The following is a 65,147-nucleotide window of genomic DNA, read 5'->3' as shown; positions in this document are numbered from 1 at the left end:
TATATATATATATATATATATATATATATATATATATATATCTCGAGGCATTGCAGATGAAGCTATGTGATGTTAAGAAGATAGTGAGAGACCGGAAAGCGTGGCGTGACATGGTCCATAGGGTCACGAAGAGTCGGACACGACTGAACGCCTGAACTGAACTGAACTGATATATATATATATATATATATATATATATATATATATATATATATATATATATATATATATATATATATATATATATATATAGGCCTCATTGTCAAAGCCCCATTCGTGAGCTGTTGTACGGAGCGGAGCCGGCATATATACAACAGCTCACGAATGGGGCTTTGACAATGAGGCCTATTTATATATATATATATATATATATATATATATATATATATATATATATATATATATATATATATATATATATATATATATATATAGGCCTCATTGTCAAAGCCCCATTCGTGAGCTGTTGTACGGAGCGGAGCCAGGCAAATACGCGTCGCAAGCCGGCACTGGCCGCCATCGGAGATCTTGTTTCCACTGCGCTGAGGCCGGCCACATATTACGCCACTGCTCATATAGGCGCATCAGCCTGCGCGGCTTCGCCATCCACGATGGTCCACGACCCCGTCTTGGGGAACGAAAGCGCCGGATTACCTTGCACTGTGGGCCTGTGGGTCTTTACAAAAATATATATATTTTTTTTCTGTTTGAAATCCCCGCCAGTCCTTGCCGGCCGGCAGCCGTGCTGTTTTGTTGAAAGTTGCGTATTTCATCGCAGCGTGTGTGTGTGTGTGTGTGGGGCGGGGGGAAGGGGGAGGTGGTAGGTTTCGCTTGGATACCCTCCTATTTAAATACATTAATAAGATTAGTAAAAATATAGTGTTAACTTATTACGGCCAATTCATTTCTGCCTATGAATATTTGTGCCGTAGTTTCGTACCATGTGTTGCTGTGCCGTCATTGCTGGCTGTCGTTCTGCCGCCGCTGCTCGCTACAGCCGTTTTCTTTTTTCTTTCTGTGCGAGTGCACGCAACTATGCTCGAATGCCTTCACCCATGTATGCGCTGCAAGGACAACAATTGCGCATTTGTGCCAGTTCCTAGTGTGAAAGGATTACCCCCTTGGAGCAACAGGGGCTCACGGCGATAACACATCAGGATGGACGACTCCGGCGAAAGCGGCCGCGTTTGAAAGTGAGTACTGCGATCGAGCTTCGTGAAAATCTGCGCAGCGAAAATTGTATATGTAACAGCGCAGTGAACCTACTGACACATTTCAACGCGAGAGCATTAAGGAGCTAGTTACATCGAAAACCAGGCGCAATCGGCGCAGTGGCGTCCGTGAGTGAGTTGGCTCTCCCTCTCCTCTACGCAAACTAGGAAATTGCTGGATGTGCTATCGCGTTCCACTTTTGCAATCTTGTGAAGCTTATAACCAACTTCCTTGTTTTCGTCAACAAAGGCGTTGGGTAAACAGTCATTCTTCAAATGTTTTTTTTTTTTTATTTATTATGCTTGCCTTCGCAAGTGGCGCATTTTTTAATGCAAGTTGCAGGTTGCGAGGGCACAGTTTGCGCTGCAGTGCATTACAGTGATAAAATGCATAACTGCTCCTGTACAATGCGATAATCGCCCAAGCTCGCGAGCTTGAAAGTTGTGCACCACTACAAAAAAAAAAAAAAAAAAAAAAGCATTTCAGATAGCGAGTGGCCTTTTCTGTGCTTGAAATTAATAAAGCGCGTTATTATCGGCTTATTTTAATTTAGGTGTGGCCTGTATGATACTGCCTTCTGAACTGTTTAGCTTATTTAGCTTTATCCTTGAAGCATTGCAGATGAATCTATGTGATATTCGAAAGATAGCGGGTGACCAGAAAGCTTGGTGTGATGTGCCACGACTGAACGATATAACTGGCGTGAACTAAGGGAAAGGAGGGCAGAACCTCGCTGATATTTGAGACTACTTGTAACAAGTGTTGTAGGGCAGGTACAATATGAGAAATACTCAATTTCCTTGTTATTGGCCTCCAGAAAACCTCGAGTCAAGGATTATGCTGTGAATGAGCTACAGGCTATTTCTCTCACCTCATTGTGTTATTTTGGTCTTAATGTGAACACCAAGACAAAGTTGCCGAGCATTTCAGAAGGTGTACTGAAATTTAGTGTAGGCTTGAAGACTAACCTTTTTTTTTTCTTTTTGCAGAAAGCTGTTTGCTTCCACTTCATCACGGAAGATGGATGTGCACTTCAAGTTTTACGTCATATTGAAGAATTAGACATTTTACAGTAAAATATGTCTGTTGTACTTTAAGCTGCTTTCCTATTTTATTGCCTCGTGGGAGCGAAAAAAGCATGCATGCAGCATATATGCGAATATCCGAGAAAGATCTGGGAACGGACATCCGAAATGGACGTCCATTGGCCAGACAAAATGTCCCTTTGGACGGCCGACGGACGTCCATTGACTGTTCGCGGACGTCCATCGACCATCCAAAACGGATGGTCATTGGCCATCCGATGAATGTCGGTGGTTGCTTGGGGTGCGCTGACATGGATGGGAGAAGGGTGGCTGTTCCTGGACCTGCGGGGCCGGGACTGGTAGGGGGCTAGCCTAGCCACCGAATATTTATCTGTTGTAGGCCGTCATTGCACCCGCCATCGCTATAGGTGGTGGACGACGGCTGTTGCGACATTAGTCTTTCTCTCCCTTTTCTTTTCTACTTCTGTCCGCACGAGGCAGCGGAGGGCTCAGCTACAGAGCCGGTAGCAGCTAGGCCTGTGCATTTTCGTTTCCTTCATCCTAAAGCCACAACAACAACAATTATGTGTGCTACATCGCACAGCACACGGACACCTCTTCGTTTCGCCTCCATCGGAACACAGCCGCCGCGGTCGGGTTCGAATCCGGGCACTGTCTGGCATCTTAGCACCACCCCGACGGGGCTCGTTATGTTTATTTTTTTTTTTTTTTATAGCTATGATAGCTCATACATGGGCTCTTCGGCGCTTGCAGAATTTTCCCAGTTCCAATTGTGCTCTATCTCCATGAAACTTGGCCAAAAGCACAGTGAAAGACCCAGCGGCGCTGGGTTTTGCAAAAAGGTGTGAATACCTTTTACATCGACAAGTATAAAGTGAAAGATGGCAAATATAGACAGCGTAACAAAGAAAATGTAGCAGTCTAAGCTCTACAAAATAGGATGTTTGGGTCAAAACGGCAATAAAGATTTCGTACCTGCCTTTGCGCGCGTTTTGTTGTATGTCGTGAAGTCGCCTGCAGATGCGACTCGGACCCCGAGCAGTTTAACTCGAACCATAGATACATCAGAGATTTGTTTCGAAATTTGAAAGGTGTGCATTTCTTTTTTGTGTGTGTGTGTGTGCAAAACTCAGCCGACTTGCGGCGATGCGTACGAAAAAATATGGCCCGAGTTGTTCCCCGCACAAGATGTAGGGTAAAGCGCTGAAGGCTGAAGTTTTAGCTGTTTTCCGTGAAGTTATTCTGCAGTAAACATGGCGATCATACTCACTGCTGAAAAGAGATGAGCTAGTATGCCAGTCATATTTCAGCCAAGTTTCCTGCCTTGTCGGTAAAACTGTGAATGGATCTAGTTGCTTTTTCATATGTGAACCATGCATGGAGGAAGGAAAGAACTTCCTTCCCCCATGGAACCATGTGAACGACTACCATATGCTGTGCAATGGGAAATCTGAGTTGCCTTGTGACCAGACCGTACACATTTCGGAGAGGCTGTTGTGGAGATACCTAATCTTTCTCATTATTGGGAAGTAGACAATGTTTTCACGCGTTTTATAATTGAATTGCATTTTCTGCGCACGTTTTCTGTTTCGAATACATCGTACTGAACCGAATACCTATACTCCGACTGGCATCACTGCAGTTTTTCCGGTGCCGCTAATCATGATCATACACTTATGGTGATACACTCGTTTGATTAGTTCAAGTTGCAGGCTAGGACTTATACTAGCCTGAACAGCATTCCGTGAACACATGACGGTTTGATACGCCGCTTACTCGGCACTCGGCCTATGCGGCATTCAACTGTTCAACTGCGACCCCCTGTCCCCTACGTCAGTTGAACTGCCATTGAGATCTCAACTGCAGTTGGTGCTGCCGTGTATCGCTAATTGCTGTTGAATTCAACTGACCGTCAGCTGAACTGCCGTTGAGTACATACTACATACCTTAATGGTGTGTCGCACGTTGGACACAGATGTAGACGTTCTCCGCTCCGCCCATCAAGTTAGGTAGCATTTGTGGCATGGAAAATTAAAAGATCAAGACCTACCGCCCGTAGGCCATAGAGGATGCCAGGTTAAGCATAAGGTGCCGTTTACAGTGTTCCTTTCATGGGTGGAAAAAACCTATGTTGGAACATACATCTACAAGTAGTACTACATATCAATTTCTTAGGTAAAGATCCGTCCTCAAACTTAGCGCTGAACCATAAAAAATCTCACCACAAGCCCCTTGCAATGCCCTACTTAATAAAGCTTTGGTTCTGTACAAGCACAACGGTGAATTGACAAGAGAATTAAGGAAGCATATCTCTCTCATATAAGAACCGCAACACATATGCGTGAGCACCCCATCTGTCGTTATCCATCAGCATGAAACCTCGAACCTTGATTCTGAAAGAGTTTCAGGGCTGGCTTCTATTTACGAACATGTGCACCTGGATGCAGGATCATTCTGTATATTTGTGTTTTCTCGTATAAATTCGTTCAGTTGATAGTCAGCACTCATCCCATCTTGCTTGTCTGCTGTGTTTCGCGCTGTTTTCGAAAAAAAAAAAAAAATCTGTCAAGTTAAGTGCTGCCGAGTGTGTTGGAATGTTTGCAGTGTGCTTCACCTGTTACCTTGAATTCGTCTTCAGGCAGCTGATCAATGCTGTTCCTAACTAAAATTGGGCACTTTTGCCTTTTCCTTATTGCTTTTGATCTCTGTGCCTAGTGGATCGAGAGAGGGGTAGGTCCAGGTCCCGTGAGCGAGATACCCTCTGTGACCTACAGCGCAATCGCGATCTTGATCGAGAACGCAGGTTACGAAGAGGTACGTTTTATTATAGTTGACATTACATGCCTTTATTGTATTCTGCCAAAATGGTGCTTTTGGGCTGGTTCAGTGCTTTTTGTTAGCATTATTTAGCAGCACAAAACTGAGAAATGAGCAGATGACCATGGCACGAACACTAAAGTATTGGTGCATTACTTTGCTGGCCAGTCAGTTATTGCCAGGCCATCTTGCTGAAGTAAAAGTGATTGGGTGTCAGCCAAGGAGAAGGTGGCTATGACTTGCATGAAATGAAGATAGATAGATGGATTTATTGAAAGGAAAAGGCAGAGAGGTTGGCCCGAATGATTCAAATCTGGCCTGCTACTCTGCACTGGGGAAGGGGAAGGAGAGAAGAAAGAAGGTCATGATGGTGACGATGTGGGAGAAGCATGAAATGGAAAGCTGGCTGTTACTAGGTTTGTTAGCTATATTATGCATGCTAAAGTCATATGCTTTTCAAGCAGTTATTTTTTTTGCTGACCATTACAGTTTTGATGAATCAGCATGGTCCAGTAGATGTTGCTCAAATGTATGAGTCTGTCAGGCTCTGGTATCCTCAACCCTGCCTCTTGTTATTGATAAATGCAGTATGCTACTTCTTTGATATTTCTGCCTTTCTCAAGATACTGCATTGATCTTCCTTTTCTGTCTGCACTGCTGCCACCAAACGCAATTATGCGAGCACATGGCTGATGAAGTTGCCTATGGTGTGCTGTGTCAGCAGTGACAGGCTGGTACTGACACCCATTTAAAGTGGATGTCATTGCCATGACTCCTGACATTGCTGTTGGTAGTTGGTTGGCATTTGGTTGGTAGTGACTGGATGTGTTGCAGACCAGTGCACTGCATAGCAGGCCATGCTGCAGTTTTTGATCCAATGGCCAACACTCCATGGCGCTGTACACATTACCAACAAAGCTGCTATGCTGACAGATGTTTTGGTACATTTCACTTCTTTGTCAACCATGTCAATTAGCTTTTACTTACAGCACTGTCTTCTGTGATGATTCTGAAATATTTATATTCGCTTACTTGTCAGAACGACATGGGAGCCGGTCCCATTCCTTGTCTCCAAGACTTCGAAATCGTTCACCACGCCGTCGGCGAAGCAGGTGCTGTGCTTTTACCATTAAGGGTTCCATGGCACTTCATTAATGAACTGCTGTGGGATCATGGTAATTGATCTCGCCCTTTGCTTCCAGTTTATTTGAAGTGGATAATGCTTTGGTCCTATCAATACCAAGTACTATAATAAAAATGCTGCCTAATTTAGGTATATGTTCAGTCCCCTTTGAGTCTGAATTATGAAGAGTTTGTTTACTTGCTGTAGACAGAAGTTTATGCAAAGTCATAAATAGTGAGGCAGGCAGAAAAAGAAATTAACGAGGGTGGTGGCCTCATTTCTCTTTTAAAATTTTGGCAAGAGGATTCGTTGTTGTTGAGCAAGTTGCTTTGTTGGGGAGCGTTGCCACTAAAACAAAGCACGGCCACTGTTATCCACTTGCAGTTCTTTTTGTGTGGAGGAATGAAATTGTGAATTTTGTGGTGTTATTTTTTTACAATGTGAGAGAGACGACTTCAATTTGAACCTGCATTGCATTTTCCTGTGGCATGCTTCATTGCTTAAGAGAACTTCTTGTTGGGCTAGTTCGTAGCTAATCATGGTAAATTTAAAGCCGTCGAAAACCAGATCTGCATGTCTGAAAAACACTGTTCACAAGTGCAAAAAAAAAATGTCATTCTTCTTTTTCTTTTTTTCGATGTAGAAAGCTTTAATCAGTTTGCTGGCTTTCTTTTTACCACTCCTTGCAAGAATCTGCACGTCTAAAAAACGCTGTTCACAAGTGCGTGAAGGACAAGATCTGATATATTTCGGTAAATTGGGGCCCTCTTTATCTTGCTCTACGTTTTGGTCGTGTTCTCTGATGCGCACGCTCATTAACACATTGCCCTATTTGTTTTATGTAGGAACGACCGCAAGAGAAGGGAACTTCATAAACAACCCCTTCGACACACTTCATAAATAGTCGCCCATGCCCGTGCAGTCTTTCCTACATCAAAAAAATCGGGCAATGTGTTAATGAGTGCACCAGGGAACACGAACGAAACGTAGAGCAAGATAAAGAGGGCCCCAATTTACCAAAATATATCAGATCTTGTCCTTCACGCACTTGTGAACAGCGTTTTTTAGACGTGCAGATTCTTGCAAGGAGTGGTAAAAAGAAAGCCAGCGAACTGATTAAAGCTTTCTACATCGAAAAAAAGAAAAAGAAGAATGACATTTTTTTTTGCGTCAGCAAAACATCGATAAATTTGTATAAGGCTGAAGAAACCTTTTTTGAGCATTGCTTATCCTGTACAACATGATGCGTGAATGTGTTTCTTGTGCATGTGCCGGCAGTATTATGTACGTACGTGTTTTATATATATAGTATGTACGCTTGTGTGTATGTGTGCTTGTCGTTTTCGGCACCTTTAAATTTACCATGGCTTATAGGTCTTGCTAAATCTTGCTCTTTTTTTTTTTTTCCTTTTTTGTTGGTAGCACTGTTTAGTTTCTATGCAATTCTATTATTTTCTTACATAGCGAGATGAGCAACCAAATGGCACTTAGATAATAGTTCTGCATAAGTTCTTATTTATCAATGTTTCCTTTATGCAATTTATCAGTAACTTTTCTATTTTAGTGCGCCTTTATGCACTATGCAGGAAAGTTGGAGTTACACAGGCACTGAAATCCCTCAGAGGTATAGAAGAGTAATTGCCTGTTGTCTTCACGATATGCATCAATGTCTACATGCTTACATGTAAACATTGTTTGCATATCATTTGGTCCTGAGCTTGCTACCGAAGCACCCACAGCAATGCAGGTAGGACAGGTGTAGTGAAGGTATAGGAGAGCATGGGCCAGCTGTACAAAGACAGCCTCCAATTTGCCTTCTTCTTTTTTTTCTTCTCAAACTTAAATCTTCAGAAACAGGTGAAATTTGGTGAGAAATGCATTTTTGCTGCCAATCATTGATTGTCACTATCCAATCCATTAAAACCCATTGAGTTCACTTGGGAGTTTTATAGACAAGAGTCAATGGAAGAGGCGCTATGCACACTTCATTTCAGAGAAGAGCAGAATTGTTTTGGTGTGTTTTGCTTGGTTAGTGCAAATTCTTAGTTGCAAGGCAAATAAAAGAGGAGGAGGTGAGAAGGAATGCATTGCTCTTATTTGCAGCAGGTGCTTACTGAAAGCTTTGTCACTTGACCAACATTAATTGGACAACTCATGGATATGTTAGGAGCTTCGACAAGTCATCTTGGTGTGTTCTATGCCTCCAGGTCAATGGTGCTGATGAAATTTGATGGTGGGTATTGTTGGCCAAATGGTGTCAAGGAGCTGTTGGCAAGCAGTGAGGTTAAAGCCCATCTTGCATGTACGGAATATGAAGAACTGACTCAGAACATTTTTAAGGTTACAAGTTATGATTAAAATATGGAGGGAACATATTTGAAGAATTAATGTATCAAGCCACAGACGTCTCATATTCTAAAGATACTTCAGCAGTTGAATGAAGATGTTTTTTTTTTTTTGTAGCATGTGTGCCTTGGCTCTATTTCACAGGAAACAAAAAAGTCTTAAACTTCGCACAAGGACTTGTTTGGTGCTTAAATTTCTCATAGTGTGGCAAAGAAAGTGGGCATTATATGTATGATTGGCAACAGTGGCAACAGGCAAGCCTTCTTTGCTTTCCATTGCAGATCCCCCAGAAGATGGTCTCGTTCACCAAGGCGAAGGTCTAGGAGCAGGTCAGATATACAGTTAAACCCACTTATAACAATATCGAAGTGCCAATGAAATATCATTGCTATAACCAATAATTGTTATGACCAGGTTATACCAAAAAAAAAAATCTTCAGGGAATTTAACAACAAGAAAATAGCTACCAATGTTGATTTCTTTGCAGGAAAAATCTGTTAGTCAGCTTTGACTGTTTCACAGCATATTTTAAGTTTATAGCGTGCAATAAACAACTGCACTTATGCCGTTAATAATTACTCAGAGTGAAGCAATGGCGAACGCAAATGATGTCAGACTATGCATGTGTTATCACGCAGGCAGGAATATGCATAAGAATGACAAGCGAGAACCAGAGAGGCAAATCTATAACCCAAGGACAACTGAAGCACACAGCAAATAACTAAAGTCATGAAACAGACAAGGCGCCAGCCGGGACCTTTAATGGACATGCCAGAAAGTACACTTGCAAAAGTCACAAGGAGCAAAGAATTATGGAAGCCGCAAATATGAAATTTAACAGGCCTACATGTATTCATCGAATACATTCGTTAAACAATCAAGAACGGACCACATTTGAACACTTAAGGTCAGTTTTCTTCATTTAATTTATAACAAAATATCACAATTATTTTAATAGCGGACATTCACTCAATGAGTGTAAAGCAAAAGTACAATCAAGAACCGACCGATGTAAAAAAATGCTGGAACACTTAAAGACCACTTTTATTCATGTAAGTTGTAACAAAAAAATTACGGTTATATTAAATGCAGACATTCATGGAGAAGCACTCTTTCAGCTCACTGTGTAACCGAAATCGTTCCTCAAAACTTTCAATGCCACTCATTGAGTGAATGTCCGCTATTAAAATGATATTTCATTGGCACTTCGCAATGATATTTCATTGGCACTTCGATATTGTTATAAGTGGGTTTGACTGTATATCTGACCTGCTCCTAGACCTTCACCTTGGTGAACGAGAACACCCCGCCGGGGTGGCGCAGTGGTTACGACGCTCGACTACTGTTCCCAAGGACGCGGGATCGAATCCCGGCCTCGGCGGCAGCTTTTCGGTGGAGGCGAAAAGCAAGGCGTCCGTGTGCTGTGCGATGTCAGTGCACGTTAAAGAACCCCAGGTGGTCGAAATTTCCGGAGTCCTCCACTACGGCGTCTCTCATAGCCTGAGTTGCTTTGGGACGTTAAACCCCACAAACCAAACCAAACCAAACCATCTTCTGGGGGATCTGCAATGGAAAGCAAAGAAGGCTTGCCTGTTGCCACTGTTGCCAATCATACATATAATGCCCACTTTCTTTGGCACACTATGAGAAATTTAAGCACCAAACAAGTACTTGTGCGAAGTTTAAGACTTTTTTGTTTCCTGTGAAATAGAGCCAAGGCACACATGCTACAAAAAAAAAAAAAACATCTTCATTCAACTGCTGAAGTATCTTTAGAATTTGAGACATCTGTGGCTTGACACACTAATTCTTCAAATATGTTCCCTCCATATTTTAATCATAACTTGTAACCTTAAAAATGTTCCGAGTCAGTTCTTCACATTCCGTACGTGCAAGATGGGCTTTAACCTTACTGCTTGCCAACAGCTCCTTGACACCATTTGGCCAACAATACCCACCATTAAATTTCATCAGCACCATTGACCTGGAGGCATAGAACACACCAAGATGACTTGTCGAAGCTTCTAACATATCCATGAGTTGTCCAATTAATGTTGGTCAAGTGACAAAGTTTCTGAAGTGACTGAATATTAAGGCTGCGTAAATAAATTCATAGTAGCTTGCTTGAGTATGCATGTAGCAGTTATACTGGAGATATGAAAAAGAGGTTTTTGAAGATTAAAAGGAGGTACTAAATGAATGCTGTTGACAATGGGGAGTGCACTACCTTCTCTGGAGAAATATTGGGGGAGTATGACCTAGAGCTGTGCATGGGCTTGGGCTCGGGTTGCTTGAAAGCCCTTTCGCTCGGCCCGGTATATTTGTCAAGGTATATTTGTCTCGGGCCAGACTCCCCGCTCACTAACAGATGCAACATTTGCGAAAGTGCAAATACAGCCATAGTGCCATAAGCGTCTAGAATGCGCAGCATTTTCCCGCGTTCACACGCGAGAGCTTCAGAGTTCTTTCTCGGCATCAACCAGTCTTTCCTCCTCGCCCCGAACGGATTTTCCGTAGCCGTCAGTAACCGAGCAGAGGGGCCGCTTGTGGGCTATTTAGTTTCGAGTTTTGCATCTCCGATTTGGCAACACCGGCGCTGATGTATCCATTTCAAAATTCATGCCACGCTGTTGCCTATCACACGTCTATTATGACTTACTCTTGCCTCGGCATGGCCTCATTTGGAGCTGGGCATAGCTCAAAGCATCTGCGGTGCAAGAATTTTCTCTTGTTTCTCTCGTTGCGAAAATTTCACGTGTAAGGCACACGATGAGGCAGGCGAGCTCACCAAACACTTGGCCACAAACCCTTGTTTAGGTTTAGAGCTTGCGCATTTTTGGAGGAGCAAAGAGGCTGCTTACCAAAAACTTGCTTTTTTATCGAAGAAAGTGTTAGTAGCGCTGCAAATGCCTGAATTCAATGGATGACTTGTTTTTGCACAATAAGTTAATTATACGTACGTCCTGTGCCCCTATATATTTGGCACATTTGTCATTCCAAACGTGAGAACTCATCATTTTAAGATTTCGGATAAACCTATCACACTGAAATTATTTTCTTTTTCATCGCTTCAGCTATAATTATAGCATGACGAGCCGGGCCGGGCCCGGGCCTTAAATTTAAGCGCCAGGCCGGGCCGGGCTCGAGTCTGTAGCGTCAGGCCCGGGCTGGGCTCGTGCTCAAAATTTCAGCCCATGCACACCTCTAGGATGACCACACCCCTTGCCCCGGTTGTTCCAATCCCTGAGTGTCTAGTTAAGCACCCGCTTAATGTTCTTTGTGTGATAAAGCAGTGCCAAAAAGACTGAGCACATGGAAGAAAGCACTGGACTTGTATGCTTTATCTGCTCTTTATCTACCTAAAATCTAAGGTTATCGGCAGATGTTTGTCCCTGTGCTCCAGGAGATTTCTATGTCATACAGGAATGAAAAGCGGCTGGTGAGAGTTTGGCTGCACGCTTTCATTTATTGCACAGCACGGATGAAATTTGCACTAGGCAGGATGCGGCGATTACATAATTGTGAAATGGCAGCTTGGCCAAAGAGCACCTTGGCATTGAGTAGTTTTTGTCTGTGCAAGATGGGATCGCACTTTTTTCAATAAGCATTTTAACTCTGAGAAGCCGAGCACCAAGGGGCATGCTTGTACCCTTATAAAACCAGCGGGTACCTGGCAGCACTGCTAGATCGAACCGTGCTCCTCCTGCATTCAGGGTGGACTCCCTTAGGTATAGCGTGATTATATCGGTACATTGTTAAATGCAAAACTTATGCATGCAAAGGATATTTATTTGTGCAGTGGCTCAGTCCAGAGAACCACGTAGTCCAGGAGCACTAATGATTTTCTTCCACAGGTCTCGACTCGATGTTCTAATGCCCATTGTCAATGCTTCCCGGGGAGAACACTAATGTGAACCAATACGAAGTATAAGACCCTGGTGCTTACTCTGTGCTAGATTCATGGTGCAAAAGCAGAGCACACAACTCACTTCTTGGTGGACAGATCAAATCCACAATCCAAATGCAAATGGAAACTTTTGGAAAACTGAAAAGGCTCAACTTCTTGGTGGATATCTCAAACCTGCTGTCAAAGGTGACACGTGCTAGTGTAGACAAGACTCCCTTAAGCGCCAGGTGCCTTTCCTTCAGTTCATTTCGCGCTTGCTTCTACTCTCCACTACGAGATCGACTATGATTATTTTTTCTCAACAGTACCTGGCACCTTTATGGGTAGTAGTGCAAAGGGGATGGAATGGAACAATATGAAGCACAGATGGCAACGCTAAGTTGGTTGTGAATCAATAAACAAACGCCAACACCGGCTTTTCTGAAGTAAATGGTGTTATAGGTGGGGTGCCGGTGCCGCTTGATGCTTCCTCGGCCAAGACTTACAACCGTCGCAGTCAGGATAGGAGTGCTGCAGACGAAAAGTTTTATTTTACATTTTTACCTGCCACGATGGTGCAGTGGTTAAGGTGCTCGACTTCTGTGCCCAAGGATGTGGGATCGAATCCCATTTGCGGTGGCCACTTTTTGATGGAGAGGAAAGCAAGGCGCCCGTGTGCTGTGCGGTATTGGTGCACGTTAAAGAACCCCAGGTGGTTGCAATTTCCGGAGCCCTCTACTACGGCGTCTCTCATAGCCTGAGTCACTTTGAGATGTTAAACTCCACAAACCAACCAAACCAAACCATTTTACAAAGCAGAGAATGATCCTTCTACTCTGGTAACAGTTTTTATTGGGATCATATTTCCTAAACTCCCTAGATAGTAGGCGGGCCAGTGGCGGCGGAGGGGGAAGGGGAGTGTTTTGGAGCCATTTTGTTTGGAACACATCACTCCCGTGCATTTTCACACACGTGCACTCGTGGCCACGCCCCCGGCAGGATCTTGATTGAGGGAGGGGAGGTTGCAGTGCACAGCCCCCAAGTGGGTGCACCAGACCTGAGACGTGCGGTCGCGACTCAAGGAAAAAGCCTTTGTTCCTCATTATAGGAATGCTGTGGTTAGCCATGAAATGGAAGAAAATGTCGCGGTGCTTGGCACATGCTGCAGAGCCATGGGAAATTGGCCCTTTCCTGTCGATTGTGTGTGCTCAACGAGTTGTTGACGTGACCCCCAGTAATTGCAGCTGGTTAACAAACTCCTCGGAGGTACGTGGTTCAGGCTGGCTGTGTTCGCAACCCGTCGACACCGTTCCCTGAACCACAGCGAGGCCCACACCGATTTTTGCCAAATGCCAGGCTGCACTGTTTCGGGTAATTTGTCTTGGCACATGCATCCAAGACGGGCTGCCTTCAATCTGAACAGTGGTGCGTAGGCTGGCCTCTGGGTTTCACAACATAAAAAACTCGATGCATTCAGCTAACCTGCAAAATTGGCGAGTAATAGCACCACCTGTATTTCATTTCTTGACCTAGGCCTTTTCTAGTCTTTAAAACATTTTTTTTTGGTGACTGTATACTGTCACTAGAATGTGGTAATCTATCAACACAGGCTAAATCAGTGTTCCTTTAAGTAGTGTATTATAATTTTGTGGCTGTTGTAGGCTTCCATTGGGTCAAATTGTTTGGACCTTTTTCTCTAAATCACAAGTGTGAAGAGAAAAGTAACTGGCAGACAAGGCAGTTAGTCTGGCACATATAATTCAAAATGAATTGGCCCGCCTCTCTAGTCTCTTCGAAGGGTACCAGTTTTTTTCATATGTGGACTTACTGTGAGAATGGTATAAGCTGTGAACCCACTGCAGTTACAGTAGTGATTTTCTTTTGGTGAGGCTAACTGATCCATTTACTTGCTTACCAGCCAATGCTTTAGTAACGAATGAAAGACCTTGCAGTGAAATGAACAAATAGTCCTGTGTTTGAGAAATCCCGTTGAAATTCTTGCGCTGTTACCGACTGCACAGTTCACCACAGTGGCCTCCTTGAAAACCTGAAGACTATCTTACTGCCCTTAAATGTTCTTCCCAACATGAAGTAGCATGTTGGCAGTTCAATAAAAAGTATTTCTATCAGATAATGCAGCTAGCACATACTAAGGCATATGCACTGTTTTCAGTTAGAAACCTCATTTTGGTCTTGATCTGCTATGGTACCTCAATGGTTTTGGCATTTGGCTGCTGATCCCAAGAGCAGCCGCATGTTGAGTAATGTCAACGCACACTGAAGGATGCTAGGTGGCCTATATTAATCCGGAGTCCTGCACTTAGCCAAAGCGCCCGCGAGTTAGTATACCAGTTCACTAGTTAACACAGCTGTCAAGACATCTGTAAGGACACAAAAACTGAACAAATGGCAATGAGCAACAGGATGAGAACTTGCCATTGCTTGAGATTTTCTTTCTAAGCAGCAAATGCAACGGGACAATAGGCTATACCACATGAAGCACAGAATAGTTTTGATACCAAGTGCACAACATCTAGTTTGCTGGTTTGAGAGAGCAAATTTTCAATGATTTCAAACGAGACAGGCATTGGAGATCAATAGACATTTGTTGTGACAGCACATAACGTAATCTTTCATTGAAGCTTGAGTAAAACTTCTGTAGTCAAAAAAAAGCAATTTCATAATTTTGCAACTTTCCAGTAGAATTTTTCATAAGCTTCTAGAAACTTATATTTCACATGGGTACTCACGGCTTCAAGAATGCTTTTGCAATCGTTTATTGGCACGCCAAGTAGGGGAGGTTCTCCATTTGCATTTTGCTTGCCCTACTTTGTTTTTTAATATTGTCACGGACAACAGGGCTAGACGTGACTAAGACGACGGGACGAAGCTGAACCAGCAGGCAAAGTTCCGCGCACAGCACGCGAGAGAACTTCGGCGTCTTTTTCTTCCAGGTGCCACCTGAGAACATCAGGGGCACCAGGTGGCAATATATTTAGATTTGGCACCTTCTGGCGGAGCATTTCTTGAGCTTTATTATACTGTATTCCATTTTGGTATTCGTGCCTTCACAAATTCTGTTATCCTATTTTGTGGCCTTGTCGAGCAGGGAGCTTTTAGAGGCCTTGCCTACATTTTTATCGAAACTGCATTTCTGCAGGTTTATGTACACCTTTTCTTCGGGAACTAGAAGGCTCAAGTAAACAAAATTTTTCAGCAACTTTAATCAATGCCTTTTATATGAAGAATTCTAATTTGCAGCCTCGGTCAATTTGTGTGTCATTAATTGGTGGCAATTTTATAGCTCAAATATTTTTACGTACAATCCTTATCATGTTGTGTAGTATAACTATTTCTACTCTCATGCTTATATTTCACTACCCAGTCCAGTGGATTTCAATAAGGTGCATAAGGAGGGAAATAGGCAAAACAATACTAGCCCAACATTAGTTTCGGGTTTTAACGCAAGCTGCAGATTTAGAAAATTGCTAGCAAATTTCAGAGCCATAGCCTTTCTTGTGACTCTAAAGCCAATCATTGTAAACCACTCTTAGTACCAAGAGCCATGCATAGTGACGAACGTCATAGTCTTGAGGCTAGCAGTGCAGTCAGTGGCTAAGCGGCTATAATAGTCACTAGTCTGAGGCAAACTGCATAGTTGGCGACTAAGAGCAAAATGCACCAGAATATCTGGTACTGCGGTAGCAGCCAAGTTCCAAAGGCTATTGCACCGTTATTGTTACCATTAATGTCATATGGACATCTACAGTTTGTGCGGGTTAGCTAGAGTGTAGATATGAGCATTACTTTGACATGCTTCATGTGCCCATAAAAATGCAAAACCTTATTTATTGCAAATAAAATTTTCACTTGTATTTGCTGATGCAGTTATCACCTAGTCAAGCTAGCAAGACCAGGTTTTGGACAGACTAGCCCAGCTCAATAAGTACTAATGCATTTACTACCTCACTAGAAATCAGGCGAATAACAGCCAATGGCAAGAAGGGTATACACAAATATCACTTTTATTCAGGCACACTGTGGCTGTGTCATATGTACATCACCAGACTTCTTTTGAGCTCCACATATGCAGCAGTGCCCAAGCTATGTCCTCAACAGTTTCCCACATCTTGCAAGCAGGCAATTTTCCCAGAGATCATTTCGGTAATCATCATCATACTCTGCAAAGAAAACCAACAGGTGACATGTCTCTTCAGCAGCTAGATGCACACATAAATAGAATGAGCAACTCTTGAGAGTCCCTTTGTCAAAAGTAAAGAGCCCAGAAAATTACATTCTGGGCTAAGCTGTATAGAGCATTGCACATCGCCAAATGTTCTAAATTTCTTCTAGGTGAGAGGAACATTTGTCCTTGCCCTTACGAAGCTTGTGACTTGCATATGCTATAAGAGCTCCAGTAACCTGACTCGTAAGCAAACCCCTTGGGATCTAAACTTTTAGCAAAGGCTGTACTTTGTCAAGAGCACTGTACACAGATTTCCAAAACAAGTAAGGGAAGAACTTAGTGTCCAAACAAAGCCACTGAAAGAGAATTTTTTCTTCCAAACATTTTGTACCTGATCCTAAAAAGCTTGGGCTACTGTTTTGCCAAAGGTCACTTCATCCAGTGTGTTTCTAATCAATAATGAGATGAGTGCCCTATCAAAATTTTGAATGCTTTCAACTCTTTTTCTTCCATCCATCCTTACTCATCATAATGTAGTAGTATTGCTATTGTCCACTTGCATTTTTTTTATTTCTGATATTGAGGGTTCTGAAGAGGGCATCCCAGATATTATACCAGACATAAAAAGTAAGAAATGTGATGGCCCTACTCTCATTCCAAATGCATCTTTAGTTCAATATTCATTACAGACAGTTTCACTTATTACTAGTACTGTTTCCGCCTCTTGGAAGGTGGCAAAAGTGCTTTCCTTATTGATATCTGGTGACAAACAACTTCCATGCAGTTACAGGCCATTTCACTAACATCCTCCTCATCCATAATGTTGGAGCACATCATTTATAAACATACTACTGTTTTTGAAACAAATAACATCCTTTCTAGCATTTGACATGAGTTTAGCACAATAACAGAATTGTGTGAAAGCATCTAAGGCATTTCTTCAAATTTAACATACATTAATAAAATTAGTTTACAGTACAAAGCAGGGGTGGTCAAATTGCAGCTCCTCAAGAGCCCAAGTACAGCTCGCAACTCTCGGCATGTGTACTCCCCTCTTCATATTTCTGCCTCTAAAGGCAATTTTTTTTACGTTTTTTCCACCTACTTCATATTTGGATGCACTTAATGATGTGAGGCTCCCAACAATGGTAGCGGTGAAGTCAAAACAGCGTGTAACCCTTATGGACAAGCATCTAACTGAGCTGCTCCGGACTGCAACCATGTCATTCAAGCCAAAATTCAAGGTGTTAGCTTCCCGAACGTGCCAATGCAGGGGCGTTCACTGTGTCATGCCCCCTTTTTACTGCGGCTCTTCACAAATATGATTAAATTTTGAAGCGAAAAACTTCACTAGGCTAGTCAACTCCGAGTCTCGCGTGTGCTCCGTCGTTAGAAACACATATAAAGCCCTGCTTTAACCAAGCCGTATGAATGTGCCTTAGTGGCCTATAGGGGTAACGTGAATGCCATAGTCCTGGCAGGCTGAGTCTGACATGACCGTCCCATGTGAAACGAGAGACCCAAGTTGGCAGCTCTTGCCAGGGGGACCACGGTCATGGACACAGACACAGCACAGCGACGAGCGGTTAGACCTGGCGTAGTATTGCTTTTGCAATAAAAGCCACAGCTGCGCATGCGCAAACCACGTGACGTCACAGGAGAGGCGCCGGTGGTCGGAGCAACCGCCGCCGCGACTCCACCGGTTGACCTTTAGCCAGTGCCACAAGCTTTCACCGGGCTGTGTTTATGTCTATAGTGTAATGGTGATGATGATGTGGAATTGGAGTAAAGTTTAATCTTATGTGATGTACTGCTGTAATCAATGCTTCACCGTAATGATAAGCCATGGAATATCTATAAAGTGCAAGCATGAACAACAAGGCACGCCACAACTACGCCAAGGAACCACAAGCTAAGCCATGGCATCGCCGAAGCTTTTCGCTTCTGATATCCAGGCTTAGTCAAGCTAAGCCACCGCCAATTTTATTTTATGACTTTGCATATGACTGCCTGGACACCCCTGGTATATGAAGTTTAACGCTCCAAAGGCACCCAGGCTATGAGAAATACAGAAGGGGAGGGGCCCCAGATAAAAAAAAAAAAAAGAAAACTCTCATCGTACAGTGCACAAGTGCCTTGCACTTTCGGCTCAAACCCAAGATCAGCAGCCGAGCACCCTCACCACTGAGCCTCCACGGCTGGTAGGTAATCAAAATGGATCCAATATTTATTGCACCCTCTAGGGCTTTTGATACTCTGTCTAAACTCCTGTTCACCCCCATTAAACCTTATATAAAAAAATCGGAGTTTAGTAGTGGCCCGGTCTCTTCAAACGTGCAACAAGGCTCAGTCACAATCTCTAAATATCCATTTACTCACTCACATTAACAATCTCCTGAACAATATCACATCTAAGGATCGCATGTATGCTGATGATTATGTTTATATGATGGATCATTATAGTCTTAATGAATCGCTACATTTTTTGAATAGAGCAATAACTGGCAAATGCGCATTCATTCGTGCAAAAATGTTGCCAGGAGATTTGCTAACAGCTGCATGACCTCTGTTTTCGCCTACTCCTCCATTAGCCTGTCATTAGAAAATGTGCTTGAAGTATAGGTATTCGGGTAACATATTTCATCTGTAGTAAAGCCCTCAAGGAATCTGGCTATTTAAGATGAACTTTAGCTCAAGCTCCAAGTGAAGTCAAGTTATCAATGTAAAAATTCTTAATCCGTCCCTTAACTTTGTTATGCTTGCCTTATAAGGAACGCTCACAAACTAAGAAATATTGCCAAGGTCGAAAGTGTAGAAGAAAAGGCATTTGATTCATTTATCACCTGAGTTGCCATGATTTTTCACCTGCTTCCACCTTTGTTTTATTGCACTACCAAGTTGCTGTCAATTAGAATGTTTGAAATTGCTGTATTGCATTCTTCATGCTCATTACCAACATTTAGACACCACTTATCATTCCAGACCAGCCCACGACTACAACATAAATCAGTAATTCAAACTCTGTTAATTTAAAATCCCGAATAATAGAATTTCTGTGGTTTCGTAGTTTCTAATGTAAATTTTTCTGGACAATTCGAAACGGCGGCCTGCGCCAGCCCAATTAATTTTAAGATCTGGCGTGCAGTGTAGCAATGCCAAATCCTAAATTTGCTGCCAAAAAATGAAGCGATGGCTCCTCGGTGCTGCAAAGCAATGCAAATGCTTGATATGCCATAGCGCCCTAGCTCCGGAACTCCCACAAGGAAAAACCTTCGCAGTACAGCTTGCAGACTGCCAAAGCACACCTGCAGAGGTGACAATGTGCTTCACTGCAAAGCAGCCATGGATGCTCTCGGCACTTCATCATTGCACAGCTGGCCCGGTGGCAACGTTGTGCATACTCATTACTGCCAGTGATCCCCAGACCCCGTGTTTTTCTGAAGGCAGCCCCTTAATTTGTGCATTTTTTTTTTTTTTACAATGATGACTACCAAAAGCGAGTGCCAATTTACCTCTAGCTGCAAAGCTCCCCTCCCCTCCTATTTTAATTCCTTGAATAAACCTTGGTTGCTCCTCTCCAGCCCGGCCATGGCCAAGATAGCGGCGCAGTGGCAGTGCATGTCCGTGATGCAAGCATCCTGCTCCATGCCCGCAGCGTGTTGACTGCATGCAACATCGGGCTGCGCTGCTTCTTATAAGGGTTTGCCTAGGCTAGAGGGTTAGGTTAACGGCATCTCAATATTTTTTTTAAATTACTGTCGCGCAAAGTCTACTTTTCTTTATACCATAAGAAATTTGGCCAACCCGTTAGCAAGGTGTAAGGTGGCTTTGGACAAGTGGCAGGCGGTACACAACAGGTGATGGCATCTGTTGGCACCAGGCCACATAAGGCTCTATGCATCAAAAATTGTAGTTCATATGCCAATCGGCTATGCTACAGGAAATTCAATTGCGCGCTGTTTGCCGGACTCATTCATGCTCGCAGTTGCTCCTTTGTACGAGTGGTGGTAGCGCGAGAGCAATTTCCAATAATCATCTTGGCGACTAATGCATGTGCCACAAAGTCCGAAACTACACGGCTGTGCGGATTTGCCACAAACCGTTTGGGCCGCACTCGAGTGTGAAAGGCAAGATGAAGTGGGGCTTCGTTTTTTTGTTTGTGCAGCACGTAGCATGTTTATAACTTGCTGGTTTAATTTGAGTGCGCGCTGCAATGCCATCTCTCAAGAAGCTACAAAACAATGTGTGGCGGTGGAATGAAGCATGGGGTATACACAGTCCAGACTTGCAAGCTTTTTTTTTTTTCCTACACACTATTCTTTAATGCGTTTTGATAATTCAAATATTTTTTGTAGTTCCAATGATCTTGAATTAATGAGGCTTTACTGTATTACCATGAACTTGACCTCAACCCTTATTTGGCTTAAAACGCTGCATTTAAATAGTGTTTTCCCTATTACCATCAAAACTTAAAATATGCTTCTTGGCTCTGCTCCTTGTTATTACACAAGTTTATTGATGCAATCAGCTTCTGATAATCATTCATTATTAACAATCACTCACGACTTCACTCCATTATTAGTCAATTTCTGCTCCCTTGAAATCTTTCGTTTCCTTGCTTGACTAATTTTATTGCCTGTTTACCCTGCATTTTTTTGTGCACCTCCCACTCCTGCTATAGCTCTGGATGAAACTGCAGTATATAAACGTATAATTAAATAAAGCTTGTGCTCTAAAAAATAAAGATAAATGAATTTTTCCACACTGAGCATAAATACAAAACACAAAGCTACAAATAAACACATTATGTAAAAGCCTTGAACACTGGGTACAGTACTGCTTCTGAAATTTATGTAAGCATGCCAGCACACTAATAAACCTGCAGCACTAAAATTATGTGCTGATGTAGTAAAAGAACCAACACTCATTACATAAATTAATTACAGCCCAAATACCACAGACAGTTGTTTTTCATCTGTCAAATGTTGTGTCTTTTGCACGTGGCCACAAATGTCCCTCCCATACACTGCAAACAAACAAATTATTTTTCGCAAGCTCAATGTTTACCAAATTCGGACATAGTCACACAATCAGAACAGTTTCCACACGACTAAATTTCACGAAGCAGAGGTGAACGGCCCTTTAGTGGTCCATTTGCTCAAATCAGTCCTGGGGCCAATTTTTCATGAGGTCTATGTGAAAAAAATGTGAAAATTGGCTAGCCATAAAAATCAAATCCTGTACAGTGCAGAACACTGTACCTTATCTGTGGCAGCATCTAAGTATACATAACCCCAAGAATGTGCAAATCAGTCATTTCCAATTCATGCCAGAAAGCGGCATCTTCACAAGAATGACATGAGCTGTGTTCTTTAACCCTTTCACTGCCACTCCCGAGATAACTCGTGTGTCCACACACGCACACTCCCTGCTTCTCCCGAGCATACTCGTTTTGACTTTTTAACTCGCTCCCTGCCACTCCCGATTATACTCGTGTAAAAAAAAAATGATGCAAGCATGTCGCGCCATCTATGGAGAAGACACATAAATTCATAAAACATGTATAAAATTTTAAGCAACAGATTGGGCGCATTTGTTTAGATGCGTCTCTTGGTCTTGGCCTCGGCAGAGCAGCCATGGCGAGGCAGCGTTCCGCGTGCGTCCGCGGTTTGACAGACGAAGAAATTCAGGAATTGCTTATGAATTCGGACTCTGATGATAGCGGTGCCTGTGTGGTGCCTTGTTTTGAAGAGTACCACATCAAAAAGTTTTCTAAACACCTTGACATCCTAATTAGGAAATAATTGTTTTGTTAATTAGTTGTCATTTTTTGTATTCAGTGCAATATCTATAAGGTTATTTTGAATAAAAGTGTTTACATGTCCTGCAGAGCATCGCAGTGCGTTACTAACATAAAATTTTCACGAAACTAACATAAAAAAAAAAAAAAAAAACGGCTGGGGGAGTGCAGCGACGAGAAAAAAACCCAGCAGTGAAAGCGTTAAAGGCACTCTTCAAAAGTGCAACATTGGAAAAGAGAAAAAACATCTGCAAGCAGCATGCAGAACAAAGTTCTCTTACCTTTTTACCACTTGTACAACATCCTCATCGTTCAGAACATGTTCCTTACCCACTTTCTGAGGGTTGTGTTTCACTGAAGAGCCCCAAACCAGAGCGCTAGCAAATGTGAGAAGGAAGGAAAGCCACATTGAAGGAGTAAGGAAATGAAAGAAGGCAATCCTGCTTCTAGTTCTTCAGAATATTGCACATTTAAAACAGAGCATAACAAAGATTTTTATGTATTGAACCCATCAAATGAGACAGACTAGTGGTTCTCCACCACAAAAGTGCCCGCAACACTAATGATCACTGGGGGCCACATGGAAAGTGGGGTAGAAATAATGAGACAATAGAGAATATCTGTAGGTCACCAGTTCTGCAGTGGGCATGCTATACAAATATGCACAAAATAATGAAATAATCCACCCAATTACTTTGTCAACTTATCAACAGCTCTGCTGCATTGAAAAAGTGGAATCATGAACGCATGGTGTGTAGAGGTCTCTTTGTAAGGTGGGGACTGGCAGATTTAAAGGCTAATGTCTTCTCAGGAGCAGGGAAGAATATGGGACAAAATTTGCATACCACCCTCTCCTTCAAATTGGGGGGGGGGGGGGGGGGGGATGTGCTGCAGCCTAATGCTTATGCTTTTTGAACAACTATATTTTTAATGTCCCTTAATAACCACAACTGAACTGTACACTTAATCTAAGCAGTATTGTCTTACAGCCCCCTCCCCTCCTTAAAAAAAATGAAAAGAATTAAACGCAATGTTTCATAGCATAGCAAGAGCTTTATGGGCCCTAGACATGTCTCCAAAGACCTTAAAACTGCTGATCTCCACTAGCATACAAAATATGTAGCTGGCTAGTTAGCATGTCAGGTGACTTTCTATTACTTAGCATCAGTGAATTGGCATTTTTCAATTTGCTACATGCTGTTAGGAGCAAATTATGCACTTGTGAAGTGCACCATTTAACACGTACAATGTGCCAAGACAGCAGAAATTCACAAAGCAGTAGTGCAATAACATGCACTAGTGAAATAAGAAACTAAATCACCATTTGAACTCCTTCATAATAGTGCGATGCAACTTGTTGCAGAAGTCTTCCACTGTCCTCTTATCCTGGCTCAGAATAACTGGTGCCTCATAGTCTGGCAGCTGCCCCTTTGGCTTGGTGTATCTGCAGAGCAACAAAATCAGCACAATAGCAACAGTCACAAAAACAAACAAAAAACATGTCAGGTGGGACCAAGTGTTTGATGATTCTCAAGCTTGTAAATTATAAGCCTCAGAACTCTCCGACAGCTAACATTTCTTTTTTTTAACATTTGCATGCCGATACCATGGTCTACTGAAATAGTGTAGATGGCTACTCATCAAAGGTTAAATCAGAGGAACATGGGTATGATGAATTATTCATGACTTGCTGGCACACCATGACCACTGTTCCACTGCATACTGAGATTTGTTAATGCATGGGTACTTGCTCATCACACATGCTTTTTAACTGTGAAAAGCGCTGTGAATTCAATAAAAACGGCACGCTACAAATTCGACGAAGAGTAGAGAACATGCACAACCCACAGAGCGCTGGCTAACAACTGAAGGTTCTATTGCATCTTTTTCGTCAATCAGAAGAATAAAAGAAGAGTGGTAAAGAAAGGAAAGAAAGAAAACAAATTCCTGCTGTTACATCTTGCCGTCATAGGTCTTGAGACATCAAATTTCTTTTCTTTTCAGCGCCATTGATGGAGTGCTTACGCATGTTGCATCTTTGTTTTCCAAGTCACAGGCTTCAGAAAGCTCGCTGTTGTGTTCGTGATTATACTGCCTTAAAATAAGGTACTGGCAAAAGTGCAGAATGCACTTGCAGGCAGATACCGTATAAACCGTGCATAGGTCTAGTGGGAATATAAGTCGACCCCCCTACCTTTAGGTGAAAAAAATGAAACAAGAAAACATTGCTGAAGCGCATGCATTTACAATACCTACAGCATCCCTCAATCACTGGAACTACAATGTCACTCGCCACTCCTCACCCAGTGGGGTGATTAATTTCATCACGCGTGCAGCATTTCTTGAAAGGCTGCACGCGAACAGCTGATCTTGTTCACGCCAATATCGCAAGCTCATTTCTGAAACTGTTGCTGAGCAAGTGGCTATGTTGCCATTTGCTTCTGTGAACTCAAACTTTTCTGGAAAGCCAGTGTAAATTGCCTGCACATGCCGCTATTCACAGCTAAGGAAAAATTACAGGTCGAATGAAAGAGCGCACGCGAAGACAGATGCGCCACGGACTAAAAGAAAAAAAAAAAAAAGGAATGCAACTGCAGGATGCTGATACGGCTTTGGCTGCCCATTCACGAGCAGGCATGCCACATGTTGCAAGACTGCGCCTCGCATTCTGCTAAAGACCGTTATACAAGACAAAGGGCGCCTTTAGCTTGCTTTTTTTTTTAAGAAAAAATGTTTAACTTGTATTCCGGTTCATATGATACGTGTTTTGACAGCATACTGCTGTATCCCTTGTTGATAGTACAGTAGTGGCATGCTCTCTTAAGTAGTCATTGACACAGCGTCCTGTTTGACCCACATAGGACGTCCCACCCTGCAAGACAGTGAGATCTCATAAATTACTTCAGTGTCACAAGTTGTGAACATTAATCCTTCATTGAGCCTTCACAAACTACACCAGTTGCAATATGCACCCTTTTTCAAAACACAAAAAATTCTCAAATATGGCTAACACAAAGACAAGCACAGAATCCTCCCCGCATCATTCATGCACTTCAGAGGTCTGATCATAAAAATGAAACTTCTCCCAGTCACTCAATAAGCCAAACTGCAGGCAATGCTTCCCTAGAGTAGGCGACCACTCTCCATAATATTTAAGCCAACTGCCATCTTAAATACAAAGGAAAATAAAAAATTGAGCGACAGTATGCGTATTCGATGCAGCTGAAAACTACAACAGGTAATCACAGGAAGTAGCGAGAGCACATGCAATGATAACATTCAACTTTCCTTCCGCTCATGGAGGATTACTGCCCACAACACACAACATCAGCAACACTGCAGACATTGAGAGTGCTTGCAAAACATGAATAAAATTAAATGAAGACATTTACTCCTATCTTCTCTGATGCATTTCTCGGAATGATTTATCTTTGCACTCAGCATAGTGTGCTGCTGGTGATGGGTAGAGCAGCTACATGGCCTAACGACTGAGACAATCTACTCATAATGTTAAATGAAAGTTTCAGGACCCATTTAAGCTACTGGCAATCCACAGTGGCTGAATAAGTGAATTAGAACATTTTATGGAGGTAAATATATCTCAGAGGAGGATTTTCTTTTAAACATTATTTTACTCACATGCGTATGAGCTTGAGGTAAGACCAAGCCTTTTCCAGAAGATCATCAAAATTCCACTTGTGATGAGCTGAGATTGGAACACAGTGTGGAATCTTGTAGATGATATCTAGCTCCTGGAGCATAATTAAAGGTCATGAAAAAAAAAAATTAAAGAATTTTTTTTGTTAGTAGATCTCACCACAAATACAGATTCACAAGCAAACCACAAGCCCTTCCAAATATGAAACTGTGACAAATACATCATAATAAACAAGCCAAGGAACACAAGAAAAAGAAGTACAAGAAGAGTTCCTGTGTCTCACCTCGTCCAATATGTCAAGATTTGCATGAACTGGCCCAAATGGTCACCATATTAATGTGTCATGTAAGTAGCCTCAAATTTGGGGTGGGGGGTGAGAGAGAGATTTATGACACATTTATACGTCACATTTTCGCCGGTAAAATTTCTATGGTCATATAAGCACATAACCTCCTAAAAAATTATGCACACTTATCCACAAATGGCAAACAAATTAATATAGCTCTGAAAGCTCAACTGTTGCACTCAATCTTGGTCACAGTCTCCCACGATGCCATGTTAACTACAACCTTGGGAGACCAAAAAGACCTAAACTCCATGGTTAAGTCAGTCTGATTTTGTACAAATACTTCAAATCCAAGCAATATTGTTAGGGCGTGACAATTACATTCAGCATATCAGTTACATACATGAGACAAATATAGTCGTGTGCCCGTCGTCACAGGCCCATATTTCTGGATGAATGTTTCCTACAAAATAGGAACGTAAAGCCAACTAAAGTATGAGGTGACTACATGCAACCTTGAGAAGACGTTTATCCTAATAACCTAATTGTAAAGTCATAAGGGTGCCCATACACAAAACGGCAGCGCTTTCTTCAGGCATTTTGCCCCTGGGGAAGCAAAGCATTAGGGAAGCTTCAGATAACCTAGTGGCACAGGGATTTGGACAAAGTGCTCTCCCATTTCATGCAGGTGCTGTATCACTAAGCAATCAGTATGGCTGTAAAAGTGACGATTCATAAGGCATGACTTCACCCCAAAGGGCAGCCAGCAGGGCATGTAATAGCACTATTTTCATATCCCCTTAGCCTCTCTACCAAGCCTAGGACTTGTATCGCTCTGCTCCCTCAATTCCACAGAAATATCTGCCCTCATAACAATGCAGACTGCACATTATATTAGAAAATGGCAACTACAAAGTGCAGATGTGATGAAAGGACAACCTTCATGGAAGGTTCAACTTACTTCAATAGATATCTGGTCAATCTTGTTCAGCACATAGATGCATGGAATGTAGATTCGGTTCCCTTCAATCACGTCGATAAGGTCGTCTGAAGTGGCATCACACCGCAATGTTATATCAGCATTGTGTATCTTGTATTCAGACAAAATAGTCTTGACGGTGTCGAAGTCCAGCTCTGACTGAGGCACCTTTTTTGGCATGACCGAACAAAGAAATGAGTGCACTGTGTTTCATAAATAAAAAAGGAAGAGATAATGCAGATGCTCCGACACATCTGAAGCATGCATTTGCATCTTTTATAACCTGCATGGTTCAGATGCAATGTGCACCCAAAATGACAAATAAGACTCAAGAACAAATCGGCTCAAACATAGCCAGCTAGCATGTTCCACTACAGGTACCCTTGAAGTCAAGAGTTTGACGGAAGCCCGTCTGGTCGGGATGGGACATGACGGAAAATAAACGACACCGACCAAAAGAAGAAAGATGGAATGACGTTTCGGCTCCCACACGGGAGCCTTGTTCACAATGAGGCGAAGCGGGAAACCGTTGCCTTAAATACGGCGCATCACAGAACCCAGACATCTTGCGTACACAGGGGGCAGATTACCATGATTACGGTTTATCGTATTTGCTGTAGTCTGAATGATCAGCGACTCAAGATAGAGCCGTGATGCTCTGTTCCTTTCTTTCGCTATCACACGTGCCTGTGCCCAGTCAATGTTGTGTTTGGCAGATACCGAATGTTCGGCCAGCGCGTTCGAAGCCACCCGCTGTTTCCTCACGTCGTTTTGATGATCGCGCAATCTTCTTTCAAAATCCCCTGACTCGCCAATGTAGACAGCTGCGCAGTCGGCACAAGGGATTGCGTATACGACGCCTGGGAACTTTTCCTTTCTGAGTGGGTCCTTCACTTGCACCAATTCTCCCCTGAGCTTGTGGGCTGGCACATGCGCAGTCTGCACGTCGTAGCGACGCAGTATACGGGCCAGCGTTTCACTAACGCCTGGGACATACGGAATCGATGCCCGCTTTCGGGTGCCTGGGGTCCGATGCAGCGCAGGGCGTGCAAGCTGTCGTTCCACAGAGTAGCCGCAAGCAGACAAATCATGGCGTATGCGCAAGGTGTCAGCACACCTATCTTCTCTTTTTGTGCATATTCTTTCGTTTCGACGGAGGAGCGAGGCAACCACGGAACGCTTTTGGGAAACAGGGTGAACAGAAGTGAAATGAAGATAGTGGCCGGTGTGCGTTGGTTTTCGGTATACGTTGAAGGTTAACCCTGACGGTTCACGGGAGACCAGTACATCCAGGAATGGGAGGCGGCCATTGACTTCTTCTTCAATGGTAAACTGTATTGCTGGTTCCATACTGTTAAGGTGTAGGCTAAAAGCGTCCAGCGTTTCTTTCTTCAAGACACAAACCGTATACCGAAAACCAACGCACACCGGCCACTATCTTCATTTCACTTCTGTTCACCCTGTTTCCCAAAAGCGTTCCGTGGTTGCCTCGCTCCTCCGTCGAAACGAAAGAATATGCACAAAAAGAGAAGATAGGTGTGCTGACACCTTGCGCATACGCCATGATTTGTCTGCTTGCGGCTACCCTGGACATTTTATTGACTCTGTGGAACGACAGCTTGCACGCCCTGCGCTGCATCGGACCCCAGGCACCCGAAAGCGGGCATCGATTCCGTATGTCCCAGGCGTTAGTGAAACGCTGGCCCGTATACTGCGTCGCTACGACGTGCAGACTGCGCATGTGCCAGCCCACAAGCTCAGGGGAGAATTGGTGCAAGTGACGGACCCACTCAGAAAGGAAAAGTTCCCAGGCGTCGTATACGCAATCCCTTGTGCCGACTACGCAGCTGTCTACATTGGCGAGTCAGGGGATTTTGAAAGAATATTGCGCGATCATCAAAACGACGTGAGGAAACAGCGGGTGGCTTCGAACGCGCTGGCCGAACATTCGGTATCTGCCAAACACAACATTGACTGGGCACAGGCACGTGTGATAGCGAAAGAAAGGAACAGAGCATCACGGCTCTATCTTGAGTCGCTGATCATTCAGATTACAGCAAATACGATAAACCGTAATCATGGTAATCTGCCCCCTGTGTACGCAAGATGTCTGGGTTCTGTGATGCGCCGTATTTAAGGCAACGGTTTCCCGCTTCGCCTCATTGTGAACAAGGCTCCCGTGTGGGAGCCGAAACGTCATTCCATCTTTCTTCTTTTGGTCGGTGTCGTTTATTTTCCGACAGGTACCCTTGCTGTTCCGAGTCTGCATCTGAGATCCTGCATTTGAGACACCACTCTGAATACACAAGCATAAGGTAGCATGTTCCACTACAGGTACCCTTCCTGTTCCGAGTCTGCATCTGAGATCCTGCATTTGAGACACCACTCTGAATACACAAGCATAAGGGCGGCAGGTAGGAAAGCACAAGACACACAAAAAAAACATTTCCCACAGAAGACTGTTAAGAGTTAGAAAGCATGCAGATTAGGTCAGAGAAATAACTCAAGTTAATGACATTCTAGTGGAAATCAAGAAGAAATGGGTATGGGCAGGGCATGCAGTGCGTAGAAAACAGATTCCAAAGGAAGGAAAGCGTATCAGGGGGCGGCAGAAAGTTAGGTGGGTGGATGAGGCTAAGAAGTTCGCAAGGACCAAGTGGATGCTGTTAGCACAGGACCGGGTTAATTGGTGGAGTATGGGAGAAGCCTTTTCCCTGCAGTGGGTATAGTCTGGCTGATGATGATGATGATGACAGGAGACAATACTAACTTCACAGCACAGCACTCAAACTACCTCAAAAGGTTCTCGAAAGTCTCAAGTGTTCAAAATGCTACACCTGCCACAACATTATCCCCAATATTGAGGAACTTACAGAAAACACCTTTAAAAAATATGAACCCATTCCACCTGCCAGCCACACCCAACCAAGAATGAGGATAATGCCTTTTTGGCAAAATACTGAATCTAAGCTATAGAAGGCCTGGTTGACTTCAAAGAGGGAGTCCATAACAAAGACACTAAAACATACTAAATTCTAAATCTTGTCATAAAAGACAAATTTGTTCTCTCATCTCGAACTTATTATCTCAAACTTGTCTACACCCTTTTACAAACAAAAGAACATGCAGCTCAGGCCCTTGTCTTACTGCTGAGATTGGTACATATGTCCATTCGCCTACGCTTGCCCATGCCAGTGAATTGTATAAACCTCATTTCTTCAATGGGAGAACCAAACTGAATTTCACACTAAAAATGCACTTTTACACACCATCATCTGAAGATTGATGCCACCTTTATCCTTCTTCCGGAGCGTGATAGCAGGGGGTTCTTTGTTTAGACGGATGCCAAATCCTTCTACCTCTCGCTCTAAAATTCGCTTGTGCTGAAGAGGCTTCAGAACATCCAGCACAATGAAGATAAGGCTGCAAGTACGAGCCACTGCACGAGCATAGATACACAGGTCAGACACTACGACAGACTCATGTGCACAAATTTTCACTCCAAAGCACACAATCATTGACATACATGAGTTTTTTTTTTTTTTTTCAGCAGTTATGAAGCACATTAAAAAGCTTTTTCCTGATTACACCTCAAAGAGCTTTCACACTTCCAAAATAAAGGATGCATTCAGGTGCAAGTGAATGCACTTCTACTCTTTGGACCTTACATGCAACTACTAAAAGGCAAGTTACATAAAGCATACACACAAATGGTAAGTCTCCCCCCCCCCAACTAATTCGCTAAAAAGAAATGCATTACTAACTTTCATTTCATGCAAGTTAAATGCCCTGTTGCTAAATCTGTACTTGGCTGAACCGACTCAAAGGCGAGGCTTGAAATATTGTTGCATATATGCCATCACCAAAGCTTGATTGAATTTCCACAAAAACTGTCCAAAACACTCAAGGCACAATCCATGATACTGCCATCGAGAGTGAGCACATTTTCTTTGCATTCACATAAGCCCTAGATGAATACTCACACAAAGCCGCAACGCTGTCATAAGGCTTACAGAAGAAATCGCATGCAAATGCAAAATTTTTTCTTTCCTGCCAAGCAAAAAAGTCAGCTACTTTGAAACAGAAAGGATGCAAATGTCATAGCTCTGACAGGTGTTGCAGTATCATGTCTGATATAGGACAGACATATGCAGACTCTTTACACCACGTTATAGCAAGCACAAGGACACTCTCCCTTAGTAAAACAGTGACATTGTAAAACAGGTATTGGGCTTTGATATGTTCAGCGCCTATTGCTGAAGAGAACGACGACAAGCATGTTCAACGCGTGTGACCGGCAGGAAAGAAAACGACAACGAAGCTCGCTTCGACGCTCGTACATGTGCTGACACATCTCACGACTGATCACAGAACGTTCTATTGACTGTTGACGACGTATCGCCCTGTGCAAGGTCTTCCACAACAAGTGGTGGAGGTGCCAGCAATCCCCTCAACCTGGAGCTTCGCAGCCGAACTTTGCCTACCACTTCCGCGATGCCTGAGACCGCCAGCCAACCACCAACCCCATCGCCTGTCATCTGTCCCGGTGCAGCGCGTCAGCGCGACCCAGCCATCTTCAGCGGCACCGATGACACGGATGTAGAAGACTGGTTGGCGTCGTATGAACGCGTAAGTGCGTACAAGTGGGACGACACCGTGAAGCTCACAAACGTCATTTTCTATTTGAGCGATGTTGCCAATCTATGATTTCGCAGCCATGAGAGTGACATTTCTACCTGGACGGCTCTCAAGACCAGCCTGACCGAAGTTTTTGGCCGTCCCGCTATACGTAAGCTTCGCGCCGAGCAACGCTTGCAAAGTCGGGCACAACAAACCGGCGAAAACTTCACCAGTTTCATAGAAGATGTCGCAGACCTCTGCAAGCGCGTAAACCCTACCATGAGCGACGCCGAGAAAATCGGACACATTATGCAAGGCATTGACGATGACGCCTTCCATATGCTCGTCGCCAAAAACCCCCAAGCTGTGTCCGACGTTATCAGCTTCTGCCAAAGCTTCGATGAGCTGCGCAAGAGGCGGCTTTCCACATGACGTGCTGGCCTTCATCAGGCCACTCTTTCCAGCTTGGCTCTCTCCGGGGACGGTGCCCAGGGCCAGCAGTCGCTAATTCGGCACATTCAGCAGTTTGTTCGTGAGGAAGTCGCACGCCAGCTTTCCTTGTCTACCTTCACTTGCCCGCCAGCACCTGCGCCTGCGCCGCCGCTCACTCCCACTCTTCAGCGTGTCATACAAGAGCAGGTTGCTGAGGTTCTGCCTTCACCTCCTCAGCAGCCGTTGGTGGCGGCTCCTCTGACGTACGCTGATGTTTTGGTGCGGCCACCACCCCCCGTCGCCCCTGTGTACAGCCGGCCTCCCCTCCTATACGAGCCTCAGGGACGCCAGCAAAATGAGCAACCTACAATCCCCTCTTATCGTCCGGTTCTCCGCCGTCGACCACAGCCACACCCTTCCAACCCCTGGCGCACACAAGACAACCGACCTATCTGCTATGCCTGTGGAGTCGCCGGCCATGTGGCCCGTTTGTGCCGCAATCGTGGCCCTCGTCCCTACGACTATACACGTGAGCCGATGTACAATCTTCCTTCGTCCCCCTCGCCTGTGTTCCCTGAACCTCCTCCGCAGTCCTCTTCAAGTTACGATCGCCGCTCCCACCGCTCGCCTTCTCCTGGCCGTCGTTCTTGATCTCCGATGCTCCGCCGCCAATCAGCCGTTAACACGGAAAACTAACGGCCGCAGTTCCGGAGGCAAGAACTGCGCCATCAGGGACCAACTCAAGACCTGTTCACGTACCGGCCAACATTATTACCATATTCATCGAGGGAGTTCCTGTCGAAGCACTTGTAGACACTGGCGCAGCCGTTTCTGTTCTTAATTACGCCCTCTGTCGCAAACTCAAAAAGGTGATGACGCCGCTTCCTGCAATTTCTCTTCGCACAGCCAGCGCTCAGGACATTCAACCATTAGCTGCCTGCACCGCCAGCCTTGTCATCGACGACGTTCAATACACAATAGAATTCCTCGTCCTCGCCCGCTCATCACACGACGTTATCCTTGGTTGGGACTTCCTCTCCAATCATAACGCCATAATAGACTGCGCCCGTGCTCAACTTGAGTTATCACCCCTCAGTGACACTTTTTTCGACACACCCGCTGCTGCTGTCGCTACCGTGCACGTCGCAGAGGACACCGACGTTCCGCCTTTCTCCTCAGTGCTTGTGCCTCTTTATTGCGCTGCTCTTTCCGACGCCACTGTTATCTACACACCTTCGTTATGATGCGCTGACCAAAACTCTGTGTTGCTGCCCCATGCTGTGCTGACAATTTTTCGCAACTCAAGTGCTATTTTTGTTTGTAACCCGTGCCCCTGCCGTACCACTTTACTTCGTGGCCAGTCACTGGGTAGTGTTGCTAAGCTCGATTCCACGCCCACCTATCCCTTCGGCGATACCATCGCCGGCCTTCACATCAGCGCCATAACACCTATTCCTGTCGCCACTTCATCATCCCTCGAAGTTTTCCACCGGTCCATCGACGCTGGCCTGACGCCCTTACAACGAGCCCAGCTTGTCGCCATCCTACAACGTTTCGCGGCTTCGTTCGACTCCCAGCAACCTTCGTTGGGGCGCACAACTACCGTTACTCACCGTATTGATACCGGCACCCATGCCCCTTTGCGCCAGTGTCCGTACCGTGTTTCAGCCGCCGAGCGCCGCATTATTGACGAACAGGTGACCGACATGCTCCAGCGCAACGTGATCCAACCGTCGCACAGCCCTTGGGCGTCTCCGGTTGTCCTGGTCAAGAAAAAAGACGGTTCCATCCGATTCTGTATAGATCCGCCGACTGAACAAGATCACGCGCAAAGACGTTTATCCTCTCCCTCGTATCGACGACGCCCTTGACTGCCTGCAGGGAGCTGAGTTCTTTTCTTCAATAGACCTGCGTTCCGGCTACTGGCAGGTGCCGATGGCAGAGGCCGATCGCCCAAAAACCACTTTCGTCACACCCGATGGGCTCTATGAGTTTAATGTCATGCCATTCGGACTGTGCAATGCCCCTGCCACATTCGAACGCATGATGGACAACCTACTCAGAGGGCTCAAATGGCACACTTGCCTTTGTTACCTTGACGACGTCATCTTTTCCCCAGATTTTCCATCTCACCTCCAGCGCCTTGAGACAGTTCTGCTATGCCTGACCGACGCTGGCTTCCAATTAAATTTAAAGAAGTGCCGTTTCGGAGCACGGCAGCTAACCATACTCGGACATGTCGTCTCCAATGGCGTTCTTCCCGATCCGGCAAAATTACGCGCTGTGGCAGAATTTCCCAAGCCAACTAATGTGAAAGAACTCCGCAGCTTCGTCGGCCTCTGCTCGTACTTCCGCCGCTTCGTTCGCAATTTCGCCACAATCATCAACCCTCTCACCAAGCTTCTGTCCAGCCACGATCTTTCAGCCTGGTCTCCGCACTGTGATGATGCTTTCGTGACACTCCGTCACCTTCTGACGACTCCGCCAATCCTGCGTCATTTCGACCCTTCTTCTCCCACGGAAATCCACTGATGCCAGCGGCGTCGGCCTCGGCGCAGTACTCGCTCAGCGGAAGTCTGGCTTTGATGAGTATGTTGTCGCTTACGCAAGTCGGACCCTAACAAAAGCTGAAGCAAACTATTCCGTCACCAAGAAAGAGTGTCTCGCTATTCTCTGGGCAATAGCAAAATTTCGCCCCTACTTGTATGGCCATTCTTTTGATGTCGTCACCAATCATCACTCCCTTTGCTGGCTGTCTTCTTTGAAAGATCCTTCTGGTCGACTGGCCCGTTGGGCTCTGAGGCTCCAAGAATACGACATTAACGTCATCTATCGCTCTGGCCGTAAACATGCCGATGCTCTCTCACATTCTCCCTTGCCGTCTGAAGCCACTCCTGCTATATCCGTTCTACATCCCACCGACATGCCCACCGATATGACTTCCGAGCAACGCAAAGACGCATGGATCGCTTCACTCCTGCATTTTTTATCTGGCCGCGCTTCACGACCTCCTTGCCGCGCTCTCCGTCGCAAGTCTCACCATTTCGCCATCAGAGACGAGCTCCTCTACCGTAGGAATTACCTTCCGGATGGTAGAAAGTGGCTGCTTGTAATTCCGTTCCATCTACGCTCCGTGATTTGCTCCCATTACCACGACGATCCCCAGTGTGCCCACGCCGGCTTATTGAAAACCTTCACTCGCCTGCGACAGCGATACTACTGGCGTGGGGTGTACCGTTATGTTCGTCGGTTCGTCCGGTCCTGCCAACAGTGTCAGCGCCGAAAACACCCACCTCGCCAACCCGCCGCTCCTCTGCAGCCGCTGACCTACCCAGCTCAGCCCTTTGAGCGTGTTGGAATAGACCTATACAGCCCGCTTCCTAGCACATCAACAGGCAATCGCTGGATCATCGTTGCAATCGATCATCTCACACGCTACGCCGAAACGGCGCCTTTGACATCTGCTACAGCCCAAGACATTGCCTCCTTCATCCTTCATCACATAATTCTTCGCCACGGGGCTCCCAAAGAATTGCTGAGTGACAGAGGTCCCGCTTTCCTTTCTGAAGTTGTCGAAGCTGTTCTTAGAGAATGCAAAATCGTTCACCGCGCCACATCCGCGTACCATCCGCAAACAAATGGAATGGTTGAGCGTTTTAACCGCACCATGGGCGACATGCTAGCAATGTCGCTTCCGACCACTCCAACTGGGACCACATTCTTCCATTCGTCACATTCGCTTATAACTCTGCCACACAAGCAACCACCGGTTTCTCGCCATACTTCCTCCTGTACGGTCGTGAGCCCTCTTGTACCATGGACACCATTCTCCCTTACCGACCGGATTCTTCCGAATTCACGACTGTTTCACAAGCTGCAACTTATGCCGAAGAATGCCGCCAGCTTGCCCGGTCCTTCACTTCTCACGCCCAGCAACAACAGAAAACCAACCGAGATCAATCTGCACTTCTTCCTACTTACCGTACAGACTCTTTGGTCTGGCTATGGGTGCCTTCCTCCAGTCCCGGCCTTTCATCCAAACTTCTGAGCAAGTATCAGGGCCCCTACCGTATTGTCAAGCAAACATCCCCCATCAACTACCTCATCGAACCCCTTACGCCATCCACTGACCACCGTCGCCGAAATCATGAAATAGTACACAGTAACCGCCTGAAACCTTACTACGATCCGGCCATCGTCACATCGCCATGAGCCGCCAGGATGGCGTCTTTTCGCCCTGGGGAAGTTGTAAAACAGGTATTGGGCATTGATATGTTCAGCGCCTATTGCTGAAGAGAACGACGACAATGTTCAACGCGCGTGACGGGCAGGAAAGAAAACGACAACGAAGCTCGCTTCGACGCTCGTACGTGTGCTGACACGTCTCACGACTGATTGCAGAACGTTCTATTGACTGTTGACGACATATCGCCCTGTGCAAGGTCTTCTACAACAACATAATCTTTCATGTGCCTTAAACAAGTCTCTCTGGGTTTCCCTGCATGTGTATGCCCCCTACATGTGGCAGCCTGTGGCATGCTCTTCCCAGCATGGCTCCTTTTTTTGTTTTGTTTTTCTGGTAGAATGCAGCAGCTGCCATACACATACACACCAAGGTAGCCATGTCTAATTGTTTCAAGCTTTGCCTTATTTCCACTGTACTGATGTGCATTGCACTTTGCTGAACTCTACATTAAAGTTCTTCACCACCTGACAACTTCTGCAGCTATAGGCGACTCACTTGCAGCTTTGCAGCTGCGTGCCAGAGATGCATAAAAACAGTCACTGACATTCTTATGGACAACTTCACCCACATGGATGACAATACTGACATTCGGGAGTCACTATCCATGTAGGTCAAAAATTTGAAACCAATGAAATACATGAAAATCTTCCCGCATCCTTGGGTTCAGCAGTCAAGTGCCATAACCACAGAGCCACAGTGGCAGAGTGCAAGCAGGGGTTAACAGCCCACATCAACCACAAGTGCAAAATAGATTAATGACTTTTCTGCTCCCAACGATCTGGAAAATGTAGTTACCACGTCTGCAAAGAGAGAAACACATTTAGCAGAAGTGAGCAAATGTCAAACTTCTGCGTGTGAAAAGAATACAAATAATAAAAATTGGGAGCGAATTGAAAGAAATATTTTCGAATGATTTCAAATTTCAGTAAAGGTGGCTCAGACGAAAGAAACGCTTTTCCACAAAGCATAACTGTAAAAAGAAACTAAGGGTGTTGCTAAGCAATTTTGTTTTTACCGATCACCGACATACGTTAATATGCCCCTAAGGTCTATCAAAGCATTAAAAACGGGAAGGGGAATCATGTTGTAGTAATACTAGCAATAGACTATTTTCTAGAATACCTTTTCTACAACTCTTAGCAACTACATTAAGTAAAAAAAGCACTATCATATTTTGGCTTAATGCTCATATGACGAGATTAACAAAATGCTGACATGAAGCACTGTAAGGTGCCCGCACAGATACCCCCCCAGAAGGAGTGCTGCCAGCAGCCGATTATGGGAAAGGCAAGGCACAAGGCACTGGTTTCAAAATGCAACAATGCAGCTCACAAAACGGAAAGAACAGCAACCTGAGCTGCAAAGCAAGTGGGATGATCTCTTTCACGCTCCCTTGAAGACACGCTGAAGACAAAGCACCGGCTGTGGACTGCCACCCCAAATGCAGCATACACGATGACATGTGGCTCTCACATATGTGTTTCACTGAACTGCAAGCCCAAACTGAAGGCACAAAAACAATGCCTGAAAAAGAAACCGTTAGATGCCCCAGTATGTGCGGCAGCTGTGCAGGCTTGATTCGAGCCCAACGCCATTTTCTTAAACACTGTTGCCTATGATATGCAAGGCCTGGGGCCGATTGTGGCACCGATCATCAGCTTCTTGTTGCCAAAATTAAGCTTCGATTGAGGAAAATGCAGAAAACTAGAAGGCCTTTCAGGTATAATCCGGATCAAATTCCATTAGAATATGCTGTGGAAGTGAGGAATCGATTTCAAGAATTAGATCTAGAAGACAGAGAGCCCGAAGAGATGTGGACTGATGTTCGTGATATAATACAAGAAGTTGCTACTAAGGTAGTTCCAAAGCAAAAGAAATGCAAGAAAGCAAACTGGTTATCTAAAGAGGCTTTGCAAATAGCTGAGGAAAGGAGGATGGCAAAAGTTATGGGGGAAAGAGAAAGATACAAGGTTCTCAATGCGGATTTTCAGAAAATAGCAAGGAGAGATAAGAATACCTTCCTGAACATACAGTGCCAAGCAGTTGAGGACAATAGCCAATTAAGGAACACAAGAGCTCTGTATAAGACAATCAAAGATATCAAAGGAAGCTTCTGTGCAAAGCTGGGCGTGATAAAGGACAAACGAGGCAAGGACCTCACTGAAGCCTCAGAGATAAAGAAGAGGTGGCTGGAATACACAGAAGAACTGTACAAGAAGGACCCGAATGTGCAAACCCAACATAAGACGGTTGTGATTACTGATCTCGAGCCGGGCATCCTGAAGAGTGAAGTTGAATGGGCCTTAGCCAGCCTTGCTAAGAACAAAGCTAGCGGAATTGATGGCATTCCAGCTGAGCTGCTTCAAAACCTCAACCATGATGCTGTTAACATTCTGCATACATTATGTCAGAAGATTTGGACAACCCTGCAGTGGCCACAGGATTGGAGGAGGTCAGTTTACATCCCCATTCCAAAGAAAGGCAGTGCCAAAGATTGTTCCAACTACCGCACGATCGCGCTTATTTCGCATGCTAGCAAGGTGATGTTGAAAATCCTCCAAGGTAGGCTGCAGCAGTATGTGGATCGGGAGCTTCCGGACGTGCAAGCTGGGTTTCGCAAGGGCAGAGGAACTAGAGACCAAATTGCCAACCTTCGCTGGATCATGGAAAAAGCAAGAGAGTTCCAGAAACCCATCTACTTCTGCTTTATTGACTATGCGAAAGCGTTTGACTGCGTAGATCACAGCAGATTGTGGCAAGCTCTCCAAGAGATGGGAATTCCAATTCACCTCATCTGTCTCCTCAGGAACCTGTATGAAGGGCAAGAGGCCACAGTCAGAACTGGGCATGGTCTTACTGATTGGTTTCCGATCGAGAAAGGAGTGAGGCAAGGCTGCATACTGTCGCCCTGCCTATTTAACCTATATGCAGAGTGCATCATGAGGAAGGCTGGTCTGGATGAGTCTTCAGCTGGAGTGAAGATTGCTGGAAAACGTATCAACAACCTTAGATATGCGGATGATACCACTTTAATGGCAGAAAGTGAAGTGGAACTCAAGAGACTTCTGATGCGCGTACAAGAAGAGAGTGAGAAGTTTGGGCTTAAACTGAACATTAAAAAGACAAAGATCATGGCGTCTTGCCCTATCCAGTCCTGGAGCATCAATGGACAAGAAGTGGAAGCTGTGACAGATTTTCTGTTCTTGGGCTCCAAGATTACCTCAGAAGGAGACTGCAGCCATGAAATTAGGAGACGCCTGCTTCTGGGAAAGAGAGCAATGGTTAGCCTTGACCGCCTAGTAAAGAGCAGAGACATTAGTCTGCCAACCAAGATCTGTATAACTCGTGCTATGGTCTTTCCAGTTGTGATGTATGGATGCGAGAGTTGGACCGTGAAAAAGGCTGGCCGCCGAAGAATTGACGCGTTTGAATTGTGGTGCTGGCGAAGACTCTTGAGAGTTCCTTGGACTGCCAGAAGATCAAATCAGTCGATATTGTCAACCATAAACCCTGACTGCTCATTGGAGGGTCAAATTCTAAAGTTAAAGCTCAGCTACTTTGGTCATTTGATGAGAAGAGAGGAGTCGCTGGAGAAAGATTTGATGTTGGGAAAAGTTGAGGGTCGCCGGAGAAGGGGTAGGCAGCGAACGCGATGGTTAGATGGCATCCTCGAGGCACTGCAGATGAAGTTATGTGATGTTAGGAAAATAGTGAGAGACCGGAAAGCGTGGCGTGACATGGTCCATAGGGTCACGAAGAGTTGGACACGACTGAACGACTGAACTGAACTGAACTGGTATAAACTTCGAGCAATCGCAGCAAAGCAGCGATGGTAACACATATGTGCTCCACCCTTGCTCCTTCCAACACAAGCCAAGCAATAAGCCGGGCTGTTTCCACATGTGCTGTGTCTCTTGCAGTGATCTAAAATGAAAAGGTCGCTGTCAGTAGGTTTATAGCCAGCTGTCAATTGCATCGTCGCACAACACAGCGACGAGCCGTGCCGTCTTTCGATTACCATCAGTGCATAACCACACACAGATATTTGCTGCGCGTTGCTGGTAGCCTCTGTGAGGAAGGAGCAAGTAAGCTCATGTGACATGTGCAGGACACTGCTCTTAGAATGTCTCTTAGAAATGTCGCGAAGTTTTGCTGCAAGCTTAGATGAACTAGAAATTCACGCTTTCCAAATACTTTGAAGGTTCAAATAGCTCGACTAGCAAAAATGTAATGTGAATCAAATCACATTACATTTGGGGCGGCCCTTACCCCGTCGGTAAAATGCCGATGGGAATCGCAAGCTGAAATCGGACCAACCACATACCCAAAATGTTCCACACCAGCTGCAGAAGTGGATGTTCGCCACCTGCTATGGACTTGTGCAGGGACAAGGGAATCAAGGACAAAGATTCTGCGCGAAGTGGGTCTAACCACAACAAGGGAAGATGACTTTTCTAAATGGCTCACCGACAACGCTAAGAGCGGGAGCCTGCTCCGGTTCCTCACGGAAAACCATTTACATGAGTTTATATAATATGCTTTATGGCAAGTTTGCGTACAAAAAAAAAAAAAAAAAAATCAAACAGCATACACTATACAAAAACTATTTGAAGTGCCGAATATATGCATGCTCCTAAAATTGTTACTATCAACCTTTATTTATTTAACAAAAATTTTCCTAGTGTCTATATACTTTTAGAACACACCAATCGCAAGCACTTGGATAAAACAAATTCACCCAAGAAAAAATACCCAGGTTCATTACAAATGGGCCTAAAAGTATATCATATTAATATGGCAGCTATTTCTGCTTGGAGTGTGTAGTATTTAGGCGGTGTCGCAACCTAAGCTGCCTCTCTAACTGCAAAAGCTCTACTACAGTGGAATAAATTTGCTCCAGAGCTTTGCCTACAGCTGCACTAACCACCACCCCACCCCACCAAAGCAAGCAAACACACACATCTGTAAAAATGCAATTTAGGCTGTTGTAAAAATGTTCCAGCAGTTAATTTTAGTCCAGATCTTTGCTTTTCATGAGCACATGACAAGTATAACACAACTACAGAGGTACTTCTGCTCTCAATTCATTAGACACAACAACTGTGACAGCCCACAACAAAAATTATGGGGATGCTCAGGTCACCTTAAGAGTGGAATGTCTTAGCATAAAATGCAATGCTACATGTTTCTTTCATTGCAGCCAGACATGCTCGCTGTCACATTTCGTTGCTTTCTTTTTTTTTTTTTTGTAGCACATATATAGGAGGCTGCAGATCAAACCTACTGGCACTGCAAACCTGCAGCAACTGCAAACATGGCCACGCCACGCAGTGTCATGAAGTCACACATGCAGACGCCCAATCGGCGCTCAGCCATGTCACCTGCCAACTGCTAAAACTCCTGCCAACTTGGCCATGTGACGTGATCTCGTGACGTTACACAAGCTGTACACCAATAACCAATCGGTCATGCCCCCGGCCAACTGTTGCCTTACAGAGCACCTTCCAAAAAAAGAGCTGCCTTTCCGCCACTTTGCCACCAGCCAGTCGTGGCAGGAAGTGATTCACTTCAATTTCAGTTCCCTTTAATTTTTTTATACAATTGACTGCGGCAGGCGGCTATTGGCAAGAGGTTTATGACATTACTTTTTGACAGACTCTGCGTTTCCTTCCCAATGCGGCTTCTAAGAGTTTCGCATCTATACAGTTGACTGTGGCAGGTGGTTTTATGATGGAACTTTTTTGAGAAACACTAGGTTCCCCTCCGAACATGGCTTCTAATGCTTTCACATTTATTGGTTCAATTAAGTGTGGTAGGTGGTTTTATGTCACTGCATTTCCCATCCAAGGAGGCTTCGAATGCTGACTAATGGCCTCAGTGAGCAATCAAGTCCTTCCCTGACCAATTCCATGAGCTTAACCACATCCGAACATACATTTCATGTGTGCTTGGCTTGCAAACAATTAACCACAGGCCATATAACAAAAATCAAAATTAGAAACAAGTTGTACCTTTACACATGTTACAGCCATATTGAAGACAATGGGTTTACAAAGAGCACGCTCCCCTAGAAAGCAGCAAAAGAGGCAACACTAACCAGCAATGACCTGTCGCCCTCGACCTTTTCCATCCTTGGCTCCTTCAATAATTCCTGGCAGGTCAAGCAGCTGGATCTTGGCACCCTTGTACTTGATCACGCCGGGCACAGTGGTCAATGTGGTGAACTCGTAAGCGGCCACCTCAGAGAAAACACCCGCCAGTGTGTTCATGAGTGTAGACTTGCCCACCGATGGAAATCCTGGGTGTGACAACAAGGGTGCCTAGCCATGTAGCCTAGTCATGTAGTCGGTGCAACTTTCCATAATTTTGGGAACTTTAAACTCCAAGGCTTTTTTGCTGAAGGTAGTGATGTGCAGAAGTGGATACTCCAGTCCTGGCATGCCACACTAGCATCACAAATGCCTCGAGCAGCTTGAAGACAGCTGCATATAGTCAGAATCTAGTGGCCAGAAAGAATAATCATACAAACTTGTCACACCTTTTCTATGCTATTAACTTTACCATGCAGAAAATAAACTAATGTTTTTGGGCACATGCAAAGGCAGTTCAGCAAATGTGCCATTATATCCACAGCAAACCACAGTAGGGGAAGTTCACATTCAGGACCACCATGAGCTGCTGGTGCATAACAGTTTTGAAGTCAGCACCAAACATGCAGAAGTTCGAAACTACTAAAAACTTTATAAATTCTATACACTGCCTTTCTTGAGGACTACCAAAACGAAACACTAAAGCATTCTATATCCAACTGGAAAGATGAAATGATGTGCACCAGTTTGTGGTTTTATGCAGTAAGATCCTACCTGTGGCAACTTGGCCAGAAATACACCTTTCTACTAGCTTACTTCTTAATGTGTTCAGCACTAAAGTGTGTACACTGCAAGTTCAGAAATGTTTCTGGCAGTGTAGAACAATTAGAAGCTATTTCTTTGTTTCATACTTAGCACCACTTAGTTCTGAAGGGCACCTTTTTTGTGCCAGCTAGCAAACTATATAACGCCTCTCTAAACAGTAAAATCCAGCAAAAAGTCAACATGCGACCCGCTGCTATGCAGAATATGCTTGGCTGTCTAGTGTAAAGAACTGGGTCTTAAAGCATCGTTATAAGCAAGGACTTTCAGCAGCCTTCTTTAAGGTACATTTGTAATCACATAGCAAGACAAGGTAATCATTAACTACATGCAGAACTTGTATGAAGTAGTAAAAAAATAAACAACATAAGCTGTCCCTGGCAGACATGTCCCCCCATGTTCCAGTAAATAACATAAAACCATTTCCGAAACTCAAGGAGGTAAATGCAAAATCTCAACATATACTTTACCTACAAATCCTATTCTGGCATCACCAGTCTTCGCAACATCAAAGCCTTCACCAGGACCGCCACCTCCACCCTTTGGCGTAATTAGCTCCCTCCGAAGCTTTGCCAGTCGAGCTTTAAGCAGACCCAGGTGGCCCATAGTTGCCTTGTTTCGTTGGGTACGGGCCATCTATAAAAGGAGGTATGAATCATCTGCTGACCTTTTCCAATTTCAGCATTCCAATTTATTTAAACATTCAGAATCAAGTAGAAGCAATAGTATTGTAGCATAAATGAATATGCAAAATAATGTGAAGCTTTCGCTCCCCTCCCACTGTTAATATGTCAAATTCGTGAAAGCAGTGTAAAGGGATTGCCCATTTGTGTCAATAAAAGGATGCCAACAGTAACACTAATGGCACAGAACACTAGTCAGATGCGATTTCAATTGAACAAGTTTTATTTTTGTTTACACAAAGCTGAGGGGCAGCAGGGTTGCAGAAATGCCACTCATGCATATGCCACCAGCCTCACTCCTCAATTGCACAATATTGTTAATCTATAATTCACTGCCATCATAAGCCAAATGAGCCAAGTGCACAGCAGGACAACTGCCTTTAACCCATTATTTCCCCCATGAGGCATCTGTGCTGTAGCACACTTTGTATGTGTATCTGAATTTCTGAGAAAAGGCTGTTCACCCTGGAGAAACACTCAAGTTCAGCAATGTTTGTGTTATATTTTGTTCTCCTTCAAGGTGAACTGCTATCAACAACAGCTCTTTGAACAAACAGCCTTTGCACATGTAGGATTCTAAAATAACAGGTAAATTGCTTGCTTCTGCCAGATAACTTCAAATTATGTACTTCATCAAGGCATTTAATAAGTGTGTACTGGCTACAGCGTCGCTAAATTTTCGCACTCACTAGACTGTTAACATCTTGATCTGATAGAGTTGATGTCTGTACACTGAGCAGCAAAGGTAAATCTATGTTGCAACGAGTGGTTTTTCTGCAGTATATGACATTACTTGGTAGAGTGTGTGATCCGTTAGAACATGCATGTATATGTCTCTTATTTCTGCCTATCAATCACTTTAAGAGCTACACACTCTAATGAATCCATATAAGGTAGGATGGAAAGTAGGGCTTGTTGATCAGCGTTCATGACTGGGACATCAGTACAAATTATGGTACGGTATGGCAGAGTATGTGGGGTTAAATGCACCAAAGTAACTCAGGGAGGACTGCGGAAAAATTTTGACCACCTGGTAGCAATTAATAAGCACTGAAATCTTACAGCAAATGTGCACTTTTTGCATTTCGCCTCCATCAAAATGTGCCCGCCACAGCTGGGTTTGAACCAGGGTCAACAGTGCAGAGTAATAAACGACCGGAAAGACAGGATCAGCACTCATCACGTGTCCTCTTCCCTGGCCTTTCATCATTATTTCACAACACTGCTTCAATAATAAATGCGTACGTATACAAAAAATAACATGGAAGTGAAGTACGCAAGAGTGTGCCTCAATACCTAATTTACAGATATGTTATAGCAGAGCAGAAAATGCGGGCAGATATGACAGCAAGGTTAGACTGGCCATAGTCCTCATGGCTGCCAACCACTGCTACTATACTTCAACCACTACCAGCAGAAGGCACTAGCCCATTACTTAAACCTACTACACACTGCTGCATCATGAAAATGAAATCTGTCCAAGTTCACACTTCAAGGACTTTTACCTGTTTGCCTTCTAAAAATTGTTCCTCCCACCTTTGCTGTTCACCTTTGATAATTAGTTTGGCCAGTCCCATATAATGAATTTTTATTACTGAGTATGCCTTCCAGTGTCAAGAACCACATGCTGTGCCATGATGACCAGAGCACCTAATTTTTTTTAAGTCAAGCCATTGTGAGAGATTATGATGGGGGCAAAAGGAGATGAGAAACGTGTACACATCTGCTTGAATTGTCACTTTCCATCAGGTGCTAGCAGTCATATGCACAGATTTCTTATCTAACTACCAGAATGATGCCCGTGAGCATACTGCCCTTATATAACATAAGTGCTGACCAGGAAAGATGCCAAAGAAAATTTTCAATGGGCACGCTGCCAGCGTGATTCTCTTACAGATGGCAGAAATGCCCAACGAAAAGAAAACCTTCCACTATCCAAATATTAAATATTTTCTGCAGTTGATCAATGCTCTTGAGAAGGCCTAAATGGAACATAGATCAAAATCCAGCCTGATTACAGAAACGTCAGCTTCGCAGCTGCATGTACTGCGTGAACAAGTGACAGCCATTAGTTCAGAAGTGTTTGCTGGAGGGCTACCTAGTGAACTCATTTTGGCAAAGCCTGAAGTGTACAAAGGACAGGGACGTGAGCAGGGGTGGAAGCAGGCTCAAGCATTTTGGGGTAGCTCAAGGAGCAGTAATAAAGCCATTTTGGAGCAGCTTTGGAGCAGCAAGATGAGTTTTGGAGTATATGAGTTCTGTATTGCAGAATGCTTCTAGTTCAAATGCTTTTAATAATAGCAATTTTCTCTTCCTGACGTATAAAAGAATCCAATTTGATTCCTTTGTTTTGTATTTTCTAAGTGCAATGCTCGGCTTGACTTTGCATGCATCTCTAACAAGGCAAGGCAAACAGCCAAAGCATGTACAGATGCTTAAAATATCCCAGTTGACTTCAGCAACAATTTGGAACAGACTAGCAACAAATAGAGTGCTTGCTTTTACACTTCACAACTGAACATTGGTTAATTAAAAGCTTATCACTATTTTGACGTGACAGGTTTAGAGGTGGAGTCTACCACTTTGATGTACTCAAGCACTGCCACTATAGTTCGGTGTTCACACTGAAGAGCAGCACACTTCTGCTATCTGGTGCATATCTTTTTGATCGTATGCCTGTGTTTGTAAACTTCTGGGCGCTGGTCAGTAGTGCCTTCAGAGAGGGCAGGTAGCACTCAAGGTTAGCATTCTCTTCCTTCAGATTCTTTACTTCCCAGCCTTCTGCCAGAGGCTGTTCGCATTATTGCTAGAGCTAAGCAGGGGCTTCGTTAATTTCAACACACTGGCAATAGGCCCTGTAAGTGGCATTACCCTGGTAGCAGTTAAAGTATGCTCAGGTTGTGATTTTGCCGCTCTATACTGACTTCATATTCCTGTAACTCCCTTTTATCCTTCACCTTTATACCCACTCACCCCCTTCCCCCAGTGCAGGGTAGAAATCCGGTTTCTTCTTCTGATAAACCTTCCTGCCTCCTCCTCTTGTCTGACGCAGGCATGACAAGCTCAATAGTGAATTTACTATTTGCTTGTTTTCAAAGCAGAACGATTATTATAACTCGTGTAATTCTTTGCAGCCAGTCAAGGTTCCTAACTACCGTGGTAGTTTGCGGTGTCTGCTTCGCTCACCAGCAGTGATTTAATGAGCGAAAGTGCTATGTCAAGTGCACAGACCATTTCTCTTGCGATCAATTCCATCAAGTTACTTCATTTTAAATTTACTCGTGAACAAACATTTATTATTCTCAGCGTTGTTCTAGTTTATCAAAATTTTACCTTAGGCTCAGCGTGAGATGCGTTATACCGCTTCCACCTATGTGCTGCTACCATTTTGACTATGGCGGCCCCTACACTGCGTATGCGAAACACACAACATGCCATCACCCTGCTGCATCTGACAGTTGCTGAATGCACCGAATCACATTTTACATTGGCAATACGTTAATGGCCCACTGAGCGGCGAAAACGCGCTTCACTAAATTTGATGGCAATACACTGAGGCAGCCCGTTTGGAAAAGGATGGAGCAGAGAAAGCAGTTTGAAGCAAACGAAGCAGCACTTCCACCCCTGTGTGAGACCAACACAGAACACATCCTTGTCTTTTTTGCGCTTCAGGCTTTGCCAAAATGAGCAAACTCCACCAACTAGCCCAACAAACAGCCTTGCTGAACTTTAGTTGGTGAAATTTGCTCATCTTCAAAACTGCACGAATAAAAGAAGGACAGAGGAAGGAAACATATAGCGCACACAGAGTGCAGTGTGTGTCTGTTGCTCTCTGCAATGTGTGTGCTGTGTTTCCATCCTCTGTCCCTATTCTATTTGTGTAGTCTCGAATGTGATCTAAAAGTGCTTCCTGTAGTCTCATTAAAAAAAATAGCAACCAATTGCTTTTGCACTTGGGAAGTACTAGCTGATTCTACAATGTAAAAGTCGGTTTGAGATAATGCAGTGCATACCACTCATTTATAATGTCAACGTCATTGCTTCATGTATACAACATTCGATACCTCTCGAAAAAGTGGAAATTCTACAATTCGTACAGTTACATTTATTTCTTACGATCCTACATGGCACTACCACAATAAATATTTATATTGCAACTGGTTTTCCTGAATTTGGAAACACCGAGCTATGAACACTTGCCTAGGCCCATGTATTACTGCACACACTTTCCCCCTCAGTTTGAAGCTAGCCAACGACCTCCAAGCGTGTGATCGGGAGTCATTCTACTCTCGCGCAAATGCAGCAACCAAATATGCTACAACACGGCATACATATTTCAATGTGGTGGCATTCTGCTACCGTGGTTCAGTGGTTCCAGATTTAAACCCGGAAGTGACGACCAATCTTGACAAAGGCGAAATGCAAAAGATGACCGTGAAGTGCATCATACCATAGTCCTCACAAACTGAAACCGCATTGAAGCTCGCTTTGCACGACATGTGGCTAACCGCGACAACACCTGTGCGATAGAAGCAAAATCTCTAGGCACTATACTACCTAGTACACTTTTCCTTTTTTTTCCGTTTTGCATGCTTCCCCTATGTTTATTTGCCCGTTCATGCCAAGATCTAAAGCGCCAAAGTGACAGACGTGACAAAGCATGTATGCAGACAGTGAACCACACAATGGCGTTGACAATGCTCAACCAGACCTTTTGTATCATACCAGTCGGGAAACACCGCTTCAAAAAGTGACTGGTGTTAGTAAGCATTTTTCGGATGCTTATGAATTATCGCGCCGGTCAATAGAAGTTTTTTGCCATTTCCGTCATTGCCTTCAAGAAATCACACGTTTTTTTTTTCTTTTTCACCTTAATTACCTCTACGGCTGTTATGTCTAAGAATTTTTGCTACTGCAACTCAACACATTTTATTTTCCCGGTGATCGTTCATTTATCAACAATCTCAAAGTTTGCAATTTAGACAGTTTTCTTCAGTGGCTGCGGGTGCCGCAACTATTCGTAGACATCCTAATTTTGACCAATCAAAACCGCCGTTTTTTAATACATGTGCCCTATGGGAAGTTTTGCAACTGGTAATATTAAACAGCTCTGTGCTCAACATGAACTATTCAAATTTCAGAGCGTCACATATGACATCTGCGACTTACATGTGACATACAGGAACCCTGAGCGAAATTCACAAAAGCGTTTATTTATTAAAAGGGTGTTTCTTTTAACAAATTCGTTATTTATGGAAGAAATCTTGACGGTGGTCCCGTATTACGTCGGCCCATTTTTTGGTAGGGGTATAGCACTATAGCAGGGGTATCGGGAGCGAAAAACGACTTACCTCTGCCTCGATGGCCGCTATTTTTTCAAGCACCGTGCTCATCTTGAACAGTTCGCTTGAATACAGGCACCAAATGTCCAAAATTCACACTACATACACCACATGGCACCCAGTACGGCCCCTCGAAATAGGAACTGCGGGCTGCCGGCCAGCGGGCGCTACGGTAGAGTGGCTAGAACGGGCACTGTAGAACTGTAATACAATAGGTAGTGAACTGTAGTAACTGTAGGATGTAGCCGCGGTATGTTCCCTGGAAAAATCAAGGTGAATGGATTTGCGATGGGCCTTGAAAACACTACAGTTGTTACAAGCGAGCGCTAGGACAACTGGCTACGTCCGCCATGTAACTGGGATTAAACTCTATGGATGTATGGATGGATGGACGGATGAATGGATAGTGGATAGTACCACTACCACCATCATCATCATTATAAACCTCCTCCAATTAACCCGGTTTTGTGCCAGCTGTGCCACCATCCCTTGCGAACTTCTTAACCTCATCCGCACACCTAACATTCTGCCGCCCCGTGCTACGCTTTCCTTCCCTTCGAATCCAGTTTGTTACCCTGAGCTATAGTGCTCTACCTGAGCTGAGCCGCTGAGCGACCATCGGTTATCCTTTCTTTACATGTCCTACCCCTGCCCATTTCTTCTTTATTTCCACTAGAATGTCAGTGACGTGTTATTTCTCTGACCCACTCTGCACATTCCCTATCTCTTAACGTTATCCCTACCATTTTTCTTTCCATGGCCCTCTACGTTGTCCTCAACATACCTCAACTCCCTATGCCTCCCAGCGGCCACGAATTACAGACGCTAGCGCCAAACTCCCCATTATAGGATTATAGCGGGAGGGGGCGGGTAAAAAATGGACTTAACGGGGGAGGCCGTATAGCGGACTGGTCCAAAAAAACGGTGCGCTGAAGGGGGTGTCGGTAGGTTGCTTCAAGCAGCGCGGGTCGCGCGCTCGCGTGCGCCCGTGCCCGGGTGCCCGGGTGCGTATTGACAAACCATATCCCGTAGGAGCACTCGAGCAGACGACGCTCTGACGCACAAGCACGTGACACAACGTCACTTCCGCGAGTAGCAGCGACGTTGTTTTCCCCTAGCGCCTTGTGACGAGACTCCTCATGGTTTCAGTTTCGTTTCGCGCAGGGCTCGCATTTACGTTGTTTTCCCCACTGGTGCTTGTCAAAGGTACGCATGTTTCGGTGTCGTTTTCGCGCAGGGCTCGTATTTCCGCACGGCTGTCAGCTGAAGTTCTCGTAAAAGTTACGCAAATTGCCGTCGGCTAAAAGTTCGGTCACGCGATCACGTTAATTTCGGTCCAGTGACCGCTGTGCGGGCTTTTTTCTGGTGTTCTGTAAACGTCAGTCGGTTACCGGTCACGTGTCACGTAAATTTCAGTCCAGTGGTCACTTGCGTGGCTGTTCTTTTCTGGTATGTTCTGGAATCGTCGCTCGGCTCGGCTACACCCCGAAGTTTGCACTTTTGCACTTCTCCCCATCCGCATAGCTCCGCGCAGTTCGTCCGGTGCTTCTGGGTTGTACGCACGTGCACATGGCTCATCCGTTGCGCGCTGCGCTAGCCAGGGTGATTTTGTGCTTGACGAACTTGTGTGTCAATTGCGGATAACTAGAGATGATGGACGAGCTCCTGCAGAGCCGCTCGAGCTCGTAAAAGATGAGCTCGCGTCAAAAGGGCACGAATCGGTGTATCGCGCGAACCTGGCAAACGAGGCAGCCGTCAACGAATGGCTGGAAGCCTACAGCGTCGAAACTAACACGTCTTGGATCGTGGAAAAGGTTCAAAAGGATGGAGAAAGGTACGTACATTGCCGATCAGCCGGTATTGCTCTTAGCAGTATAATTTCAATCATTGTCAAATAATTTATGCTCGGCTAGTGCTATATGTGGGTTGGATTTTAGTCAATTTAATAAAAAGCGGAGCTACACTTATCGCTTATACTGGAGTCGAAAGTACACGAACGCAATATATTAGGCGATAGTCTCCATGCAGACCTATGCAGTTAGCTGGCAAGCTCGAGAGAAGAGACTTTTGAAGGCAGTCATCACCTCGAAGGTAAATGACTAATTGTAGAAATGATGACACAAAGTGCTAGTCACATGCCATCAATCTGATAACTTTCCCTTGTAAACGTTCGTAAAATCAGTTTACAAAAAAAAAAAAAAAATATTAGCTTAAGAACTTATACTCAGTGAACATCCAGTGAATATCTGCCGCAATTAAATGTTAATAATATCTCATTATAGTATACATTATAATGTTCACGTTGAAGAGAGTAGAAAGTGGACATGTACCAAATACCCACATATGCCCACACATCTCTTGATGAGATATTAAATGATATTCTGTAGATATGTAGCCAACATCTTTTTAGGGGTTGTGAGCTGTGTAGTAAGAGTACAGCACTTTATAAGAGCAATCAGAGCAATTGCTGAAAAATGCCGAAGAAGATAATTGTTTATCCAAGGTAAAAATTTCCTACTGTTTTTTTGCTAGGATCCTACTAGTTCCAGTAGTACTGGTTTATTAACACATTCCCCATAGCCACTGGAATCTGTAGCAGCTGGGTCTCCCTGCAAAAGGTGGGCCTGTTGACCTATGAACATCTTGGTGCAGCAGCTGCCTAGGGCTGCACTATCAAAAAGAAGACAAGGGCAAAGGTTTCATAAGTATGAATCATACTTTATTATTTTCCATGTCTACAAAAGTTCTGCAATCTGAATGGACACTTTTGTCTTGCTGTCTGCTACTGCTGCAGGTGTTCAAGCTTCAATCAGATGTTGCAATGAAGTTAGCTGGACAGAAAGAATTTTTCAGAAAAACATGCTAGCAACACCACACTACTTTAACAGTCAAACCATTCCATAATTTACAGTCAAACCATTCTATATGTGACACACCACAAATTGTTAGTGCTGTGCTTCGCATGCCTATACAGCTGCTTACAGTGCAATCAATCATGTTTCTGTCTAGTTTGAGCTTATTCAGAATCAGTGCGTGGCGAGCCTGTGTATGCATTTGGACCAGAATATTAGAGTGAAAGTGTGTGCAATGACAACTAGTGCATGTGGAGAACATGCACTTCATGTGTTATACGTCGACTATGCGAGACGAGTGCAATCCACTGTGTGCGTGGTCTTCTCTATAACTCGAACCAATTCACTGCACTACAACATTGTCATCAACCATTTGTATCATCATTCTCCTTTTATTTCCCTTTTCTCCCTTATCTAGTGTTGAGCAGTACGCTAGGGTCATATCGCTGCTGGTCGAACTCTCCACCTTTCTTTTCATTGAATTATTTTCATCGCTATCTTGCTTATTCACTGTGCTTTGGCCTCCTTGCAAACACAAATGTGGCTGTTTGCAATTCAAAGTAGGTTCTTTGATGGCTGCATGGCTGCCCAGTGTCATTTGTAGAACTGAAGTCACATCTGCCACTTTTTCCTGCCAAAAAGTTGAAGGCATTTGCCAGTAAAACAAACTGCTTCTGCATAAATGGTTTACAGTGTATTGCTTGCCGTGCATTTACTAAACAGCAAAGGCATTGTTTCACCTCAATTTAGAAGCAGTGCATTTCAGTTTTGTTTAGTATAGTGTCCCAATTTGACGTAGGCTCTGCAGGATTCTGTAGTGTAGGTCTTTGGCTCATTTTTGACCAATGATTTTTTTTTAACATGCACTGACATCACACAGTAAATGGGTGCCTTACATTTTACTCTATCAAAACATGGTCGCTATGGCTGGGATCGAACTCGGGTTCCTCAAATTTAAATGCCTAAAACTGGCTGTTTCATACTATTTCCTAGACGACTTTCATCGAGGTAGCCTTGTAGTACCTAATTTACTATAGCCACAAGTCCTTGTAGTACCTAATTTACTATAAACACACTTGTGGCACATGATGATGACATTAACAAGCGTTTCTTGAAAAGTTGGATTGCTAGCTGCCAGTGTGCAAACCATAAGGGAGCGATGTCAAAATACTCTGGTTCTCCCCTCTTCAAGTGTTGCTATAATTTGAGAGCTTAATCCTTTAATTTTGTAGCAATGCTTCCTTCTTCAAAAAAATTGGTAGGCATAATGGTGCAAGTACAATATGTCACCTAATTCAGAAGCTTTTGAAGCGGCTGTAAGATAGTTTGGAATTCAAGTTAGCCAAGGTCACTTTGAGATGTATACAAGGAATAAACAATTGTTGTGAAAGCCAGCACTTATTTGACTCAATATTGAGCTGCACCATCCTGCGTAAGCATGTTATGAGGTGCCCACGACTGCAAAAATAAACACTCTTGTTTCTTCTTGCCATGACACTTGAGCAAAATACCGATCACATACATAAAGAGTTACAAAAAACACATTACACAGCATGCTATGCCACTGCCTCTGCTTAACAGGTGCAGTTAAGTTAGCTACTGCACTCAACAAATGCCCATTCAACGCAGTGCTCTCAAACAAGCGTGAGTACTTTCAGAGGGTGGAAATTCTGGCTGGTTGGTGCATGATCTGTGGCTAAAAACAGCGCTAACACGAGACGAAGCAGACGAAACAGCATCGTCTCCCCTCTGCTTCGTCTCTTGTCAGCGCTGTTTTTAGCCACAGAAGCGTGAGTACTTGGTTATCGAATTCACCTAATATCCCACTACTTTCAGAATCAATAGTTTGACGTCGCCAGATTGTGGGCTTCAGAAAAGGGCGGTTGCCGCTATGAACAGGGCGCCGTAATCATGCGTGCATTCACAAAACGAGAACATGTTTTCATTTCAAGGATTATTACCGCTAATTTCAGAAAACTGGCTCCGCTGTCCCAGCATGTTGCCATATATAAACATTTCCGTATTTAAATGCCGATAACTGAAAAAAAAAAAAAAAAATCCTGAGTGCAGACAGCTGCTCACAAGGTAGCATAAAATGAGAGACGGCCTTTGAGATGTAATTTAGTCTACATACACCCTTGGGTAGGTCAGTAGCTTTAGCATCCCTAGCGAAGACCCCCTCGAGCAGCGATGCAGCATCACAGCAAATGTTTCACAAATATACCACGTAACCACGTTTTCTTTCTCTTTTTTCCCCCCTTTTTAACCCCCTTATTCCAGCGGTGCCTATCCAAACATTGCAGTGCTACTAACCAAGGCAGCACTTTCAGCGACTAGTGGCTCCAAGGCAAGCATCCAAAGGCGCTGCGCAGCTTTCTTGGAATCGACGCACTTGCACATCCATCACCAGCACAGTCGGCATCCAGCATGCTTAGGCAGCCAAAGTTCAGCAGTCGTGGCTTCACAAAATCGCTTGCTGTCAGAGTCAAACATGACGGCCAAAACACTTGTTTCGAACTGCAAGCATCACAGTATCCAGCATCCAAATGGCACGGCTTGAGCCACTGCGTTTATAAAGCCTCAAAATGTGGCCGCAGCACCCCTTAAGCCACAGGCACTACCACAAAGCCATGGTAGAAGGATACGCGTTTGTCTGGCTAACCAACGCCCCAACGCCAGCATCGGCGAAGCGTTTAATGGCGTGCGCGTGTGCGCCGCCATCATTTTGGCGTAAAAAAAATAGAAACAAGCAAAAAAACAACGTAGAGGAAGTGACGTCGTGTCACGTGCTTGCGCGTCAGAGCGTCGTCTGCTCGAGTGCTCCTACTGCTCCTACGGGATATGGTTTGTCAATACGCTGCCCGCGTAAACGCTCTGCCCGTGGATTTTCTACCGCATCATCGTTCTGCCGCCACTGCCGCGGCGCGACCGGCTCGCGGCAGGAACAGTGTGATGGAAAGAAAAACCAGAAAAACCACAAGCATAGCGCTCTCGAGGGCGCGCACTATAGCGCAGGCGCTCGCGAGCAAGCGGGGCCTGGTGCGCTGCAGCTTTGGCCGAACATGTGGCGCCGTCTGGGAGGCGCCGCTGTAAAAGGCGGCTGTCTGGATCCGCAACCGTGGGTAGCGCCGACGCTGTATTCCGATTTCTTTTTGGTTCCCCGTAAGAATAAAAAATAAACAGCGACTAAAACAAGGGCCTGTACTTACTTAGTCATTTCGAATCTCATATCGCACCCATTGCTTTTCGTTTCGGCTGCGCATTTCCCACTTTTTTTTTTTTTTGTACAGTACTTGACGCTAGGTTTCTTTCAAGCATGCACGAGCGATCGCTTGTTTGTATCGAGCGCGCAACACGCGACAATCACCAACAAAAATAAACGGGTCTTTTTTTTTCTCTTTTTTTTTTCTTTTCTTTTTTTTTTTTTTTTTTTTTTTTTTTTTTACTTCTGGACCCAACTCGAGCTCTAAAAGTTGTAACAACTACTAAAAGTTGTAACCAGCGCTGGCAGGTCTTCGGACACAGCCTGTGTTGTAGAGAGCGCGGAGCCTTCCTGCCCAACAGGAGCTTTTTTTTTTTTCTAACGACTTCCTAATGATAGTTTCCAGCTGTTCTCGATGCTCGCTTTTGGGAAGCCTAGCCTGACGTAAAAGACGTAGAAGCACGACATGGAGAGCGAAGCACATTGCTGGAGTGCGCGCTTGCTGACTTGACACACGTTCATGGCTCCCCGCAAAGAGAAAACGTCCTTTTAAACTAACAGCTCGATCTGCTGTTGTGTTTATGGGTGTCATAATAGTTATAAAAAAACCGTCGGGAGGCAATCGAAAATCAAGTTTTTTTGCGGTTTCCTTGGAAATCATACGAGAGCGATGTGTCGCATCGTTAACAGTGGCACCCGGCCTTGCAGATGCAACTGGCATTCGTGATATCGCGTGGGTTTGCCAACAACTACATAAAAAAAAATGAATTACATATGTGGTGAAGAGACGCCGAAAGGGCCGAATAAAACTTACCTCCAAGCTGACGTACGTCGTAGAAGGCGGTTTTCATTTCGTTAGCGCATTTTCTGAAGATATCCGAGGGCCTTCTGCACTCTGAAGTTCCCCGCGCACTCCACGCACGTGCTGTTTCTGACCGCGCACCAAGCAGTCATTCTTAAATCGTCTCAACCTTCCCGATCACGCGAAATCCCCCGAACAGCACGCGCTGTGGAGCTTGCTCAGCTATGGCTGTTTTTCCGCGCACTGAACCGTCACCACTTATTTCGACGCATTGAGTAGAAAATAAAAACTACGGTAGAACTGCTGAGCGCCGAAAAAGCACGTGCACGCAAGGCCCGACGCCTTAGGGTACATCTCCATATACAGCCTGCTCGTCCCGTCCTGGGGAAGACATGATTTTTTTTTCTTTTTCTTTTTTTTTTTTTTTTTTTTTTTAAGAGCCTTTCTATTGCCCAACGGAGCCCAGCTCTCGGCTGTCGCTTCTGGGGGGTCTAGCATGCCGTTTCCACACACACTGCCACCGAGGGGAAAAGCCAGTGCTGCGCATTGCACACTGGCTTAGTTTTTGTTTTGTTTATGTCTTTACTTTCAAAGTGCCATATTGTTCGGGTTCCGAATTCCTACTTCAAAGGAAAAAAAAAACCGTAGAGCCGCCAGCAGAAGCACTCGCGCGCCGACGATGCGCTGCGCCCCAAGCGCCGGCGGTCTTCTCCCAGACGGCATGAATGGGTAGCGGCTTTCTTCGCTTTGTTTTTGGTTTATTTTTCAACACGCACACATGGTACATGTGTCTGTTATGTACGCGTGTGACACGAGGCAGGAAATGACCGACAAAAGTTTTCTTCTCGCAAGGTTTCTGTCGAGAAGAGTAGACTTCGCGTTCACTCCGCCGCCTCTCTTCGACGAGCAGACATACCACATATGGGTGCGCCAGCGGGAGGTGGCGCTACTTGTTCCGGAGCAGTGGCGCCTCCATACCAGCGCACTAGGCCCATAGAAATAGCACAGAGAACAGCAGATATCGTTCCCAATTTTTATTAAGTGCACGTGAAACAGAAAATGAAAAGATGCAACAAGGTATCCCTCACACACACGCACTTCACATAGCTAACAGTTTACAGTAGTGTTATGTGTTCTGCGCTAACATTGTAATCTTGCATGCTTGCTTTATCACTACAAAAGAACCCAGTTTGCCGGCACTGCATCTGTCAGCATGTGTACAGTTGATATGAAATTAAATAAATGATGCACATATTCATCCTACGCATTCCATACCATCAAAGCAATGTAGAAACATGAGCAAATACCTGCGTTCTAGTTACCTAGTTTGGTATTTGATGTAAGTAATCACATGTCACTGTGCTATACATAACCAAAATGCATAATTAAAAATTTACACTACCCTTCCTGGAAGAACCGTCTTCTTCGAAACGCACGTCTCTCCACAGTACATGAAGGTAACAAGTTCAACAACACGAAACACAGCGGGTATCGCCGACTGTAATGGCCAGCACAATCAGCAGACGAGATGGGTCCACGGAACTGGAGGTGCACGCAGACAAGTCTCTCGTCTCACGAAGGGGCGAAGAGCCAGCAGGAATGAGATGCACAGAGTAAAAGAACCGCGACGAAAAATCGCGACTTTGGCCGATAAGCCAACACGCAGAGAATTCACAGCGCTAGGCTACGCCGACGACCGACGCAGACGACTGTTCTAATTCAAAACGAGCGGAGCCGTAACGGCTACAGCGGTTCACGCGAGGACGGAGGAAGCCACGCAGCGCAGTCGGCGGCGCCGTCAGTGCGAGGGGAAAATTTAGGCACGAGGGAGAAGTCCTCCTCCCAGCTTTTTCTTTCCTCCTTTCGCCCCCGCTTGGGAGAATTAGACGGGACGGAAGTGGCCCTGACTTTCCGGGGCCTGGTAGAACAGCCTCCACGTTACAGGTAAGATGCAGCTGTTGTATACTTTCCTGCTAGTCATAATCTGCGAGTGCTTGCCAAACGCGCTCTATCCATTGTTATTTCCCTTTCATGGTCCGGATCTGCCAGCCGTGGTTCTCTGCACCGCCGGAACCGGTTCGGTGCGCTGCACCAAAGCAACCAAAGCACTTGATTCACAGAGTTCCCTGCACCACCGTCCGCGATTGATTTTGGTGCTGTCTTGGTGCCGCTGTGGTGCAAAGAATCGCGGCACCGTCCGAGGAGGAGGTGCAGAAAAGTGGTGCACGTGTTGACGGTGCACGTGTTGACGCGCGCTGCCGGTGACATGCTTGTAAACATCGATGGTCCACTTAAGCCCGGTTCACACTGCGGGAACACAACAGAGGCGTGGACAAAACACGTCCGCCCGTCAAGCCGGAGACTTGTTTCCGAAGACACAATTGTTTTCAAACAGCTTGTCACACTGCACAAGCAGTTAAGAAAAGGTTGCCAGGGTGCTACATCGGTGTGACAGACTTGGGCAACGAAAACTAAATATGCAAAGAGCGGTCGTCGGCAGTGTTTGAATTGTTCGCTGGCCGATCAAAAATCCCGGCGACCACACACTACGCCCGCGTTCACATATAACCGTAATTGATCGGGGTTTTTTTTTTCTGTTTTTTTTTTTTTATTGTTTTCGTGCTCGCAAACAGCATTTTGAAAAAAAAAAAAAAAAAAAGCTCCCCTTCATCGATTGTTGTCTCCCGCGGTACGGCATCTTAAATGCAATCGGGCAGTGGGTCACGGGACCAGCCAATGAGGACGCGCGGCTCGACGGGAGGAAAAGGGTGGTGATGGTGGTGACAAACATTTATTTGTACAAGGAGGTGTTTGCACCGAGGCCCTATTGGCCCAAGCCCTCACGGATCTAGGTGGAGCTCCTATTCCGGAGCCCCAATGGCGTCTAACGCTGCTCGCGCCCTTGCAGAGGTCTTGTAAAGGTCCTTGTAAGAAAGGCTCCTCAAAATTTTTACAAACACAATGCTGTGCCCGGCAGTCTTGAAGCACTTCAATGCAGACTTTGATGGGGGCCGCAGCCTGTATGGAGCGACCTTCTCGGACGTTTTCCACGTGGTCTGGGCATGTCCATCCAATCCCCACCGTTCCCAATCCTTAATTACCCACCCTTTTAGGGAGGCCTGGGAGGCGGCGCTGCTCTGCTTCCGTGACCTATAGACTCAGGAAAAGGGAGCGCGCTGGTGGAGCCGCCGTGGTTCTCTTCCTATCTCCGGCCCGTGCTTGTGCGCAAGACCCTTGTGGTGGGGCCGTCGTGTCTTCCCTCCTCTTTTGTGCGCCTGACTCCAGAATCGCCCGCGGCTACGCTAGAGAGGGAGCGTAGCCGAAGTTGTTTTTTCAGTGACGAGTTCGCCAAGGATTCCTGCAGAACTTTCCGTTCCGTCTAGCCGGTCGACAAAGGCATACTTCCGGACAGTTCGTGTTGAAGCAACAGGGTAGTTGACATTACGCGAACACGCTGTCGCCGGACAGAGTTGACCAAATGTTTCCGCAATGTGAACTGGGCTTTAGCGACATTTTTTTCCCGTCGTGGACCGATCCGGCGTCATTCTCCGTGAAAATGACGAGTTCCTCTAAGGTATCTTGTGGCAATCTGAATAGCCCCCTGAGTTCAAAGCTGAAATATCTGGCAACAGCGCTTCAGTTGTTCTGTCCGAACCAGTCGATCGGCTTCGGTCTAAACCACGATGTAATAACTGTGCTTACGCAAAGGAGTGTCGGGTTCCTCGGAGGACTCTACAAATTCCTTAAAGTGACTTCGACGATCTTGTCGTCGGTGGCCTCGCGAGGCACGAAAATAGCCTCACCGCGAGAACTTACAGCTCGCGGCCAACGGGAACAAGCGAGCAGACTCAAGGCTCGATTAAAAATGCCGCACCAATAATGTGCGGCGCTCCTGACGCGCTGCACCGACTTTAGCTGCACCTGAACCACAGAACTGGATTGCACACCTGACTGAATCGAACAGACCCATATTCACCTACTACTTCCATGTGCTTCGCTACCTAACGTAAAATGCTGTTCCTTCCCTAGGCTATTGAAGATTACCTATAGTTTTCTGCATATTGATTTTCAAGCCTACCTTTCTACTTTTCCTGTCTAGATCATCCGAGTTACTTAGCAAGGCTATCATCAGGAAATCGCAGATTACAATCATACAACCATCACATGGTAGAAAGAGTATTGGTAGCGTAACTTCCATAGAAGCCTGCGTGTCGACTCTGAGCGAGGCTTTAGTTTCCCTGCGCCCCCTGCGAATTGTGCGGCAAAGCAAACATGTGACGTTGTGACGTCAAAGTGATGTACTATTGGCGGGGAATTTTATGGTCTTTTTACTTTTGGACGAAAAACAAGGCCAACGACGTCGGAGACAGAACCACGCTCGGATAAGGCAGAAAAATGAACACCGTAACTGTTGTTCAGCCAACTTTACTTGGCGTGGATTTCTGCTGTCAAGTCTTATGGCAACTGAAATGTTACGGCATCTTCAACCACCTTATCATAGCATCGTTCTACCTCCGTCGTCGTTAGCCTAGTCTTTCGTCGCGCGTCATGTAAACGCATTCTGGCGCTTATTTCTTCGGGCACGTTTGTGAACATAAAGGGCCTTCAAGTGAATTCAGCAAGCACATGGATAGAATCACATGGCTTGAGGGATTTCACTAAGGGCATAAATGAGTGAAACTGTGCTGCATCGAAAGCCAGGCTTTATTAATTCACGATTACTTACATAGACGCTTCACGGCAATGCAAATCTTGAAGTGTAGGAAAGCGACCACCGCGCATTCGTCACGGTATTCATGAATTCCTCGTGATAACAAAATGACCTGAGCGTAGGTCTCCAAACGAGGCGCGGTGAGTTTACAAAAGGGTAAAAGATTTTGCTAACAAGCAAAGTACATATCAGTGTCAAAGAAAAACAAACGGAATAACTATAACGCTAGCGTTGGAACACCCAGCTGTAAGAGCTTAGGTAAGAAATTCACATTGGGATTGCTAGTATTTAGAAGTTAATGCGTCTGAGAAGTGAAAATATCTGCGATATAGCTTCGCTGCAATAAATCTCGCCCTGTTGATTCCATTATTTTACTCGCGCTTCATTTGTCACTGAGAGGAGTCAATGTGAGCGTATAAAATTTACAACTTCAGCGTTTAACATGTTCACGAGAAAGATCAATACGAACATCCCTGTGATACCAGCTAAACCACACTGAGCGAACGTTGGTGCGATAATGCGACGCAGTAAGCAAAACACGCAGCAAAGGGAGCGGAACGGAAGTCTGCGCAATGCGACACGCGCATTGTACCACCCACCCCACGTCCCGACTGTTACGCGCGCTGCTCGCGTCGGCACCCTCTCCTTCATTGTATGCACGCGACTTGCAGGTGCACAAAAGAGATGTTGCTGGTCGCTGCGAGTCTGGCTAGCATTCCACGGCGTTCAGAGAGGGAAAAAAGTTATTGTGTCCAGTGGTGCGGAATGGCCCCTCTTTGTTCTTTTTATTAAAAGCACACAACAGCACCATGCTTGCAGTTCCACAGAATGCCAGCTGTGCAAGTGCATTTGCCACTGCTTGTGAGCTGCTGCTTTGGAGAGCATAGCCATGAATGCTAAAAAAAAGATGTTCGCGATTAAACTTTGTCGCACAATTTAGGAGTACAGAGAAAGAGGAGACGCACCCTCATTTTTTTTGCCATGAACGGCTTGCAACTAGACCAGACTTCTATCCAATTGAAATCGTATGGCAGTAATTTTGCAGAAACATTTATTTACCGAACTTTTGCACGGAATCGTAGCATTTATTTCATTTCTCCATTATCGTTATTTACTGACGAGTGTTTCGAAAAAAGAATTGTGAAAACTCAAAATGTTTGTCCTACACATCAGCATTCGCTTATGATCGATGGCTCTGCAGATAGGTTGTCTTGAAGGTACGCGTGCGCTGTGATAGCATGAAATAAATAAGCAACCGCTTTCCTCTATGGCACTTATTAACCAAGCTTACGACATTTTTCTTTTAACCATAAGCGACCACTTGGTAGGCATATTCGGTGGATGGTCTCGTCTTTCTCTTCAGCCTCGCATATTGCCTTCAGGACTCTTAATTTGTGTTAAAATAAAGGTAATTTTCAATATTATTAGCGCAAAAAAGTATCAAAATCCAAGCTATTAAGTCAGCGAAATTGCGTGCACCACACTGAGCCATCGAATAAAATTTTGCATTGTGAAGATGACTACTAAAAAAGGAATTTACTTTCTACGTTGTAAACTGTCTTGTCACTTAATTACATGCGGTACTAAAAGCGCCGTTAACATAATGGCGTTCTAATCAATTTGCCTCACGGAGGGGACATGATCCACTAGTTTGTTTTTGTTTTTTTATTCGCGTTTGCGCTGAAAAATTTTCCTAATTCTCTGAAGAATGCAAAAGGAATGCGCATGCGTAAGCGTTCAGTCATCAAGGAGAAAGCACGTGACTGCACAAACAGATCTTACGAACTCAACAGAAAAACATTCTCCACTCCACATAAACAGCTAAGCAACGAAGAGGCCAAAAATCTTTGCAAACTACAGCTAGACGGAAATTACTCCAACCCAGTATGGCTGCACCATTTAAAGGTATGGGACAAACAACATGAAAACTGTAAACACTGTAGACAGGTACACTATACTCCGTTTCATACATCAGGTGCAACGCAGCGAAAGCTACGCAAGTAGTCCGAAAAAAAAAGAAAAAAAAAAGGAGGCGTACCACTACGCGCTCGTTTTTTGGCCGAGTGGTTCCTGCGGAAACGGGCTCTATTCCGAGCACACGTTTGCAATAACTTGCTTCGCATGCCTATAGACATCTTCGCAGTGCGGATCTCATGGAAAAAATGCGCACCGAAGAACCATTTTCTCAAAGAGATGCGCAACGCGGAGGACACAGCCAGCGCCATCTAGTGGCACAGCTGGCAAGGTTGCGGGGAAGCGAAAATGCGGCACGAACGAAAACGACATAAGAAACATAAATTTACCGAATCCGATCCTTTCTCCCTAAAAAAAGTGCTCTTTATGAAGCTGATGGCAAATGTAAGATATATTAAGATTGCAGACAAAATAACTACTATTTCTTCTCGTTAAGAGCAGGCACTATTTTTCATCACGGATGCGGAGAGCGCAAGCAAGAGCTGTAGCTTTGACAGTGTTGCACTTGATGTATGAAACGGAGTATAGATTGCATAATTTGGCAATGCCCCTTTCGTCTGGGGCAATGGCCAACATTCAAGACAGAGAAGCCTAGGGGTCCCTCCTACAAATCGAAAACGTTGAGACCCAAAAAGAAGTTATCCGCCTGGTGTGGTGGTGGTGGTGGGAACCCCTTATATTGGTGGCAATAGAGTTTTCAATCAATTCATCAATCAAAGGAGGCGAAGCGCACACCAACTCGCCCAAGAATTCTTGCTTTGTTGAAGTGCAAATTCATTGAGGTTTCCTTCCTTTATGCCCAAAGACAGTTGTGTGCAGCCATCCAGACACTTTTTTCTATCTTTCCACTTTCACTCTCCCCTTTCATATGTTCCCTTACGGCGCAGTCATGGAGAAGTCTTACAGATATATTGCGTCTTTCCTTTCCTATAAACCAATTTTCTTCTTGATTTCCACTAGAATGTCAGTAACTTGAGTTATTTCTCTTACCCAATCTGCGCGCTACCTATCTCTAAACGTTACCCTTACCACTTTTCTTTCCATAGCCCTCTGCGTTGTCCTAAGTAGAACCCTCTTGGTTAGCCTCCACGTTTCAGCCCCGTAGGTGAGTACAGGTAGGATACAACTGTTGTATACTTTCCTCTTGAGCGATATACCGGTAAGCTGCTAGTCATAATCTGCGAGTGCTTGCTAAATGCGCTCCATCCTAATCTTATTCTCCTTGTTATTTCCTTTTCATGGTTCGGATCTGGGCATGGGCGGGACATGTAGTGCGAAGAGAGGATAACCGATGGTCGCTTAGGGTAACAAACTGGATTCCAAGGGAAGGAAAGCGTAGCAGGGGGCGGCAGAAAGTTAGATGGGCGGATGAGGTTAATAAGTTCACAGGGGTCAAGTGGATGCAGCTAGAATAGAACCGGGTTAACTGGAGAAACATGGGAGAGGCCTTCGCCTTGCAGTGGGTAAGTCAGGCTGATGATGATGAAACCAATTTACCTATGTCACCTCGTACGTCCTGTTATGTGATCTATTGGTCGATGTCAGTGCATGTTCAATATCCCCATGAGGTCGAAATTATTCTGGAGCCCTCGACCACGGCCCTTCCTTCTCTCTCCTTTCAATCCCACTTCCCTTACGGCACGAGTCAAGTGTCCATGTGCGGTACGCGCTGTTGCTTGTGGGCGATTCCTCTGCCCACGAGACACACACATAGGCCGAGGCTGAGGTCAGGGGAGTGGCGGCCGATCAACAGCAAGACAGCAGGCGAGGCAGCCAAGAAGGACGAAAGGCAGAGTCGACCCTTCCCCGTGCGGTGTTAAGATTCGCCACCGTGGTGTGCGACCGCCGACGCGGCTACAGCGAAATGCAGCAAACGCAAGAGCATCAGTCAAAGCAACGGGCATTTCGGCCATTTCAGCGCCGTGCATTCGGACGCCCGACGCTTCCTCCCGCCGGCGTGTTCTGACGTGTTCTAGCTTCACGTGTCGTAATGTGTGTGTGTGTGTGTGTGTGTGTGTGTGTGTGTGTGTGTG

At 44.9% G+C, this 65,147-nt stretch overlaps 1 protein-coding gene and 1 long non-coding RNA gene across 3 annotated transcripts; one reads left to right on the top strand and one right to left on the bottom strand.

The window, feature by feature from the left end:
• The first annotated feature begins 944 nt into the window (after positions 1 to 944).
• On the top strand, positions 945 to 2,290 carry LOC146206445 (uncharacterized). Its single transcript, XR_014703264.1, has 2 exons — positions 945 to 1,193; positions 2,202 to 2,290. It is a non-coding gene; the product is annotated as an uncharacterized LOC146206445 (long non-coding RNA).
• Positions 2,291 to 16,429: 14,139 nt separating this feature from the next.
• On the bottom strand, positions 16,430 to 49,959 carry LOC146206444 (guanylate binding protein 128up-like). Of its 2 annotated transcripts, XM_084591111.1 has the most exons (9): positions 49,583 to 49,958; positions 44,019 to 44,184; positions 42,735 to 42,935; positions 30,609 to 30,778; positions 27,322 to 27,507; positions 26,056 to 26,168; positions 23,738 to 23,860; positions 22,698 to 22,793; positions 16,430 to 16,611 (listed from the first exon to the last, which is right to left on the bottom strand). In XM_084591111.1, exons 1-9 carry the CDS (start codon positions 49,622 to 49,624, stop codon positions 16,605 to 16,607), a joined length of 1,104 nt encoding a protein of 367 aa, XP_084447237.1. In that variant the 5' UTR covers positions 49,625 to 49,958; the 3' UTR covers positions 16,430 to 16,604. The 2 variants fall into 2 exon arrangements, with proteins under 2 accessions (XP_084447237.1, XP_084447238.1); XM_084591112.1 differs by lacking the exon at positions 16,430 to 16,611 and having other exon boundaries at positions 22,694 to 22,793; positions 49,583 to 49,959.
• Between the last annotated feature and the right edge of the window lie 15,188 nt (positions 49,960 to 65,147).

The sequence above is a fragment of the Amblyomma maculatum genome, chromosome 1, assembly GCF_055883805.1.
Source record: "Amblyomma maculatum isolate TAMU_Amacu chromosome 1, ASM5588380v1, whole genome shotgun sequence".
NCBI lineage: Eukaryota > Metazoa > Arthropoda > Arachnida > Ixodida > Ixodidae > Amblyomma > Amblyomma maculatum.
This window is presented reverse-complemented; position numbering and strand designations above follow the sequence as displayed.

What these genes read in the sequence shown, in the direction of transcription:
- LOC146206444 (XM_084591111.1), bottom strand. Translation starts at nt 49,624, where the DNA reads ATGAGCACGGTGCTTGAAAAAATAGCGGCCATCGAGGCAGAG. An exon ending in TGCCAGAATAGGATTTGTAG is followed by an intron (nt 42,936 to 44,018) that starts GTAAAGTATATG and finishes TGTCACACCCAG; the next exon opens with GATTTCCATCGGTGGGCAAG. An exon ending in AGGGCGACAGGTCATTGCTG is followed by an intron (nt 30,779 to 42,734) that starts GTTAGTGTTGCC and finishes ATGCTCGTGCAG; the next exon opens with TGGCTCGTACTTGCAGCCTT.